Source organism: Loxodonta africana, chromosome 23 (genome assembly GCF_030014295.1).
Source record: "Loxodonta africana isolate mLoxAfr1 chromosome 23, mLoxAfr1.hap2, whole genome shotgun sequence".
Lineage (NCBI taxonomy): Eukaryota > Metazoa > Chordata > Mammalia > Proboscidea > Elephantidae > Loxodonta > Loxodonta africana.
Window position 1 is genome coordinate 11409956 of NC_087364.1, and position 72089 is coordinate 11482044.

Below are 72089 nucleotides of genomic sequence, written 5' to 3' on the forward strand. Positions count from 1 at the left end.
ATGTCTACTCTCCTGATGCTTACATTCTAACACTGGGTATAGGCAAGTAAAGGTCCAATAAAACCTTCCATAGGGGAACAACAGGATGTGCACATAAGCAAAATAAGAAGAGTACATTTAACCCACATTTTGATTGTCAAGGAAGTTTCCAAAAATGAAATGAATGTTAAACACACACACACACACACACACACACACACACACATATATATAAAGAATTGAAGCCAACCAGGCATAGTGGTATTGGTTATGGTGGGGTGAAGATTATGATCTATCCACAGGAAATTGGCATGTGCAAAGGGCAGAAGCAGGAGATAACTCATGTAAGTTCTAGAGCCAGAACTATGCAATACGAAAACAGCAAGATCCTATATGGCCTCACAGGAGCTTGGCTTCACAGCTATAATAATCAGAAATAACTGATAAATTGCAAGCAGTAATATGTCAATTTTGGCTTAAAATGATCACTCTGGCAACAGTGAGGCAAAGGGATTTGAGGTTGCTGACACCCAACACAGAACAATTAATTTTGGAGACTAATGCAGTAGCTCAGGTGAGAGATAGTAGTGTCTTCAGTGATCACTAATGACACACAGCTCTCCTGAGTCTACTCATCTCCCTGACTGGTCCGTGACAGTCTCCTTTTGGAGCTGTTCTTCCATCTGCCTACTCTGAAGTGCTGCTGTCCCCTGGGGGGCCATCTTTGGCATTCTTCTAACTCCTTATGCTCTCTCTGTAGGAACCTCGTACAAATCCAAAGCCACACCAACCACTGGCATGCTGATGACAACCAAATCTCTATCCCTGGCCCCGTTCTCTTCCCCTAAACTCCAGGCTCATATTTCTGATTGTCTACTCCGTCACAGCTGTTGCATTTTCGATGGAATGCATCCAAAGCCAATCTCATTGTTTTCCTCCCACACACCTATTCTGTCTCTATCGTTTTCTCTATAGGCCTATGGTATCCCTTTCCACCCAGGCAACCAAGCTAGAAATCTGAGAATTATGTTTGAATTTTAAATTTCCCTTACCTCCCACATCCAGTCTCAGACCAAGTCCTGTCAATTACACTCCTATCACACTCCCACATCTGTCTTTTCCTCCCTATTCCTGTGGCTGCTATAAATTTTCATCATCTTTTGCTTAGACAGTTTTGCTTTCTAGGTGTTCCCAGCAAGCAGCTCTGTCCACATTTCCCATCTTCTTATAACCCTCTATGGCTCCTCCATTGTCTCTGACAGTATTTAAAGGTAGTTCTCATGGATAGCCTCAGGGCTCATGGATTTCTTTATATGAATTTATATAATCTGCCTCTTTACTTCAATGATAATCCAAAAACATAAAAATAAGCATTTTCTGGATGATACAGGTGACAAAATATCACCACAAGACTCAGTGCCTACATTGGTGTCAGTGTTAACAGTCTCATTAGCAACCAGTGACATTAAGTTCATTGTTGTGGTGAAGATGAAAAGAACATACGAGAACTTAATGTCTTAACCTAAATGGCATAACAGCATGGTATATAAACAGATAAACATTTCCCCGTGGTTTAAACAGAGAAATATGGTGAGACAATTGAGTCACAATGTGGTACACGTTAGTGTTAGCATAGGCATGCGAAACCCAAAAAACAAAAAAAACAAAGAAGTCAAGACTATGCTCACATTGAACAATGTTTTAATTAAAATGGAAAGTAACGTTCTTCCAACTAAAGTAATACTCTTATTTTGAATTGTAATAGTTTTATAATTCTACTTCTTCTTAAATATAAATGTGTTTAGTTATATAAGACTTTTATGTATAAGCACCTTGCACTTTGTTTTATATGTGTACGTACTTAAGAATATGATAAAATACACTCACTGCTCACTTATTGACATGGTTAGGTTCCAAAGTCCAGGTCATTGCACAAAAATCAGCATTATGCAAATATGGAGAGTAACAACATCAGACCAAAGAATGGAGGATGACTACATCATTGCTTAATTACCAATTTATATCTTTACATAACTGCCAAATTATATCATTACATCATTACATGACTGTCAAATTACATCATTAGGTAACTGCCAAATCACTGAGAATCATGGTTCAGCCAAGTTGACACATAACCTTAACTATCACAGCCAGGGTTATTCTCACCTCTCACTTTTGGCATTCATTACTGCCAGATATATGTTGTTAATGAATAAAATAACCAGAGAGTACATTTTTTACTATTGCTGTAAATGAAAACGTTAGTTAACGAGATAGTCGATAAGTGAGGAGTAGGTGTAATGTAAATGAGCAATGGGAGTCATAAAGCCTATTTTCCTTTAAAAGGCCCTCATATGTTATCCAAGTTTGAGAAATGCTGATATACAAGCTAAAGTCCAAGTTCCTCATATACTAACAAGTTTCTCCATGATCCAGCCACCCTCCTCTCCCACTGCTAAAATGCACCCTGTTGTTCAGCTATTTTGAACTAACTGTTTTGTTCATGTTACCCTTGCTTTCTTATGCTTTCATGTTTTGCTCTCAATTCCCTCTGCCCAGGCTCCCTCATCCACCTCTAGACACCAAAAAAAAGGCTACTTCAAAATCCACCTAGTACATCATTACATTCTGACTCTCATTCCTTCCATCTCTAACCCCAACCAGCCAAGTAAATTTAAGTGCTCTTTCCAAAGTCATTCTCACTTACCACAATGTATTATTGTACTTATTCATTTACATGTCTGCCTTTTTTATAAGGTTCTAGACAATTAAATATTTCACTTTATTCATATTTGCATTACCAGTCCCTGGTTCATTTCCAGAACATTGTAGCCACTCAGCAGATAATTGCCATGTACATGGATGAATAGATGTATGGATGGATGGATAGGATAAACAGGTAGGTGGATGGAAAGATTGATGACCGAATTGACATATGAAAGAATAATGTCACTTTGGGGTAAAATATATTTTAGATCAAAGACAACTGAGAAATCAGTGCTATTCCTTGTAACACTCACACTTTCTTCAGTTGCCAAATTATGTTGTAATAGTATTCTTGTTAATATATCGACTCTATATGTATGATATAATCTAAAATTCACTTTGAAAACATTTTCATATATATATGGACACAAATGGAAGACTGTAATTTTTTTTTTTTTTTTTTTTACCTTGCATGAGTCACTATCACTTAAGATTTATAATAAGAAACTTTTGGAGGCCAATTTAAATCCTACAAAAGTGTGTCATTAAAAGATTTGTATTGTCTTCATATCAAAATCTTATTAAACCTTTTCATTTTCTATTAATTTTTCCTTTGATGAAATTTTAGAGAAATATTAAACTATGTCTTTAAAGACCTGATCTGATAGATTTATAAAATTAATGTATTAAAATGGAAAAAATTCCATTTACCATAGCATCTAAAAAAATAAAATACCTAGGAATAAATTAACTAAGTAGGTGAAAGACTTATACACTAAAAACTGTAAGAGATTGCTGAAAGAAATAAAGAAAACCTAAATAAAGGTAAGAACATTTTATGTTCATGGATTGGAAGACTTAATATCATTAAGATGTCAATCATATCCAAAGCAATCTACAGATTCAATAAAATTCCCATCAAAATTCCAACAGATTTCTTTGCAGAAATGTAAAAGCCAATTCTCAAATTTGTATAGAATTGTAAGTGGCCCCACAGAGCCAAAGCAATCTTCAAAAAGAAAAACAAAAGAAGTGGACTTACACCTCCTGATTTCAAAAAATACTATAATACTATAGTAATCAAAACAGTCCAAAGCTGCTATAACGATAGACACATAAACCAAACCAAACCTGTTGCCGTCAAGTAGATTCCAACTCAAAGCCACCCTATAGGACAGAGTAGAGCTGCCCCATAGTGTTTTCAAGGAGTGGCTGGTGGATTTGAACTGCCAACCTTTTGGATAGCAGCCAAGCCACCAGGGCTCCAATAGACATATAGACTAATGGAATAAAATTGAGAATCCAGAAATAAAGCCATACATCTGTGAACAATTGATTTCAACAAGAGTACTAAGTCCATCCAATGGGGAAAGAACAGCATCTTTAATAAAGGCTGCTGAGACAACTGGATTTCCACAGGCAAACAAATGAACCTGGAGCCATACTTCACACTATATACAAAAATCAACTTAAAATGGATCAACAAACTCAATGTAAGAACTAAAATCACAAAACTCTTAGAGCAAATCGTAGGGGCAATGCTTCGGGACCTAGTTTTTAATGATGGATTCTTATATAAATGATGCCATAAGCACAAGCAACAAAGGACAAAATCGGTAAATTGGATTTCATCAAAATTAAAACTTATGCACCAAAGGACTTTATCAACAAAGTGAAGAGACAACCCACAGAATGGGAAAAATATTTGGATGCCATATATTGCATAAGGGTTCAATTATCAGACTACACAAAGAACTCCTTTAACTTAACAGCAAAAAGACAAACAACCCAATCAAGAAATGGGCAAAGAACAAGAATAGACATTTCATCAAAGAAGAAATACAAATTGCCAACAAGCACATGAAAAGATGTTCAACATCATTAATTATTAAAAAAAAAAAAAAACCACCAAAAAAGGGAAATACAAATCAAAACTACAACGAGATATCACCCACCACTAGGATGGCTAAGATCAAAAGATGGAGGAAAAAAAAGCTGGTGAAGATGTGGAGAAATTGGAAACCTTATCCAGTGTTGGTGGGATTGTAGAATGGTACTGGCACTGTGGAGATGTTTACCAGTTCCTCAGAAAGTTAAACGTAGTATTGCCATATAAACCGGTAATTCTATTCCTAGGTATATTTCCAGAAGACTTGAAAGCAGAGACACAGATACTTGTATACCAAAGTCTACCGTAGCACTATCCATAATAGCCAACAGGTGGAAACAACCGAAATGTCCATCAACAGATAAATGGATAAACCAAACGTGGTATATGCACACACAATGAAATATTATTCAGCCATAAAGGGAAATAATTTTGATACATTCTAAATGCCTTGAAGCATTATGCTGAGTGAAGTAAGTCACAAAAGGACCAATATTGTATGATCCTACCTACATGAAGTGTAGAAATGTATAGAGATCAAAGTTTATTAGAAAGAAGGAGGGGGAAAGAAGATTCATTGCTTAGGGAGCACTGAATTTCTGCTAAGCTTCTGTTAAGGGTGATGAAAAAATTTGGAAATGGATAGTGGCGATAATTGCACAGCACGATGAATACAATTAATGTCACTGAATTGTGCATGTAAAAAATGTTGAAATGGCAAATGTTTGTTATATATATTTGTACCACAATTTTAAACAATGACAAGTCAAAGGAATAACGTAGCTCAAATTGGACAAGAATTCCTACGGTTAGCTGGATTTTCCTCTCAGGCTTATAAACACACACAGATGGGCTGTTAAATATGGGTGGATACCAAATGGATATTAATTGCTTTTTGTGGAATTTGTGCTTTAAAACTGCTCATGAGTTTTGTAACTTTTTATATGGGTTTGGCTCTTTATTTCACTTTTTGAGAAATTTTGAACTGTAGGCAATAGGTCCACACATAAAACTGTGCATTTCCAGTCATAAGTTTATAATATTTCTCCTTCTTTTGCATTTTAAGCATAACATCAAGGATATTTATTATACATGATACATAGTATCACTAAAAAATCTTTTTTTTTTATTTTAATATTTTTCCTTCATTTGGTACACACGTCTCCCTGGAGGTATTGTTCAGAGAACTTTAATTATAGAAAGCAAAAGCAGATAGGAAAGAAAAGAGAATATTGCTGTAGAACCCAGTAAAATTTCTCCAACCGTAAAGAGTGATGTAATAAGGAAAATGAATTATACTAAGGGGTATTGTTAGCATTATAAGCTTGTTAGGAAAGGGAAAAAATATTTATGTATAAATAAATTGCTTTCCTCTGTTTTCCTTTTACCTACTTGTTGCATTGCTTCCTAACAAACTTAATGACTCTGAATTTGGGGAGGAATACAATATATTCTGGAGTAATCCTAGTTAATCTCTTTGGATTTTCTGATAAATCGTGTAACTAACATAGCAGAACTTCCTTGTACATTTATTCTGAGCAGTAAGTGAATTAATTCACTTACTGCAATTTTTCAAGGCAAGAAGTCTAAGTAAACATTGACGGAAGGAAATAGAAGCAGAGGGCAATTTAGTGTCCTAAGGAAAAGAAATCATGCAGTTAGTCTGTCTGCCAAGGAAAAATGGAATAGAAATAGCGACAATGTGCCTATTATGATAATTGACTGAAGGTCACTTAGTAACTTACTGAGCACAGATTTAAATCCAGATAGCCTAACTCCCGTTCAGGTGATTTCCACCATACTATTCCATGGATAGAAACCCTGGTAGCATACTTGTTAAAAGCTACAACTGCTAACTAAAAGGTCGACAGTTCAAATCCACCAGGTGCTCCTTGGAAATTCTATGGGGCAGCTCTACTCTGTCCTATAGGGTAGCTATGAGTTGGAATCAACTCCACAGCAATGGGTTTGTTTTTTTGGTTTTTGATTATGGCATGGATTCTACTCTCATTACCAACTCAAATGTACACAGAATTCTTTTGAAAAAAATACTCCCAGCATGAGGAATCACAGGTTATTTTATTTTCAGGATTGCTGGCAAGAAATGATGCCATAATTCTGCGTCTCTTTGCCAAAACCTCAACTAGGAATCCTTGAGCAAATTCATTTTCCTGGGCAACACGGAACTTCACTTATGTCTTAGTTTCTCAGTGCTACTGTAACAGAAACACAGCAGAAAGCTACTTAGAAGTGAGGAAGGAGTGACTTTGTCTTATGTATTTTGGACATGTTATCAGGAGGAACCAGTCCCTGAAGAAGGACATCATGCTTGGTAAAGTAGAGGCTTAGCGAAAAAGAGGAATAGCCTCAAAGGGATGAATTGGACACAGTGGCTGCAACAATGGACTCAAACATAGCAGTGACTGTGAAGATGGAGAAGGACCAGGCAATGTTTCATCCTAGTGTACACGGAGTCACTGTGAGTCAGAATCAACTTGATGGCACCTAACAGCAATAACAACAGAAATACTGCAAGCGAGTGGTTTTAAGGAACAGAAATTTATTTCCTCAGAGTTTAGGAGGCTGAAATTCCAAATTCAGGACACCAGCTCTAGGGAAAGTCTCTCCTTCTGTAGTCTCTGGGAGATTTCTTTCAGTTTGTGTAGGTTCTGCATTCTTTGATTACTTAGCTATTTCCACCATGGCATGTATCTTCACCTTCTTTTGTGCTTGCTTCTCTGTACCCAATCTGCTCTTTTTATGTCTCAAAAATAAGTAGGTTTAAGAGATGCCCTACACTGATATGGCCTCATTAGTAAAACAAGCAAAACACTACTGGCAAATAGGATTTCATCCACAAGTATAGGAGTTAAGATTGCAACACATATTTTGGGGGGACACAATCCAATCCATAAGAATTTACAAAGAATAGAAAAAAAAGTTAAATATTGGAAAATGGATTAGAAAGCTTAAGATCTACAATACAAATTTAAAGACAGAGCACCTTCATTAATTGAATTAATTTTCAGTTAATTATGGAAAAGGGAGCCCTAGTGGCACAGTGGTTAAAAACACTCAGCTGCTAACTGAAAGGCTGGAGGTTCTGTGGGAGAAAGATGTGGCAATCTGCTTCCATGAAGATTTACAGCCTTGGAAACCCTATGGGGCAGTTCTACTCTGCCCTATAGGGTCACTATGAGTCAGAATTGACTCAATGGTAATTAGGGGTTTTTTTTTGTTTTTTAATTAGGGAAAAGAAAAAGCAGGAAATTATGTTTTTGGCAAAGAATATTCAATATACCATGTACTACCAGAAGAACAAACAAATCTGTCTTGAATGGTGTACTGCCAGAATGCTCCTTAGCAGTGAGGATGGAGAGACCTCTTCTCATGTACTTTGGACATGTTATCACAAGGGACCAGTTCCTGGAGAAGGACATCATGATAGGTAAGTAGAGGGTCATTGAAAAGGAGGAAGGGCCTCAAAGAGATGGATTGATACAGTGGCTGCCGCAATGGCCTCAAACATAGCCAGGATTGTGAGGATAGCATAGGACCAGGCAGTGTTCCATTCTCCTGCACATACACACGCAAAATTTTGCTGAAGATCATTCAAATGTGGTTGCAACAGGAAAATGACAGGCAACTGCCAGAAATTCAAGCCAGATTCAGAAGAGGATACGGAACAATGGATCTCATTGCTGATGTCAGATTTCGGCTGAAAGCAGAGAATACCACAAAGATGTTTACCTGTGTTTTATTGACTATGCAAAGGCATTCATCTGTGTGGATCATAACAAATTATGGACAACATTCCAGAACACTTAATGGTGCTCATGGGGAAACCGCACGTAGGAAAAGCTGTACATATGGAAGAGTTGTGTTTCAACAGCATGTTTAAGGAAGAGAATGAGAGCGGTTGGGTAAACACTGAACATCACAAGATGGTCATTGCCTTTGGCTGAGGCTGAGGTGACTAGTTCAGGTGATAAGTGAGGCCAGTTGGTTAGAAAGAAGGAAAAAGGCACAGGTAGATGGCAAAGAGAGGGAGACTGGGACTTACCTACCAGGTGTTTTTAAATGCAGCCACCTTGCCCAAGATTTGTATTCAAAAATTAACAAAAATCATGTCACTATGCGTATTTTTGGAGCCCTGGTGGCACAGTGGTTGAGAGGTCAGCTGCTAACCAAAAGGTCAGCAGTTGGAATCCACAAGCTGCTCCTTGGAAACTCTATGGGGAAGTTCTACTCTGTCCTATAGGATCGCTATGAGTCCAAATCGACTTGATGACAACAGTTTTTTTGGATGTATGTTTTTAAATGATATCTCTTAAGAACCTGAATAGGGTGGTTATGAGAAAGCTTCAATGAGAAGGAATAGTCTATTAGACTCCATAGTACTATATGATATTAAACCCTAGTAAAATTATGTTAAATGTTTAAACCCCAAAAGGCTATCATAAAGTTCTTTAGTACAGCAAACAGCAAACCTACTTCTTACCCAGATTAGAACCTTGTTTTTCAGCTCAGAATAAATGTTTCAACTGAATTGCTTTCAGGGGTTTATAAGGTGCTGACACAACTTTGACTTCCACATCGTAAATGTGCCACCCTAATAATCCCTATTTAATTACTGTTTATTGTAAATGAATTCTCTCAGCATTCCAGTGTGACACTTTTCATTCTTCTGTCACTGAAGTTTCCTCTCATGGCACCTTTGCCTCCAGCTACCAATGGTGTTATCCCAAGCATGCAACGATCCAGAGACCACGGAAACAACATCTGGAAAGTCGGAGGCAACATCTTGGTTGAAACTCAAGGATATGAAAACTAAATCGACCTTTAAAAATAATAGAAGGAGCCACTTCCGCTTCAAAGCAAATATTTTTTGTAGACTGGATTATATATTCATAAGCTAGATCATCCCTGTTCTGACCAAATACCCTATCCTTGGGAAGATTGACAGCTAATTAGAATTAAGAGGAAAAATAATTTCCTCCATCCAGTTGCTCACATCTAATGTGCACTAGATTGACAACATAAAGACACAACAAACAGATATGAGACAATCTGTTTGCACCTCCTGAGTGGCAAACCAGAGGTCATCCCAAAATTGAGCTAATTTTTAAGTCATTCTATAAAATAACAGCTAACCTGAATGGAATGTCAAGGCCTGAATGTTTAGGGTAACATAGCATGCAGGAATTGGGAGGGGGGTGGAATCAAGTCTATTAATACTATTTTCTCTGCAAGGATCAGCTGTACCAAATACTGTGAAGTAAATACTTGAGATAAGCAAAGCTCATGGTAAGACAATGGGGCTATTTATCATCACCAGAAAAGGACATTACCGCCCATATAAGAAGCTGAGATTTTAAATCTTCGGGTAATTAATTTCAATCAGAGCTGAATTCAAGGTCAGTTGTGTAATATCAGCCATTATTTTCTCTTTGCTACCTTTGGCAGGCGTTTCACATGGGTCATCCGTAAATAATTAAAACCAAAGTAACTGGTGCATCAGCTTAACTACTGCAGGGAAATGCAGAGGCCCAAGATTTTATTTCATTTGGAACTTCTAATGCACAGGGAAACAACAGTCTCTGTGTATTAAGAAATAAGGCTGACTTCCTGCATAAACAATGCAAACATTTCTTTTTAAGTGTTCTGTGTGTTCATTTCCATCTGGACCTTTCTAGACTTCTTGAGTAAATTGAGAAGCATTGCAAGAGCAAAAGCCTCCTCCGCATACTGCCAGCATGAAGTAATTTAAATCTGAGCTAACCTCCAACTGACAGTGGTGAGTCATCAGGGTAATGTAATGTTTTGTGGGACACATGATGAAAAAGCAATTTGAAACGTAGCAACATGAATCATGCTTCCAAAGCATGAGAAGACTGTCTAAAGGGACCTTTAGGAACGTCCCCCCTCCATTCCTCCTCAGGACTGGTCTGGAAGAGAGACAATCTCTTGGGTGTTCATACAATGAAAAGTAGTATGAATGGGGTGACAGTTGGTTTACGAGTAGGTCAAGAAGTTCTGTTGGTAATACTTTAATTTCTTGAAGGGAAATGATTTAGATTTTTTTTTTTTCATTCTTATAAATGGATTGTTTAATTTACAACAGATGCACCTTTGAAAAGTATACATTAGTAAGTGAAAAGATTCGGTTACAAGCAAAACCAGTATATCTCTATTCAATAAATGTTCACGTATACAGACGCAAAACTCCAGCCCAATACTGTTGGTGTGCAGAAGGAAGGACAGCAAATTAGATATGAGGTATTTTAAAGTAGCCACAGAATCCAGACCCAAACTCTGTAGTTTACCCAATCCAAAACTTAGGACTCTTCTTTGGTAAAATGGGAAAGAATTTGGGATTACAATCGATATTTGAATTAGTCCTGTGTGAATTTCTCCAAAACACACGAGCTGTTGAGATTTCGTGGTATTATATACGCTCAGAGCCTATTGGTGGCTCAATGGTAGAATTCTCACCTTTCATGCGGGTGACATTAGTTCAGTTCCTGGCCAACGCACCTCTTGTGCAGCCACCACTTTGTCAATGGAGGCTTGGGTGTTGCTATGATGCTGAACAGGTTTCAGCAGAGTTTCCAGACTAAGAAGGACTAGGAAGCAAGACCTGATGATCTACTTCTGAAAATCAGCCAGTGAAAACCCTGTAGAGCACAAAGATCCAATCCGCAACTACTCACGGGGATGACGCAGGGTCGGGCAGCGTTTTGTTCCTTTGTACATGAGGTTGCCATAAGTTGGGCACCGACTTGACTGCAGCTAACAACAGCAACATATATGCTAAAAGTTATTTGGAAATTAGGGAGCAAATTTAGGGGGAAAAAGGGTCACAGAAAGAAGGACAAAGGCACGGGGACAAAATAAGACAAGAGAGAGATACACTTGCATGACCTTATATGTTGTTAAGGAATAAACTATGGTCCTGGGACAGGCAGCCCTTTAACCCCAGAGGAGGTGCATCTCTCTGTCCTCTCAAGAATGTAATGCTGGATGGTGATGTTGACACTGTGCTGGTTCATGGATATATCTATGCATATGGCTTTAGCACATTGCCTTTTATACATTCTCTGTGCAACCTTAGAGTAATACTTTAATATCAAACTTATGGCATTCACCATCAGTGACAAAGGGAGATATAGCCATTATTAAGTCAGATAATGTTAAATTACAGTTACTTTTTCTTCTCCTATAACAGAAGTAGCTATGTATGTTGTTGTTGCTTGCCATCAGTTCGTTGATTCAATTCCAACTCCATAATGATCCTATATGCAGAGTTGAGCTGCCCCATAGGGTTTCTTAGGCTGTAATCTTTACGGGAGAAATAGGCATGTCTTTTCTCCCTCAGTGGGTTGGAACCATTGACGTTTCTGTTAGCAGCCAAGCGCTAAACCATTGAGCCACCAGGGCTCCTTAGCTAGCTACGTATAATCCATTGCCATTGAGTTGATTCCAACTCATAGCATCCCTGTAGGACAGAGTGGAACTGCCCCACAGGGTTTTCAAGGCCGTAATCTTTACAGAAGCAGACTGCCACATCTTTCTACTGCAGAACAGCTGGTGGGTTCGAACTGCAGACCTTTTGGTTAATAGCTATGGAAAAAGTATGTCGTCGTTGAGTCAATTCTAACTCACAGTGACCCTATAGGACAGAGTGGAACTGCCCCATAGGGTTTCCAAGGAGTGGCTGGTAGACCCAAACTGCTGACCTTTTTGGTTAGCAGCCATAGCACACTGTAGATCTTAATCACTATGCCACCAGGGCTCCTAACTATGCTTAAAAACAAACCCATTGCCCCACAGTGACCCTATAGGACAGAGTAGAACTGCCCCATAGGGTTTCCAAGGAGCGCTTGGTGGATTCGAACTGCCAACCTTTTGGTAACAGCCAAACTCTTAACCACTATGCCCCAGGGTTTCCTAGCTATGTATAATGATAATGAAATCAGGCCCTACATAATAAGACCTTCACAAAATGATAGGTCTTAATGGTTTTCTTAATATACGTTGTAACCCCTTTCCAGGTAATGACTAATGACATTCACTAACTTCATATCACAAAGGCCCACCATCCCCTCCACTACTAAATATCACAAGGTTTCATCCCTCAACCTGAGGCCCCTCCTATCCTGGTGACCACAGAGAGTTGTCACAAGATCCTTACTTTGAATTTAGGCATAAAAGAAATCCCACAATTGCAAGGCTATACTTACATATAAAAGGAATCTTGCAACTGTGATGAGTTCAGAAGCTTGGTGTGGTGGCGGCCCAGCCACCTTACTTCCTCTTGCAGTGAAGTACTGAGTAAGCAACAAATTTTTATTTTACATTCTGAATCTGGGGTTTAATTTTCTGAAATAATAGCAGAGAATGATACTCTAATTATCCTAAAAAGAAGAAATATGTAAAACTTTAAAATGAATTTACATAATGGATACAAATTCACTTGTCTTTTTATGTCACTGCTCATTGTGAGTTACTCTCAGCATTTGGAATTGCTTAAGCATAAAGGAATCTTGAGATGTGTAGAGCTTGAGAAGACTACTTGATTCACAGGTCATTCAAATATGGCATTTCTTGTTGGAGAGGCTGTGGAGAGATTGGAACACTTATACACTACTGGTGGGGATGTAAAATGGTACAACCACTTTGGAAATCGATCTGGAGTGTCCTTAAAAAGCTGGAAATAGAACTACCATAAACCCAGTATACCCAGTGCCGTTGAGTTGATTCTGACTCATAGCGACCCTATAGGACAGAGTAGAACTGCCCCCTAGAGTTCCCAAAGAGCACCTGGTGAATTCGAACTGCCAACCCTTTGGTCAGCAGCCGTAGCACTTAACCACTACACCACCAGGGTTTCTAGAACTACCATACGACCCAGAAATCCCACTCCTCGGAATATATCCTAGAGAAATCAGAGCCTTTACATGAACAGATATATGCATACTCATGTTTACTGCAGCACTGTTTACAATAGAAAAGATGGAAGCAACCAAGGTGTCCATCAACGGACAAATGGATAAATAAATTATGGTATATTCACACAATGGAATACTACACATCGATAAAGCACAATGATGAATCTGTGAAACATTTCATAACATGGAGGAACCTGTAAGGCATTATGCTGAGTGAAATTAGTCAGATGCAAAAATACAAATATTGCATAAGGCCACTATTATAAGATCTTGAGAAATAGTTTAAACTGAGAAGAACACATTCTTTTGTGGTTACGAGGAGGGGAGGGAGGCAGGGCGGGAGAGGGTTATTTACTGATTGGATAGTAGATAAGAACTACTTTGGGTGAAGGGAAGGACAACACTCAATACAGGGGAGGTCAGCACAACTGGACTGGACCAAAAACAAAGAAGTTTCCTGAATAAACTGAATGCTTCAAAGGTCAGCAAAGCAAGGGCAGAGGTTTGGGGACTATGGCTTCAGGAGACATTTAAGTCAATTGGCAAAATAAATTCTATTAAGAAAACATTTTGCATCCCACTTTGAAATGTGGCATCTGGGGTCTTAAACGCTAACAAGCGGCCATCTAAGATGCATCAATGAGTCTCAACCTACCTGGATCAAAGGAGAATGAAGAACACCAAGGTCACAAGGTAATTATGAGCCCAAGAGACAGAAAGGGCCACATGAACTAGAGACTACATCATCCTGAGATGGTGCCCGGCCACAACCGATGACTGCACCTACAAGCAACACAACAGAGAACCCCTGAGGGAGCAGGAGAACAGGGGGATGCAGACCTCAAATTCTCATAAAAAGACCAGACTTAATGGTCTGACTAAGACTAGAAGAATCCTGGCAGTCATGGTCCCCAAAGCTTCTGTTGGCCCAGGACAGGAACCAATCCTCATGCCAACTCATCAGACATGGATTGAACTGGACAATGGGTTGGAGAGAGATGTTGATGAGGAGTGAGCTACTTGCATCAGGTGGACACTTGAGGCTATGTTGGCATCTGTCTGGAGGGAAGATGGGAGGGTAGAGGGGGTTAGAAACTGGCAAAATGGTCATGAAAGGAGAGACTGGAAGGAGGGAGCAGACAAACTCATTAGGGGGAGAGTAAGTGGGAGTATGTAGTAAGGTGTATATAAGTTTATATGTGAGAGACTGACTTGATTTGTAAACTTCCACTTAAAGCACAATAAAAATTATTTTTAAAAAATATGGCATTTCTGTGTTTATTAATAATAAAAGTATCGCTTCAACAAAGACATTTAATATCTTACCTAGCAGCTAAAAAAAGAGCAAAGCAAACCAAAGGTTTAAACTTATAATAATAAAAAAGATGCCTTTGACTTAGTTTAGTATTTCTCAAAGAATTTTTTTTAATTAAAAATTTTTGAGAATATAATATCGCTTCTTTTAAATTGAGCTGCACTATTTAAGTTTGCTGGAGCTCTTTCCTCAAGTGGGACTCAGAAAAAATTAGAGAGTTGGTAAGGGAAACAGAAAGGAGAGATGAAAGGCAAAGATTCTGTGTCCTCCTGAGACTTGATGCCTGAGGTGTTGCCTTCTACTCCAGAATGGGTAACAGTTTCGTATGGTAGCAAATCTATCACACTCCCAGAAGGATGCATGCTACAATTTCCACCAAGGGGGCCCCCAGTCGTAGCAGATTTATCATAAAAATAATTCTGCGTTTGTACATGTTCTAGCCTTAAAATCTCATGAAACAAATTATTTTTTTTTCCCAAAGATTTTGCCACTGCATTTGGTTCTTTCAAACCACTTTTCATCTTGAAAATTCTAGCTTTTTCTTTTATTCTGTGTCTTGCAGGCCATTAGCAACCTGCTCTCCAAGACACTAGTGAAAAGAGCCTCCCTGCCCTCTTGGCTGTTCTCAGATATTTCAGAGCATTTGGATTTGGACATAACAGTGAATAGATCATCATCTGCAGCCACTGAACTCTTGAGTCTTGGCAGCTGGCAAAGGGAACTTAGACATATATGTAGAGTTTCATCTGATAGAAGCCACCTTTCTCTCCTGAGCCTCCCTCTACCACGTAGTAGGTTTCTGTGATTCTTGACAAGCTTCTTAACTTTTCTGAGCCTCATGTTTCTTGTCTCAAAAGCTGACATTATGTTTTATCTAAATCTACAGGGTTGTATGAAGGTGGTCAGCCCTCCCTAGGATGACGTTTGCATCTCAGCAATCAGTTGCTAATGTGTACTTCCCAGGCTATCAGCATGCGAGGTGACTGAAATTCTACCCAGTCTCCAGATTCAGGGCAAATTTGGAAAGAACTTAAGGCCAGCGCACTTAGAACTAAGAGGCAGCTCAGTCATAAGGCATCTCTGTTCCTGTTGATACGGGAACAAGGGTAAAGATTCCTGACTAAACTTTATGGGAAGAAAATTAAAAAGTATGAAAAAAAAAATTTTTTTTTTTTTTTTAATGAAAACATGTTTAGCACAATTCTGATATAACTATGAGCGTGATCGCATTCATGCCATGCATTACAATCAAGGGTCTGAATACATGGCTTGCAGTCTGGGAGAAGAGAGAACATCACGGAGCTGAATCAATCAGGGAATTCCATGGGGGCATTCACGATGATGGTCCACGTTCTGAAGTACATGCTCAGTATGTAGGTGGAGCCCCTGGGTAAGACTCACGGGTGTGGTAAACTCACAGGAATAAAGGGCTTCAGTGTAGTGCAGCCAAAGAGGAGCTTTTCCCAGCGTAGGAATTGCTCCTGTGGTGAGTCATTGCTGGGAGAGCTATAAAAACATCTACAATCCCACTGAACAGAGGTTGTTGTTTCCCAATGTAGGCAAGTAAAAAAAAGTAAGTCATGTTCAAATCCCACCTTTACCACCAATGTTATTGATTTGTTGGTTCGATTAGGACATCATGGGCTAAGCTTCAGTTACAAAGGGTAACCCATTTCTGATATTTATTTTCATGATAATACAAGGGGCTCAATTTAAAATGGCGTATTCTAGGAAACTCACCACACCAATGTATGAAAAGAGCACTATAAGAAGTGTAGGAAATCAATTAACCCTAATCATACATACACACATTGCAAACTACAATTTACATACAGTTTGGTTCATTTGTTCCTTCCCAGGTCTTCCTCACTGAGAACTGATCAGTGCTGTAGCCTGTTGTAACCAAGCCAGAGGAGGGCGAACCAATAACTTGGACCATATGGACACTCTTTCTTCCTCATTAGAGCTCCGTGTAATTAGTGACCATCGTTTGCAGGCCCTACCTACCTGAGGCTCTGTTCACCCTGTCCCATAATAGTCATAACCCCACATCAGGATTTTCATCCAAATTCTTTACTAGTAATTTTTGAGAGTTAAGAAATTGTGTGAAGCCTATAACCTTACTTCCAAAATTTGTTTTCTCCCAGTGTCTGCTCTCTGAAAGAGCTGACTGCCTTCATCTGGGAAATGCACCTCTGTGACTCCACGACATGGATGCCCTTTATCTCTATGACTTTACCCAAATAGGAGAGATTTTATTGCCGCTGGCTTTTAAAAGCAAGAAAACAGTTTACAGGGGATATGTTCAACTGAAATTACACAAAATTGATGGACTGAGTAATACCCCCCCATCCCTATACATCCCCCCTTTTATTTCACCCACAGTTGGAACTAAATCTTACTGTTTGAAGCTGCCTCAAACATGCATGTATCCCTTGCTTTTGGATTCCTTATGTATGGAAATGACTGACACCAAAGACATACATACAACAAATACTTCCTGAATACTCCCAAATCAAATTATTACTGTAATCATGTAGACTTTTTGAAAACATCAGAGGATCAAATAGAGAAAACGGAGGAGTATATGATGTAAAGGGGCCATTCCTGGGAAAAGTTTTGGAGCAAATTGAAGGGGTGGGGAGCCTCATAGCATGAGGACAGGGATGAGATGAGGAGAAGAGGCGGGCAATTGTTACGTCACGCAGCCCCTTGTAAGACATGATGGGGAACTTGAGTGTTATTTGTTTTGTTAAAGCAGAGAAAAAAGAATAACCTAATTTCTTCATTTGTAAAATCATTCTAATATGAGAAGAATGAATTAGAGAGAGAAAAGAAAAGGAGCACAATCACCAGTTAGTCAACTACCATTGTGATCAAGATGAGAAAAGATAATGGCTCGAGGTGGTGTGCTGGCATTTAAGACCAAAGGATGTGGTCATTTTGGGGATCTATTTTAAAGACGTAAATAACATGTCTTGCTGATGGATTTGCTGTGAGAACAAGGGAAAAGGAGGGATCCCAGATTTCTGCCTTCAACAACAGGGTGGAGGACGGTACCATGTAGTACAACAGGGATGACTGCCAGCTGGGGTGGGGATGGGTGGGAACCAGAAGTTCCATTTTGGACATATTACGTTTGAGCTGTACTTTAGAATCCAGGTGGAGATAACAAAGACAGTTGGATCCTGAGGAGAGGTCGGAACTTGAGATATAAATTAGACAGTTATCAGCACATTGACAGTAATTAAAGCCGTACGGGATGAGGTCATCTGGAGTTTGAGTGTAGCGAGAGGAGAGCCTGGAATGAATCCTAGGACACACTAATGTCTGTAGGTTAGGTAGAGGAAAAGGAAGAGCCAGACAGCAAAACAAACCGAGAAAGATCAGCCACTGATGTAGGTGGAAGTCCGGGAAGACATAGTATTAGAACTCCTACTATGCGCATGGTAATTTGGAAATCAAGTGTGGTAGATTGTATTATTTATTCAAAATATGCATTGTCTTCTTCTACCAGTCCCTACTTGTGGTTCCTCTCCCAGTGGGAGGAATATATGCCATACATGAGAGTAGCTGTGGCCAATGGAATGTGAGAAGAAGTGATGTAATATACACCCATGCACAAGGTTTACGAGCTGTTACATGGTTCGGCCATAGCTCTTTTCCTTCAGCATCAAGAATAACATATCCCAGATAGAGATTGCCCCTTCAGCACAAACCCAAAATGAAGAAGACATGAAGTGTAGAGCCATGACATTAAATGTGAGCAAGAATAACCTTTATTTCTGTAAGCCACTGAGATTTGGGAATTGTCCATTAACCACAGCACAACTTAGAAAAAGCTGAGTAAACCATCACATGTTATGTAACTTAGTTATAAGGACATTGTTCATGGATCTGGAGCCCATGATATTGTGGAAAGAAGAGGAGCTTTTACATCAAATACACCTAAGAACAAATCCCATATACGCCACTTACTAGCTTGAAGAACTTCAACAAATTAATTGGCCTCTCTGGGCTTTGATTTTTGTCATCTGGTCAAAAAAGCAGCTCTCTTATCAGACTGCTGTGAGGATTAAATGTGATAAGATTTGCAGAGCATTTGCCACGCTCCTGAACCTTCCCACCAAAAAGTTTTTCCGTATATATTAATTTCTCCCTTTTTTTCTTTCATTGTCTCTTTACTCAGGTTTGGAGCATACAACACTATTCAGTTGCTCAAATTATCACTATGCTTTTGGAAAGTGACTATATGCAAAGAATCTATTGAGTCCAGACCGAGGGAAATATCACCTACTGGCTGAGCTGGTTCCAGGCACACATATGGGAGCCTAAGAATGGAGGCCACGCCATTCTCAATATCAGGTGTCATTCATGCAACAGTTGACCTCAAGGAATTCAATTAAAAAAATCATTCAGACCATAGTCAATGATGGAGGTCAGCTGGTTAAGTCCCTTAGGGGGAGAGCCTCTGTTCTTGGGCTATTGGCCTAGAGAAGACTAAGAGTTTCAGCAGCTGAATTGGTAAAGGCTAAGGACTAAAGAATGAGGAAATTATTTATTTAATAGGGAATTAACATCTGACCTAAAGCATATTATTCCTGTGAAGTAGGTATATTCATGCCCATTTTACAGATAAGAATACTGAGGCTCAGAGAGATTAAAGAACAGAGTTAGAAATTGCACCCAATTTGGTATGTCCCCAAAGTCCTTTTTTTTTTTTTAACACAAACTGCTTCTCTAAAAAATAAACTAACAAAAGAGGATAAGAAAGCAGAGAATAAGTCTTATAATCTAAGCCTATAAAAGAAGTAAAAAGGGAAGGGGAAATTGAAAACACATATTCACATAAAAATTTATGCACAAATGGTCATAGCAGCATTATTCATAATAGACCAAAAGTGGAAACAACCCAAATATTCACCCATTGACAAATGTGGTATGTCCATACAATGGAATATTATTAAGCCGTAAAAAGAAATACTGATACATACTACAATAGAGATGAACCTTGAAAACATTATACGTGAAAGAAGTCGATCATAAAAGCCCACATATTGTATGATTCCATCTGTATTACATGTCCAAAACCCAGTGCCATCAAGTCGATTCCAACTCATAGCGACCCTATAGGACAGAGTAGAACTGCCCCACAGAGTTTCCAAGGAGAGCCTGGAGGATTTGAACTGCCGACTTTTTGGTTAGCAGCCGTAGCACTTAACCATTACGCCACCAGGGTTTCCGTTACATGTCCAGAAGAGGCAAATTCATAAAGACAGAAAGTAGATTAATGGTGGCCAGGAGAGGGGAGAATGGGGAAACAGGGAGTGACTGCTAATGGGTACAGGGTTTCTTTTCTTTTTGAGGTGATGAAAATGATCTGGAGTTAGACAGGGATGATGGTTGCTCAACCTTGTGAAAAAAACAAGTTGACATCAAGTCAATTCAAAAACCACTGAAACGTATACTTTAAAACAATGAATTTTATGGTATGTATTTTTTTTTATATATTATATCTCAATAAAAAGAAAAGGTAAGAGGAAAGATGTTATTTGGTAATGTGTTCCTAGTAGCATACTGTGCTCTAATTTGATAAATCACATGACTCAATTCCCAATTTGATTGTGTATCTTAAGTTTGAATGCCTATAGACTTAGAAGAGGCTGTATGGAAGGCTATTTGTATAAGCTGATGCACTGTCACCATTGGCTTGGGCACCCAGGGCACACAGCCCAGAGCTCGCCTGCCTACAGATCAGCAAAACAGACAGCTGCAAAGAGCCAGGAAGATGGTGGCAGGAAAATCAAGATGGGACCAAACCAAAGAAAACGTGCTACCGGCAAGTTGATTCCAACTAATGGTGACCCCATGTATTGCAGAACTGCTCTATAGGGTTTTCTTGGCTGTAACCTTTATGGAAGCAGATCGCCAGGCCTTTCTTTGGAGGTGACACCGAGTGGGTTCAAACCACCGTTCTTTAGGTTAGTAGTCCAGCACAAACCATTTGTTCTACCCAGGCTCCTTCAAGACGGGTCCTTTCAAAGGGCAGCCACAGGTCATGTTCATAACAGTCTCCATGTGCCTTGTGGTGCTTCCAGGATGCCTATCACTCTGAGAATTTTATCAGGATCTCCTTCCATCCTACACATCCCTAGAGGAAAAAAGGAAAATATTAGGTGTAAGAGACCAATGAGGAGAACAGCTGTGTTTAATGGAAGGCGATAGAACCTCACTGAAAAAGGTGCCCATCACCCTAATACACAGCATTAACAGGATACAAACCATAACAAACTACACACAAACTCCAGAAGATAAGCTAAATAACTGAGATCTTCTGAAAATTAAATAATTATGCTCATCAAAAGACTTCACCAAAAGAGTAAAAAGAGAACCTAGAGACCGGGGGAAAAATTTTGGCTATTACGTATCAAGCAAAGTTCTAATCTCTAAAATCTACAGAAAAGTCCAACACGTGTACAACAAAAAGATAAATAATCCCATTAAAAAATGGGCAAAGGAAATGAACAGACACTTCACCAAAGTAGACATTAAACTGGCCAACAGACGCATGACAAAACGCTCACGATCACTAGCCATTAAAGAAATGCACATCAAAACCACAAGGAAATACCATCTCACCCTGGCATAGCTGCCACAAATCAAGAAAACAGGAAATAATTAAAGTTAGAGAGTCTTCAGGGAGATCGGAACTCTTTCACACTGCTGGTGGGAATGCAAAGTGATACAACCATTCTGGAAAACGATATGGAAATTTCTTAGAAAGCTAAAAATAAAAGTACCATATGATCCAGAAATCCCACTCCTAGGAATACATCCTAGAGAAATAAGAGTCATCACACAAATAGACATATGCACACCCGTGCTCATTGCAGCGTTGTTCACAATAGCAAAAAGATGGAAACAACCTAGATGCCCATCAACAGAAGAATGGATAAACAAACTATGGTACATACACACAATGGAGTATTACGCAATGATAAAGAACAATGATGAATCTTCAAAGCATCTCCTGACATTGATGAATCTGGAGGGCATTATGCTAATTGAAATAATTCAACCACAAAAGGACAAACATTGTATGAGACTGCTACTGTAAAAACTCATGAAAAGGTTTACACACAAAAAGAAACAATCTTCAATGGTTATGAGGGAGGGTAGGGGTAGGGATGGATAAACATTAAATAGACAATAAGTAAGTGGTAACTTAAAAAAAATTTTTTTTAACTTTAAAATAAATAAGTAATTTTTTTTTTTTTTTACTTTTTACCTTTGGTCAGCACACAATACAGGGAAAGACAGCACAATTTGTATAAGACAACATCATGGAAGGTCCATAGACACATCCAAACTCCCTGAGGGACCCAACTGCTGGGCTGAGGCCTGTGGGGACCATGGTCTCAGGGAGCATCTAGATCAAATGGCATAATACAGTTTATAAAGAAAATGTTTTACATTCTTCTTTGGTGAGTAGTGTCTGGGGTCTTAAAAGCTTGTGAGTAGCCATCTAAGATACTCCACTGATCTCACCTCTTCAGAAGCAAGGAAGAATGAAGAAAACTAAAGATACAAGGGAAAGATTAGTCCAAAGAACTGATGAACCACATTTACCACGGCCTCCACCAGACCGAGTCAGTACAAGTAGATGGTGCCTGGCTACCACCACTGACTGCTCTGACAGAGATCACAATAGATGGTCCCAGACAGAGTTAGAGAAAAATGTAGAACAAAGTTCTCACTCACAAAAAAAGACCAGACTTACCGACCTGAGAGAGACTGGAGAAACCCCAGAGTAGGGACACCCTTTTGGCTCAGTAAGGAAGTCACTCCCAAGGTTCATCTTTCATCCAAAGATTAGACAGGCCCATAAAACAAAACAAGACTAAAGGGACACACTAAAGGGGCAAGGACTAGAAGGCAGGAGGGGACAGGAAAGGGGTAATAGGGAACCCAAGGTAGAGAAGGGAGAGTGTTAACATGTCATGGTGTTGTTAACAAATGCTATAAAACAATATGTGTACTGTTTAATGAGAAACTAGTTTGTTCTGTAAGCCTTCATCTAAAGTACAATTAAAAAAAGAAAAAAAGGTGCCCAACATATTCCACAGCTTCGCCAGTCTGTAACACAAAGTGCGGCATCTTTATAATAACCAAATGAGGGGTCACAAGGCTCTTTATGAAGCACATTCGCCAGAGATAAAACTCTGAAAGGAAAATTAAAGTTACCTTGATGCTTGAATCCCTTCACAACCCCTGTGATCAGACCCATAAATTTCAGGAGTACACAGTCATTCCCTCCGACTACTGGAATGGAAATTATCCAGAGTATGAGGAAAGTAATTAGCCAGGGAGGGTTAATGGGGAAGAGACCAGGGACCTGCCCTCCAGTCTTGGTTGCCCCTTGCCTCATGGACCATGGCAATTCAGTTAACCTCTCAAAGCTGTGAGCTCCTCATGTGAAAAATAGAAATGTGTTTCCCTTCAGTTCTGAGATGGGCTCACCCTGGTTCATAGCAGGGGAGGACATCATTTGTTCTCTTTCTCCTTAGAAGATTGTCTCCCTGCATTTATGTTCCCCTGAGAAATGTGCTCATCCAAAGTCAGATGAAGACTGGCAACAATTTGCTATTTCAACATTGAATAAGGAAACCAAGCAGTGATGGGGGACACAGCATGGCAGAGGGCACACAGGTACATATTTGTAGAATTTCCATCTTGGTTACCACCAGTTATTGTTGTGATTAGAGGCTGTCCAGTCAATCTGATGCATGGCAACCCCAAGTGTGAAGAGTAGATCTGCTCTGTAGGGTTTTCAAGACTGTGACCATTCTGAAGAAGAGTGCCAGCACTGTCTTGTGAGGCATGGCTGGGTGGATTTGAACTGCCAACCATTCACATAGTAGTGGAGCACCTAACCATTTGAGCAACCCAAGAACTCCTACCACCACTTATTGAAAAAAAAATGGGGATGCAAACTATCTACAAAATTCACAAATATGTTCCCTGGTGTCATCATACAGCATTTTGTTAAAGTTTGAATTTGTCACAGTTTCAATATTTTGGATAACTAATTAAACATTATTATGATGTTGCCATTGTTGTTGTTGCCAGGTGCTGTTAACTTGATTCTAACTCATGGTGAACCTGTATACACATCCAGGACTGTGCCATCCTAGCAATCGTTGTTATATTTGAGCCCACTGTTACAGACACTGTCTCAATCCATCTTGTTGAAGGTCTTCTACTTTTTCACTAACCCTTGACTTTGCCAAGCACGATGTCGTCCTCCAGGGTCTGGTCCCTCCTGATAACATGTCCAAAGTATATGAGGCATTCTGGATGTACATCTTCTAAGATAGACTTGTTCATTCTTCTGGCAGTTGTGGCATATTCAGTATTCTTTGCCAGCACCATAATTCAAAGGCATCAATTCTTCTCCGGTATTCCTTATTCATTATCCAGCTTTTGAACACATATGAGCATTGACAATACCATGGCTTGTGTCAGGCACGCCTTAGTCCTTAAAGTGACATCTTTGCTTTTGAACACTTTAAAGAGGTCTTTTCCAGACTTACTGGTCAGATGGAGACTGGAGAAATTCAAGAGCATAGTCCCTGGACACCCTTTTAACTCAGTACTGAAGTCACTCCTGAGGTTCACCCTTCAGCCAAAGATTAGATATGCCCACAAAACAAACACTTGTAAATAATACATGTAGCTCAACCATGTATGCAAGACTAAATGGGCCCACCAGTTCACGGGCAAGGATGAGAAGGCAGGAAGGGACAGGAATGTTGGACAAATGGAAATAGGGAGCCCAAATTGAGAAGGGGAGAGTGTTCACATGACACAGGGTTGGCAACCAAGATCACAAAATAATATGCATATTAATTGTTTAATAAGAAACTAATTTTCTCTGTAAACCTTCATCTTAAGCACAATAAAATAAGTAAATAAAGATTTGTCCAATGCAATACGTCCTTTGATTTCTCTATTGCTGTTTCCATGGTCATTGATTGTGGATCCAAGTAAAAGAAAGTCCCTCATACCTTTAATGTTGTTTATCATGATGTTGCTTATTGGTCCCTTTGTGAGGTTCTTTGTTTTCTTTATGTCCTGGTGTAATCAATACTGAAGGATGTGGTTTTTGATCTTTATCATTAAGTGCTTCAAGTCCTCTTTGCTTTCAGCAAGCAAGTTTGTGTCATCTGCATATTGTAGGTTGTTAATGAGTCTTCCTCCAATCCTGATTCCACTTTTTGGATTATTTGCTCAGTATACAGCTTAAATAAGTAAGGTAAAAGGAAGCAATCTTTCTTTTCTGTACACCTTTTTCAATTCTGAATCATGCAATACCCCCTTGTTCTGTTTGAACAGCTGTCTTTTGTTCTATGTGCAGGTTCCTCATGAGCACAATTAAGTGTTCTGAAGTTCCCATTCTTCTCAATGCTACCCGTAATTTGTTATGATCCACACAGTCCAATGCCTTTGCATAGTCAATAGAACACAGGTAAACATCTGGTACTGTCTGCTTTAAGCCAAGATCCATCTGACATCAGCAATGATATCCTTCATTCCACATTCTCTTTTGAATCCGTCTTGAATTTCTGGCAGTTTATGTACTGCTGCAATCAATTTTGAATGATCTAGCCTTTTACATCGTTGTAAAAAGGTATTTGTCCTGAATAGGTCATTGGTCTTGCAAATTTCTGTCATGCGATCTCAGCATAGTTTCTACACCAAGACCACATTTTCTATGTATTGATTCTTTTCCTTTGCCTGCAACTTTCATATTCTAATCACCAGTAATTAGCAATGCATCTTGATTGCATGCTTGATCAATTTTAGACTTCAAAATTTGGTAAAAATCTTCAATATCTTCCTCTTTGGCATCAGTTTTTGGTGCTTAAATTTGAATAATAGTCATATTAACTGGTCTTCCTTGTAGGCAAGTTGTACTTCAGGGTACATCTTGAAATGTTCTTTTTAAAGATGAAAGATGAATGTGAAGCTATTCCTTTTTCATTTATCATTCCCAGCTATCTTAGTTATCTACTGCCACTATAACAGAAATACCCCAAGTCAGTGGCTTTAAAAAAGAGAAATTTATTCTCTCACAGCCCAAGAAGCTAGAAGTACAAATACAGGGTGCAGCTCCAGGGGAAGGCTTTCTTTCTCTGTTGGTTCTGGAGAAAGGTCCTTGTCATCAATCTTCCCCAGTTTTAGAAACTTCGCAACACAGGGACCCTGGATCCAAAGGATGCATTATTCTGCTGGCTCTTGTTTCTTGGTAATATGAGGTCCCCTGTCTCTCTGCTTGCTTCTCTCTTTTATATCTCACAAGAAATTGACTCAAGGCGCATCCTAATCTTGTAGATTGAGTACTGCCTTATTAACATTAACATAACAACTTCTAATCCTACCTCATTAACATCACAGGGGTAGGATTTACAACACACAGAAAAATCACATGAGATGACAAAATGGTGGACAATCACACAATATTGGAACTCACAGCCTAGCCAAGTTGACACACATTTCTAGGGGACACAATTCAGTCCATGACACTGGCATGGTAGACCATACAATTTTCCAGTTCAAACAGCAAACATCAATCCATTTTGTCATTAATACCTGGTGTTGTTGTTAGGTGCTGTAGCGTCAGTTCCAACTCACAGCAATCCCATGCACAATAGAACAAAACACTACCTGGTCCCGTGCCGTCCTCACAATTGTTGCTATGCTTGAGCACATTGTTGCAGCCACTGTGTCAATCTATCTCATTGATGGTCTTTCTCTTTTTGCTGACCCTGTACTTTACCAAGCATGATGTCCTTCTCCAGGGATTGGTCCTTCCTGACAACATGTCCAAAGTATATGAAATGCAGTCTCACCATCCTTGCTTCCAAGGAGCATTCTTGCTGTACTTCTTCCAAGACAGATTTGTTCATTCTTTTGGCAGTTCCTGGTAAATCCAATATTCTTCATCAACACCACAATTCAAAGGTGTCAATTCTTCTTCGGTCTTCCTTATTCATCGCCCAGCTTTCACATGCATATGAGGCAACTGAAAACACCGTGAGCACCTTAGTCCTCAAGGTGACATCTTTGCGTTTTAACACTGAAAGAGATCTCTTGCAGCAGATTTGTCTAATGCAATGTGTCTTTTGATTTCTTAACTGGTGCTTCCATGGGTGTGATTGTGGATCCAAGTAAAATGAAATCCTTGACAACTTCAATATTTTCTCCCTTTGTCATGATGTGGCTTATTGGTCCAGTTGTGAGGATTTTTGTTTTCTTTATGTTGAGGTGTAATCCATACTGAAGGCTGTGGTCTTTGATCTTCCTGAGTAAGTGCTTCAAGTCCTCTTCACTTTCAGCTAGCAAAGTTGTGTCATCTCCATATCACAAGTTTTTAGTCAGTCTTTCTCCAATCCTGATTCTCCATTCTTCTTCATATAGTCCAACTTCTCAGATTATTTGCTCAGCATACAGATTGAATCCGTATGGTGAAAGGATACAACCCTGACACACACCTTTCCTGACTTTAAACCTCGCAGTATCCCATTGTTTTGTTTGAACAACTGCCCCTTGATCCATATATAGACTCCTCAAGAACACAATTAAGTGTTCTGAAATTCTTATTCTCCACAATGTTGTCCATAATTCGTTATGATCCACATTGCCTGATGCCTTAGCTTAGGCAGTAAAACATTTTTCTGGTATTCTCTGCTTTCAGCCTGGATCCATCTGATATCAGCAATGATATCCCTGGTTCCACATCCTCTTCTAAATCCAGCTTGAATTTCTGGCAGTTCCCTGTCGATATACTGCTGCACCCACTTTTGAATGATCTTCAGCAAAATTTTACTTGTGTGTGATATTAATGATATTGTTCAATAACTTCCACATTCAGTTGGATCACCTTCCTTGGGAATAGGCATAAATATGGATCTCTTCCAGTAGGCTGGCCAGGTAGCTGTCTTCCAGATTCCTTGGCATAGATGAGTGAGCACTTCCAGGGCTACATCCGTTCGCTGAAACATCAAACGGCAAATATCAGTCCATCTTGTCACTCATGCCTAGGATATCTATCTTCGAGCATTCCATTTCATTTTTCACAACTTCCAATTTTCCTCAATTCATACTTCATACATTCCATGTCCTGATTATTAAGGATGTTTGCAGTTGTTTCTTCTCATTTTGAGCTGTGCCACATCAGCAAATGAAGGTCCCGAAAGCTTTACTCCATCCTCATAATCACATTGAATCTTCATTGAGAAGGCAGCTCTTCCCCAGTTGTATTTTGAGTTTCTTCCGGCACAAGGGGCTTATCTTCAGACAATGCCCTGCTGTTATTCATAAGGTTATCATGGCCAATTTTTTCAGAAGTAGACAGCCAGTTCCTTCTTCCTAGTCTGCCTTAGTCTGAAAACTCTGCTGAAACCATTCCACCAAGGGTGACTGACCCTTCTGGTATCTGAGATACTGGTGGCATAGCGTCCAGCATCACAGAAGAACACAAGCCACTACACTATCACAAACTGACAGACTGGTGGTTTTTCCTAAAATATTTATGCTAGTTTTTTGTAAATACGCATTACAGTTTTAGATATCCAAACTTTTTAAATATTAATTTTTTTTTTTGCCCCTGTGAAAAATTAATGCAATTTTTCACTTCTGTGTAACACTGACCATTGATAGTACCTGAATCTTCACAAAAATTGAGCACCCAGAGTTAAGGAAAGAAATTTTCTTTAAATTTCATCCTCTTGTTTTTCTTTAAAAAAAAAAAAAAATCTGCTTCTAACTAAGATTGCACGATGCAATTGCCGGATGCGTAGATTCTTTTTGTCAGTGCCTTGATATCTTTTAGATTACAGTGCATTAAAAGGCACCCAGAGAGCCCAGGGAAAATATAAATACAGCATTTGTCTTGAACTCATGAAAGGGGTCATACAAAAAAAGAATTTAATAAAAATCATTACCACCTAAAAGCAATGCCAGAATTGAATTATTCATTCTGCAACCTCCAAAGCAAACGTTTTAGCATCTAAACCCTCTGAAAAGCTGCCTGGCTTTATTACTGCCATACCTGCAGTATTTTTTGAAGCAGTCTCATTTAATTCTTGAATGCACGACCACCTAGCACTGCAGGTAGGGAAAAATGTTCTCTTGTGCTAAAATAACCTCTGTTCTCAAAGGCCCGTGGCAATCCATCAACGTTGTTCTCTTGGGTAATTAGGCCTTTTCCTCCTTCCCAGGCAGACGTTTTGGAGGATGCTGTTAAGCTCACAGGCCAGCCTGACTGAATTACAGCAAAGTCTAGGGTTGTATTCTCAGCCCCTGGATTGTCCTCGGTCCCGTTCTGCCATGGCAATTTTTCAGAAGGGAAATTAGTCCCCCTGCCAACTCTTATATTTTGTAAAAGCCCAGATGTCACACTTTGCTAATGTCATACTCAACCGTAATATTTTTGTAATGTAGTGTAGAAAACCAAAGCTGAGCCAAATAGACACATTGCTGCCAGATGGTTGACCTTTATTTACTGATAAAAGTTTTTAAAATCATAAAACTTGAACTTTTTAGAAATAAGCCGAGTTCTCAAGTTTACAAGTGAACCCAATTCTCTCTCTTAGTGAGGGCAGGAGAGAAGATGAGCTTGCTGAAATACAGGGTGTGTAAAAATCCAGAAGTCTCCCTAGAGCAAGGATGGGGAAATGGTGTTTCTTGGCAAGTGGAAGAGCTAGAGTTTTCTCTCATGAAATGAACTACGATGTATCCCCTGCGTGCTTGTGAGTTTAAACACACAGCCACCTGCCTTCAAAGCATGGGGAGCCTGTGTTTTGTCAAAAAAAAAAAAAAAAAAGCTTGCCTTCCTCTTATATCCCCAGCCTGAACCAAAGGTTGAAGTAAACTGTTTAGTTTCCCAGCCATTTCCTCAGCTCACTCCCCAAAGCCATTCCTCTACAGTTAGGGAATTCCTAATTGAATCTAATCATGTTATTTTTACTTCAAAGACAGTGCAAATATTCTTCCTTCCTGTTTCCTTATAGAGCTGTTTTCTTTGAAAATGTTTTCTGTCCTGACTCTTGTATTATTTTTTTCTTAGAGATTGCTCCTAAATATGGCTAGAATTTTAATGGATTCTTGTTCCGTTTTTATTTTTTCTTCCTCAAACAAATTATTCTCCCTCAATGCTTATTGATATTGCATGCCGCCTGCTCTATGTCTTCCTCATGACCTTGAAAACAGAAAGTTGTCTCTTTCTCTGCCATCAACAGTAGGATTATTAGTTATTATTTTAATAACAAGAAATGGCTCTGCCAATGTACTTATTTTCTCTTATGAGCTCCCAGAATATTACTCTTAAATTTGGTACATATTTGTTAATAGTTTCCTACCTCACTCATCTGAACTCTATCACCTTTTTATTTTACTGTTATCAGTTAAACAATAATCTCATTTCCTCATACTTTATATCAATCCAATGCTTGATTAAATTAAATTATGATATATATATATGTATTCAAAAATCAAATCTTTTGCCCTGTCAAATGATCCCTTGATTCATATATGTTAAGAGATCTGTCCTCCTTTCTGTTTTTCCTTCTTGTTTCCCTTTAAAATTTACCAGTTATGACTGAGTCATTTTTGACTCATGGCAACCCTATGTGTGTCATAGTAGAAATGTGCTCCATAGGGTTTTCAGTGGCTGGTTTTTCAGAAGTAGATCTCCTGGCCTTTCTTCCAAAGTATCTCTGTGTGTAGTCTGACCCCCAAACTTTTGATTAGAGCCAAGTGCATTCATCATTTGTGCTATCCAGGAACTCCTAAAATTCATGGTCTTATAAACCAAGTTTTAATTTTTGGTAGTGTTCCTCTCTACCCCCAAAATTATCACCCTACTAGCTAGCTGGAAATTCCACCATTCAAGATAAATGTTAAGCACTGAGTCTCAAGATTTTAAAGATGAAAACATCACTGAGGTTAACATATTTAAACTTGCAATCAAATAACTGGGGTTCATCTCCAAGCTCTGCTTCTGATTATCCATGGGATGTTCTACAAATCACTTAAATATCCTATACCTCTATAACAGATAAAAGCAACTGTTTGCAATTATCTGGATTCTTGTGTCTAGTGTTATGTCTTAACACGCATTACCACCATCAACGTTTATCACCATTTATGTACCACAGCTTATTCCCTTAGAGAAGAAAGAGAACAGATAATAGAATACAACTCTGCAAAGGTATGGTAGAAAAGAAAAGAGGGAGAGGTGAGCAGTTAGCTGCATAGAAGATTGTACCCCTGAGAGATCACATACAAGGGGGGTGTGAGGCGAGCAGGTAGAGGCAGCATGAGAAGGGCTAGAATAACAGGGAAGGGAAGGCCACAGAAAAGAGAAAACACAAGGTTCTCTCTACTGTTTTGGATTGATTATTTTCCCTCAAAACATATGTTGAATTCCTGGCCCTTGTACCTGTGAATGTGATCCTGTTTGAAAACAGGTTTTTCCTTGTGTTATATTAATGAGGTCAAGCCATTGGTGGGTAGAATTTAAACCTAATCACTTCTGAGTTGCAAAAAGAACAGAATAGACACAGAGACAGACAAAGGAGAAGGTATCAGGCATGTGATCATCATCTACAACCAACACCATGGAACCAAGCAACGCCCAAGACTATTGACAAGGAAGAAATTGACAGGGACAAGACCCTGACTTGGACTTTTACCCTCCAGAACTGTGAGAAAATACGTTTCTGTCCTTTAAAGCCATCCACTTCTGGCATTTGTGTTACAGGAGCACCAGGAAACAAAGACATCTTCGGAATGGTTGGCTCAACCAAGACCTTCTTTACAAACAGAAGATTGTCTGTGACCTTCAGGAAAAAAGAAAAAAAAACTTCAAAAGTTTTACAGTCTGTCCGTAGAGTTGTTTTGTTGCTGTTGTTAGTTGCCGTTCAGTCTACTCTGATTCATAGTGACCTTATGCGTAACAGAACAAAATATTGGCCATTGGCCAGTCCTTCACCGTCTTCATGATTGTTGATATGTTTGAGTCCATGATTCTCCCACAGATTCACCTACAAAAATCTTGTGATAACTTTCATTTTTCTCTAGATAGTCAGGTTAGACTGTGTTCCTGGAGCTCTACTAGGGTCATGAGCTAATCTCAGAAGGGCCAATCAGAAGACCCCACTAAACCATCCAATCAGTAGTAGTGATGGGCCCACTGTATATATACGCACTCCTCCCCTTTGTACAAACACACACACACACACTCACATCCCTGCCCAGTGTATATACATGCATGTCAATAGGATAAAAACAAACCAGACTTACTGCCATCAATTCTGACTCATAGCGACCCTATAGGACAGTATAGAATTGCCCCATAGGGTTTTCAAGGGGTGACTGATGGATTCAAACTACCATCCTTTTGGTTAGCAGCTAAGATGTTAACCACTATGCCACCAGAGCTCTCTGTCAATAAGATAAGAGCCTTTAATTCCTCAAGTCATCTTTTTCCCATTAATTAAACTGTAAGGTCAGGCTCAGTGAAGTTTCTATAAGATTGTGGCTTCAGTAAAGTAAGAGCTCAATAATTGTTGCTGAAAAGTGAAGAAAAAAATAAAAATCTAAATTTTAGCCTACTGTAAAGGTAAATGTAGGCATACCACTTAGCATACAATGAAGATAAGAAAAAAGTATTTTCTTTCTTTTGAGTGTGCAGCATTGTTGTTGTTGTTAGGTGCCAACGAGTCAGTTTCGACTCATAGCTACCCTATGCACAACAGAATGAAACACAGCCCGGTCCTGCACCATCCTTACAATCCTTGTTATGCTTGAGCTCATTGTTGCAGTCACTGTGTCAATCCACCTCATTGAGGGTCTTCCTCTTTTCCACTGACCCTGTACTCTGCCAAGAATGATGTCCTTCTCCAGGGACTGATCCCTCGAGACAACATGTCCAAAGTATGTAAGACGCAGTCTCGCCATCCTTGCCTCTAAGGCGCATTCTGGCCGTACTTCTTCCAAGACAGATTTGTTCGTTCCTCTGGTAGTCCATGGTGCATTCAATATTCTTCGCCAACACCAAAATTCAAAGGCGTCAATTCTTCTTTGGTCTTCCTTATTCATTGTCCAGCTTTCACATGCATATGCTCTGATTGAAACTACCATGGCCTGGGTCAGGTGCACCTTAGTCTTCACGGTGACATCTGTGACCCTCAACACTTTAAAGAGGTCCTTTGAAGCAGGTTTGCCCAATGCAATATGTCTTTTGATTTCTTGACTGCTGCTTCCATGGCTGTTGATTGTGGGTCCAAGTAAAATGAAATCCTTGACAACTTCAATCTTTTCTCTGTTTATCATGATATTGCTCATTGGTCCAGTTGTGAAGATTTTTGTTTCTTTATGTTGAGGTGCAATCCATACTGAAGGCTGTGGTCTTTGATCTTCCTTAGTAAGTGCTTCAAGTCCTCTTCACTTTCAGTAAGCAAGGTTGTGTCATCTGCATAACGCAGGTTGTTAATGAGTCTTCCTCTAATCCTGATGCCCTGTTCTTCTTCATATAGTCCAGTTTCTCGTATTATTTGTTCAGCATAGAGATTAAATAGGTATGGTGAGAGAATACAACCCTGACACACACCTTTCCTGACTTTAAACCAATCAGTATCCCCTTGTTCTGTCCGAACAACTGCCTCTTGATCTATGTAAAAGTTCCTCATGAGCACAATTAAGTGTTCTGGAATTCCCATTCTTCACAATGTTATCCATAGTTTGTTACGATCCACACAGTCAGATGCCTTTGCATAGTCAATAAAACACAAGTAAACATCCTTCTGGTATTCTCTGCTTTCAGCCAGGATCCATCTGACATCAGCAATGATATCTCTGGTTCCACGTCCTCTTCTGAAACTGGCCTGAATTTCTGGCAGTTCCCTGTCAATATACTGCTGCAGCTGTTTTTGAATGATCTTCAGCAAAATTTTACTTGTGTGTGATATTAATGATATTGTTCTATAATTTCCACATTCGCTTGGATCACCTTTCTTGGGAATAGGCATAAATATGGATCTCTTCCAGTCAGTTGGCCAGGAAGCTGTCTTCCATATTTCTTGGCATAGATGAGTGAGTACCTCCAGCGCTGCATCTGTTTGTTGAAATATCTGAATTGATATTCCATCAGTTCCTGGAACCTTGTTTTTCACCAATGCCTTCAGAGCAGCTTGGACTTCTTCCTTCAGTACCATCGGTTCCTGACCATATGCCACCTCTTGAAATGGTTGAATATCGACTAATTCTTTTTGGTATAATGACTCTTTGTGTATTCCTTCCATCTTCTTTTGACGCTTCCTGCATCATTTAATATTTTCCCCATGGAATCCTTCACTATTGCAACTCGAGGCTTGAATTTTTTTGTCAGTTCTTTCAGCTTGAGAAACGCTGAGTGTGTTCTTCCCTTTTGGTTTTCCATCTCCAGCTCTTTGCATATGTCATTATAATACTTTACTTTGTCTTCCCGAGAGGCCCTTTGAAATCCTCTGTTCAGTTCTTTGACTTCATCAATTCTTCCTTTTGCTTTACCTGCTCGATGCTCAAGAGCAAGTTTCAGAGTCTCCTCTGACATCCATCTTGTTCTTTTCTTTCTTTCCTGTCTTTTCAGTGACCTCTTGCTTTCTTCATGGATAATGTCCTTGATGTCATTCCACAACTTGTCTTTTCTGCGGTCACTAGTGTTCAATGCATCAAATCTATTCTTGAGATGGTCTCTAAATTCAGGTGGGATATACTCAAGGTCATATTTTGGCTCTCATGGACTTGCTCTGATTTTCTTCAGTTTCAGCTTGAACTTGCGTATGAGCAATTGATGGTCTGTTCCACAGTCAGCCTCTGGTCTTGTTCTGACTGATGATATTGAGGTTTTCCATCGTTTCTTTCCACAGATGTAGTCAATTTGATTTTGGTGTGTTCCATCTGGTGAGGTCCATGTGTTTAGTTGCCGTTTATGTTGGTGAAAGAAGGTATTTGCAATGAAGAAGTCATTGGTTTTGCAAAATTCTATCATTCGATCTCTGGCATTGTTTCTATCACCAAGGCCATATTTTCCAACTACTAATCCTTCTTCTTTGTTTCCAACTTTCGCATTCCATTCACCAGTAATTATCAATGCATCTTGATTGCATGTTCGATCAATTTCAGACTGCAGCAGCTGATAAAAATCTTCTATTTCTTCATCTTTGGCCCTAGTGGTTGGTTCGTAAACTTGAATAATAGCCATATTAACTGGTCTTCCTTGTAGGCGTATGGATATTATCCTATCACTGACAGTGTTGTACTTCAGGATAGATCTTGAAACGTTCTTTTTGATGATGAATGCAACACCATCCCTCTTCAAGTTGTCATTCCCAGCATAGTAGACTATATGATTGTCCAATTGAAAATGGCCAATACCAGTCCAGTTCAGCTCACTAATGCCTAGGATATCGATGTTTATGCATTCCATTTCATTTTTGATGATTTCCAATTTTCCTAGATTCATACTTCATGCATTCCAGGTTCCAATTATTAATGGATGTTTGCAGCTCTTTCTTCTCATTTTGAGTCATGCCACATCAGCAAATGAAGGTCGCAAAAGCTTTATTCCATCCACATCATTAAGGTCGACTCTACTTTGAGGAAGCAGCTCTTCCCCAGTCATCTTTTGAGTGTCTTCCAACCTGGGGGGGCTCATCTTCCAGCAGTATATCAGACAATGTTCTGCTGCTATTCATAAGGTTTTCACTGGCTAATGCTTTTCAGAAGTAGACTGCCGAGTCCTTCTTCTTAGTCGGTCTTAGTCTGGTTGCTCAGCTGAAACCTGTCCTCCATGGATGACCCTGCTGGTATCTGAATACTGGTGGCATAGCTTCTAGCATCACAGCAACACAGAAGCCCCCACAGTACGACAAGCTGACAGACATGTGGGGAAGTGCACAGCATAGATCTCACAAATCTTCCATTCTCTCTTTTCATAATAATATTTGACCTAAAAACCAAAAAACCATCTAGGGAGACCTCTTGCTCAAATGGTAAAACATAGTTTATAAAGAAAATTTGCTACTTCCAAATGTAGTGAGTAGTGTCTGAAGCCTTAAAAGTTTGTGAGTAGCTATCTAAAATACTCCACTAGTCTCACCACATCTGGAGCAAAGGAGAATGAAGAAAACCAAAGACACAAGGGAAAGGTTAGTCCAAAGGACTAAGGGACCACAGCTACTACAGCCTCCACGAGACTGAATCCAGCACAACTGGATGGTGCCCGGCTACCATCACTGACTGCTCTGACAGGGACCACAACAGAGGGTCCTGGACAGAGCTGAAGAAAAATGTAAAATAAAATTCAAACTCACAAAAAAAGACCAGACTTATTGGTCTGACAGAGACCGGAGAAACCCTGAGAGTATGGCCTCCGGACACCCTTTAACTCAGTATTGAAGTCACTGTTGAGACTCACCCTTCAGCCAAGATTAGACAGGCCAGGAAAACAAACAATAATACATGTGACTCAACCAGGTATGCAAGACTAAACGGGCACACCAGTCTAGGGGCAAGGACCAAAAAGCAGGATGGGACAGGAAAGCTGAACTAATGGAAACGGGGAATTCAAGGTCGAGAAGGGGAGAGTATCGACACGTCACAAGGTTGGCAACCAATGCCACAAAACAATATGTGTATTAATTGTTTAATGAGAAACTAATTTGCTCTGTAAACCTTCATCTAAAGTACAATTAAAAAAAAATTGTTATTGAAAAAGAAAACCAAACCCGTTGCATCAAGTCGATTTCCGATTCATAGCAACACTATACATACAGAACGGAACTGCCCCAAAGGGTTTCCAAGGAGCTGCTGGTGGATTCGAAGTGCTAACCTTTTGGTTAGCAGCCATAGCTCTTAACCACTGCACTATCTCCTACCAGTCTATTAATGGCAGGAATGTTTTCTGAGGAATTACAATGCGCCAGACAGGATCTGTTTATGCAAAGATGAAAAAAACAAGCTACCCAGAGTGATTTATATGTATCATCATGCTACGCAGGTCTAACTTGCAATTCCTTGGAAATAGTTGTGTGCGTATGTGTATGTGTGTGTGTGTGCAATCTGAAACATTTGTTTAAAACATCTATTTAAAATTGAAAAAAGACTAAAGAGAATTTATTCGATGATTCCATTTCACCAAAACCCTACCTGTATTTTTTTCCAATCAAGTATTCTGACTTAAGTCTATAAGATCAATCAACCTTTTAATTCCCTTGTAAAGGACAATGAACAACTTTCCTAGTAACTTCCTTTAAAACAATAAGTTTTGTAAGACAAATAAATAAGATTAGGAACACAGTCAACAACAGTAAGTAACCTAGGTCATCTTCAGCACCAGCCATTCCTCAGTTTTATCTTCAGTCCCTTTTTCCAATACCTGAGCGTTTAAAGCAGACTTTTCACATTTGTTTTGTAATCTGTTATTCAGGTAATTTCGTTTTCCCTCGTGTTTCTCTAAAGACATTTTCCCAGTTCCAAGGACTGATTTCTTCTCTAAATTGTCCTTCTTTGTTTTCATCCCTTACTGCCTTTCCTCTGTCTTTTTCAAATACTTCTCCCACCAAAATGTTCTCCTCACCATTTGATCAACCACCCCATCTTCAGGTTTGTTTCTCTTTCTTGAATTTTCTCCTTCCTAATGCAGCTTGCCACCTTTAAGAAGCTCTTCAATTCCCATCCCACAGTTCTTTTCTTAGTGGGGAATACTTTTTCCGCAATTCAGTTTGCTCTATATTTTCTCCTACAAGTGAATTTTCCTGGCATATGGTATGAATATTATCTCTGCTTTTCTCCAAAAAGACTCCAAATACTTTGTCTCCTATGTAATTTTCATTTTGGTAATCCCTGCTGAGCCAGCTTTTCCTGTAATGCAGCAAATGTCTCCTTAGAACATTAATCTTGTGGTGCCCAGAAATGGAGATAATTCTCAAATTGTTTTCTCATATGCGTGGCTATGAGTGTGTACAGCACAGACCTGACAAATCTCACATTCTATCTTCCCATTAGTTTTCATAATAATCTTTGAGGTGGAATCAGCCTGGTGAGAGGAGGAAAGGTTACCAGGTTCTAGTCCTGGCTGTGCCCAGAGATGCCTGTGACCTCTATGTTTTGGTGGAATGGGAAAAGAAAGTAAAAAAAAAATAATAATAAAATAAAATAAACCCATATCAATGTGACTTTCTATCCTTAGCAGCTAAAAGAAATGAAAGCAAATCAAAGCCTTACCTCTTTTGATAACTACTGTTGGCATCACTTCTTGGTTGACATAGCAGTAATGCACAGTGGTGGCAAACCTCTTCTGTTCCTAGAATTAATCCATACTGCTCACATTGATTGATTCTATCTTTAACTGTGCACTAACTCTGATTTCCCCTCATCTGAAGTTCCCATACAAATTACAAAGGTTATCATCAACTCGTCCCTCCAAAAATCTAAATTTCTTTGCATTATCACTTCAGTCTGTCCATGGTCTTCTCTGATTACTCGTCATCTTCAACCTCTTAAAGGAGCTCTAGTGTTGCAGTGCTTAAAGCACTGGGATGTTAATCAAAATGTTGGTGGTTCGAGCCCAACAGCAGCTCCCCAGGAGAAACATGTGGCAATCTGCTTCCATAAAGATTTACAGTCTTGGAAATCCTATGGGGTAGTTCTACTCTGTCCGATAGGGTCATCAAACCCTTAACCTGAGCTTTCTTTAGCTAACCACATGTCTTCAACTTAAGGAAACGTTGAGGATTTTCTGATTTTTCTTCTGCTTTCACCTTTATTTGTAAATTTTATTTTTTGTTAACTTTAAAGCTTTTTATTTATCCCCCTTTTACCAAGCTTCCTTCTGTAATTTACTTACTCATACACAAATCCTATGGGCGAGGAAGATATGTAGCCTTTGGGCTTCAAGAATTCATTATTATGACTGAGGAGATAAGATATCAAAAATAGATCTAAAAGTAATTGGCCCTGCTTCATAAATACCAAGTTAAGAGGTTAAGAGAGAGAATTTGTTGCCAGATAATAAAAATGTGGTCAGAAAAACTGTGCAGTGTGTGTGTAGGTGTGCTGGTGTGTCTTAATAGAGAAATGGGACAGCTCAGGCCAGGTTCAGGGAACAATCACCTCAATGCAGGAGCAGGGGTTTTTTGGGGAGAACTCTTAAGAAAGATGGTGGGGAAGGTAAATGAAGCCCTGATGGTGAAGAGTCATGTAGTGTATGGTATGGCTCTTTCATTTTATTTTAGAAGGATTACAGAGATTTATGGAATTTTTAGAGGGAAAATGGCAGACCCAAAGCAGAATTCAGGATATAAATCTAAGATCAGAGGGTGCAATGTCTGAAGAAAGAGGCCAGCATCTGTCATAGAAGTCCAGTTTATCAGTGATTGATTTGGGGGCTGACCATGTGAGAGGAAACTGATGTAATTCCCATTAAATGGTCAAAACTTGACTGTAGGATTGTTAGTTAACAGCAGGGAATAATAAATGCACAGATACACTGTCTGTTTTAGCTTTAACTTGTTTTCCCTCTCTTCAATCTTGGGAAGTAGTACAGCTACAGTCAATATTTATTGAAGGAATACTACAGATCAGGAACTACTCTAAAGACTTTACACATGGTTACTAATTTATACTTCACAATAAACTGTTTAAAGATGAGGAAACTGAGGTGTAAATTAACTGAGTTACACTTGCCTGAGCTAGTCAACCTCAAGTAGTTTAGCTTCCAAGCCTATGCTCTTAACCACTGTACTGCCTCCATAGACTGATTGCAATACAAATTCCGGATCCACCCTCGTAGGTCCTCTTTGCTATCATTCTAGTATGATGTTGGGTGAGTTAGTCAACTTCACTAAGCCTCAGTCTCTAACTGTAAAACAGGGAAGACAACAGTTCCTCTCTTATAGGATTATTAAAAAAAAAAACTAAACCTGTTGCCATTGAGTCCATTTCGACTCATAGCGACCCTATAGGACAGAGTAGAACTGCCCCACAGAGTTTCCAAGCAGCTCCTGGTGGATTCAAACTGCCAGCCTTTTGGTTAGCAGCTGTAGGGCTTAGTCACTACACTACCAGGTTTTCATAGTGAAGATTCAGTATTCCATGTTAAGCACTTAGCAATCTCTGGTAAACGGTAAAAGTTTAATACACAACTATTACTAGTATAAAGTTGTTTATACAATGAATCCCTTTTGGTACCACGCCCTCCATACTGTCCTCTCTTCCAGCTGAACTCCCGAACCTCCTAATTCTATTCTGACTCTAAATTATGAGAGGAAACCTCTCTCCCCTTTCACAAGTTTGACAAGTTGTATAGGCTTCTTTTCTCCCTCATCTCCCACCTCGAGCTTTGAGGTACAAGACATTTAACCAGTTGTTGTTGAGTTGGTTCCAACTCATGGCAATCCCATGTGTGTCATAGTAGAACTGTCTCCGTAGGGTTTTCAATGGCTAATTTTTTCTGAAGTAGATTATCAGATCTTCCTTCCAAGGTGCACCTGGGTGGACTTGAACCTCCAACCTTTCTGTTATCAGCTGAGAACCAATCTTTAAATTGTCCCTAGATTCATGTTTATGGCCAACACATTGCTGCCTAGCATGTCTTCAGGGAGAAAAATCACAGGGAGAAGTTTCAGAATGAATCTTTCATTCTAGCTTCCCCACGTCAATTTTGCTGTAATATTTATATTCCTTTGTCTACACATAAAGTCCACCCAGTTTCTTACTCAATTGACATGACCTTTCAATGTCTCTTTCATTGTAGACATATTCATCTCTAGCAACTACTTCACTCGTAAGCAATCTGTAAACAGTCTTCATCTTGCTGCTACTTCATGGCATTTTGGTGATGTTCAGCCAAAAGTGTTCATTTTCTTCTCCAGAAATATCCTTTACAATAAATCACAGTTTTGCCACTCCTAAAACTTACATCATGTGCTTTCATGCTTGTCATCTCTATCACTACTGAGATGTCTCTGTGTCACCTCTGTTGGCTTCCTAATCAAAGTTTCCCCGACAAAAATTACTTTATGGGCCCTGACACGCTTCTGTTTTAAATCTTCTGGAGACAAAAGTTTCCATAAAAAAATAAATAAATGAATGTGTTTCTTTAATCTAAAAATCTGAGCAGGTCTTCCATTCTTTCTAAAGAGAATGGAACATATTCTGCTTTCCTTATCAAGTCTGCAGGGTCCTTTCTTAAAAATTCAAAGCATTTACTACTTTTACAATGTTTTTTCAACACCTTAATCTTTTTTTCTACCTTCTTTCCTTCTTGGGTTAGAAAAAGAAAAGGATTTTTATTTAAATTTTAATATGCTTTCTTTTTCCTTTTATTTTTCTGGTTTGCTCACATTCCAACTCTCAATCTTATATTCTCCCTCTTCTCTTCTCTTGCAAGAAATTTAACATAATCATGAGCAGATTCCCTGGGTATCTTCTCTCTCCTTTAGCGCCGTGCCTTAGGTATGTGGTAGCCATGTTTTCTCTCAAATTTCCTTTTTATTCAGGGAGGAAATTGCCTTTTAAACTACTTTCCAGATAGTAAAACTAAGATACAGAAGAGTTAATTAATTTTCCTCAGATTAAAAATTCAATCAAATTGGGAACATAATTCTCTGAGGCTCAAACCAGCTATTACTCACTAACTTTATGCTACCTTGATCAAGAGTGGGAAAAGGAAGCAAATTATCACTGTAGCTCTCTGCAGTGTCATATTCCACTTTCATCTGAATAGAAATCTGCAATTATACGTATTTTGTTCACTAAGAGTCTATAACTACACTTCAGTGTAAGAGCTATTAATTTATATTTCAAGAAACACTCAAGGTAAATACAGTCTTGTCAGCTCTGTTCTCATCCATACTCACTTCTAGACCTGTTTGTACTATGAACTTGCTGGATGACCTCAGGAAGTCATGTAAACCTGATATGTCACAATTTCCTAATTCATAAAGTAAATGGGCTATATTTTCCCCAAAGTTCCTTCCAGGTCTAACTGCTCTTAATCTATGCTATAAGCTCGAAATAGTTATCGTTAACTTTCTCAGTATTCTAGATATGGCCCCTGAGATTTCACTTGCTGGAAGAATTTTATCTGCAAAAGCCTAGGAATAAAAGTGTATAAGTGAAATATGAAAGGCTTATTAAACAAGCCATACCATTTAAAGTGGGGTATGACAAGTGTGCCTTCCACTAATAAAGTGAAATGGCTTCCTAATCCAGTGAGAATACAAACTGAGACTGGCAATACAGATGTCAGGTACGTTCTGTATTATATCAATACATTTAGATGTCACTTTTCAGTTAAAATTACTATTTTTTGACAGCTTACATCCTTCTTGCTACAGTCAGAGGGAATAATCCCACAGACTTCTATTTTTTATAGTTTTTGCAGCATTGTGAGCTCAAACCAAGATAATGCTGAGTAGTAGTCTTTAGGGCAAGATAACTTCTTCAGGAGAAGTGAGTTTCTGGAGACAAATAAGTCAGAATTTTAATACAAATGAGACCTATGTATTACTAGGTCATTTGAACTGCTGTCAATCCAAAGAATAGAAGTTTCCTCTAAAATTTACTTTCTATATAAATCTTTTTAGAAAATATTAATTAAAACAGAAAATGGTAAGTGCGATCCTTCTCACATATCATTTGCATATTAGTCACCTTGGGATGTTGTTTAAAAGGCAGGTTCTGATTTGGTAGTCCAGGAGCAGAGCAAGGAATTAGGGTGACAAACCATCTGGGTTGACCCAGGACTGAGGGTTTTCCTGGAACGCAGGATTTTACTGGTAAGACTGGGAAATTCCCAAGCAAACTGGGATGAGTGGGCCTGAGATTCTACACTTCCATCAAGCACACATTAGATGCTGAAGATACAGGTCCTTGGATCATATTTTAAGGAGCATGGGATCTGGATGGTTTATTTAAATCTTTTCATACTGCCTGTGTGGTCTTCTGCAAGTTACATAATTTACCAGGTTCAAATTCTCAATTGAAAATGAGGACAATAATAAATGTTCACTTCACAGGTCTATGCGGTTTAGAAAAGATAAAGAACATAAAGTCACTGATCAACCAGGAATTCTCAATGATTGTTAGCTTTGGGTGTAATTATTACCTTAATTTGTTCTCCTCTAAAATATCAGTTAAATGAACAACATTACAAGCAAACAACTATAAATGAAACTTGATTAGAAATCATTTTGATACTGAGTTGAGTTGAAACAAGTTTTTATCTTACTTATATCAAGCCTTTGAGCAAACGTGTCTTTAGAAAGTCAAGTACATGTGACAAAATGCCTAATATGTGTAAAAATTTTGCTTTAAAAATCAATGTGCAAATGGAGATAAAGCTGGATCTGCAACAAGTTAAATGTATTATAATAATTGGCCCACCAATCAATATTGAGTCGATTCAAAAGAGGATGATTTCAACCAAAACATGTCAATTCAAAAGAAGCGTAACAATCAAAGAATATTTTCAAAATCCTATTTAGTCAATGACTAAGCAAACAACATGGTGAACGTACATGAAATTCACTTTTAAAAAGCCATCTTCAGGAGGTAATTTCTCAGTTTGGATGTTATGACCGTGTATAACCAAAGTCTCCAATGGTCCTGATAAAATAAACTCAGCCTAATGTTGAGACCTGAGGTGGGAAAAGCTTAAAGTAGGAGACAACGGGGCTAAAGAGAAAAGTAGACATGGAGGGCACTGGAAAGTATGAAATGATGGGAATTGGAGTGTAACTTTATACATGAGGCACAAGAGACTGAGTGAGTCAATGACAACTCCAAGGTTATCATTTTTATATAAAAAATATTTTAAAAAATCAAAAAGAATTTCAAAAATTCATAAACTGATTATTTGAAGTTGACACAACTACTAATTAATTATGTTAATGTCAATTGTTGTTGTTAGGATCCATCAAGTTGGCTCCTACTAATGGAGAACTTATGTACAACAGAATAAAATATCGCCCAGTCCTGCATTATCTTCACAATCATTGTTATGTTTGAGTATGTTGTTACAGCCATTGTGTCAATCCCTCTCCTTCGGGGTCTCTCTCGTTTTCCCTGACCCTCTACTTTATCAAGCATGATATCATTGTCCAGGAATTGGTCTGAGCTGATGACATGTCCAAGTGAGGGAGTCAAAGTCTCGCCATTCTCACTTCTAAGGAACATTCTGACTGTACTTTTTCCAAGACTGATTTGTTCATTCTTCTAGCAGTCCACAGTATATTCAACATTCTTCACCAACACCGAAATTCCAATGCTTCAATTCTTCTTCAATCTTCCTTTTTCATCCTCCAATTTTCACCCATGTATGAAGCAAAAAAAAAAAAAAAAAATTTTTTTTTTTAATTTTTTTTTTTATGAAGCAATTGAAAATATAATGACTTGAGTCAGGCATATGTTAATCACTGACAGTGACATCTTTGCTTTGTAAGATTTTAAAGAGGTCTTTTGCCACAGAATTGTCCAATTCAATAGAAATATTTTTTAAACTTCCTATTATAAATCACCATCTAGCTAACCCTTAAAAAATAATTTGCATAAAATCAATTGTAAACTGATAATCACTAAGGCAGATGTCTTCCCTCTTGCTGACTGCTTCTAGAGTCTCTAAGTGTCTCATTCTCTTCTGTATAGTTGAGTATTTGAACTTGAGGGCCAGAAATTTAATTGTTAACACACTGGACAGGATTGTGACTATTAAGCCATGTGCTATGACAGAGGTCACTGTTTTCTTGCACTCTCTCTGGGCCCACATGAACCACACCTTTGATTCATGGTTTGGACATGGAGCGTCAGCTAATCAATCAGCAAGTCAACTGGAACAGAATCATGTATTTCACAGTAGTGTCATTTACCAGCCTTGGAATATGTAACTTCAATAATGTTTAAGATATTGCTTTGTAATAAATAATGTTACATAATTTATTTCAATTTTCATGTAAAAGATGAGAAAAATGAGGACTCCCAGGTACATGGAGGAGGGCTGATGCTAGAAATCAGTTTTCTAACTTCAAACCTTAGGCTCTGCCTCTTGCACCAATATTGGTAGAGAAGAGAGAAGGAAAATTGCATAGTGCCTCAACATTGATCCTCTCTTCCTCATTTGTCAATGCTCTTAAAAGGATGAAATGCTCCACCCTTCCTGTGCCCTTTTGGAGATACCCATTTTGTCTTTCTCCTCTATTCATTTTTTCCCAACTCCTTTAGCTTCCTATGACGTGCACGGAGACATACATTCAGGTAGTACAGGGTGGTCATTAAGAAAATACACAGCTTGGGTCACGCCTTAAGAACTCATATACCCACATCACATCAAATGAAGCCAATCCATGAAGCAAGAGTGAAATATAAACATCTTACTTCAGAGTCAAATGCCTCCAATCTAGTCTGAATTATTTAATTTTACAGGTTCCCTAAATTCAGGTTTTTGCAATATATGGTGCACTTATTGTCAAAGTGACACACGTTTTTGAATAAATGCAGTCAGTTTATGTAAGCGTGTCTTCCTTCAGTGTTGTGTAATCTACAATAAGTCCTGGGCCAAACCAAAAAACCCAGTGCCGTCGAGTTGATTCCGACTCATAGTCGACTCATAGCTATCCTACAGGACAGAGTAGAACTGTCCCACAGAGTTTCCAAGGAAAGCCTGGCAGATTTGAACTGCTGACCCTCTGGTTAGCAGCTGTAGCACTTAACCACTACGCCACCAGGGTTTCCAGAAACCCTGGGCCACCTATAGTAAAAGAAAACCTCCTGTGTAACAGAACTACTCTAAAGAATCCCTAAGGTCGCCAAAACAATTTAATCTGACCTTTATTTGAAAGCCCACCATCCTCCCTCCTAATACGGTACTTGGCCACTGACGTCCAGTCATCTCTCAGGTGCCTAAGTAAGAAAAGTTGCACATTTATGTATCCTTTACTAGAAGTTGGCTCGGGCGGGGGGATCTCTGTGACTGTTACACACAGCTGTTTTGTTTGAACAGATATTATTAATGTATTTTAATTGTGTTTTCAGATGTAAAACACTCACCAAGGAATAGCCCTAATAGACCTGCAGAAACTCAATAAAATAAATCAATAGCATACGTCCTGGAAGAAAGAGAATTGCCCTTTCTAACATTTTGATCAATATTGACATTTGACCCACAAAATTTGTCATCTACAGATTTGTTTTTCCTCAGAATTTGCTGATACAAGTGCAACTCCATGCAATGAAACATATTAAGAACTTTTCTCTAATTTCCATTGGTCTTGCCAACATTTTTCTGACATGACACCATGTTATCACCTCTCTCTTGCTAATGCAGTTCTTGTTGCAGGAAATAATAACCATTCTTTATGTGTGTCAGATTCTCAGCCTCTCCTGAATCTCAAATATCCACATCGCTCAGTCACCTACCAGGTCAGTATATTAGCTCCCTGCATGCAATTATATGTACGAGAGGCACAGCAAACCACAGGACTAAGTCTGAGTTCTCTGTGAAACACAGCACAATCAGATGTAGCCAAGCAGTTCCATAGGTCAAGTTCACATTAGCCCTTACTTAGACCACTGTGAATGACAGGGAGCGGTATGAGCAGGTTCTTCTTAGGCCCTTCGTCCCAGCAGAATAAATCTGACTGTTAAGGTTTGAATGATATACCCCCAAAATGTGTGTCAACTTGGCTAGGCCGTGATTCCCAGTATCATGTGGTTGTCCTCCATTTTGTAATCTGATGTGATTATCCTATGTGTTATAAATGCTAACCTCTGTAATGTTAATGAGGCAGGATTGGAGGCAGTTATGTTAACGAGGCAGGACTCAAAATCTACAAGATTAGGTCGTATCTTGAGTCCATCTCTTTTGAGATGTAAAAGACAGAATCAAGCAGAGAGGAGAGGGAACTCCTACACCAAAAAAAAAAAAGAGAGAGAGAGAGCTGGGAGCAGAGAGCATCCTTTGGACCCAGTGTCCCTGGACTGAGAAGCTCCTAAGTCAGGGGAAGATTGATGACAAGACCTTCCTCCAGAGCTGATGGAGAAAGAAAACCTTTCCCTAGAGCTGGCACCCTGAATTTGGACTTCTATCCTCCTAAACTGTGAGGGAATGAATTTCTCTTTATCAAAGCCACCCACTTGTGGTATTTCTGTTGTAGCAGCACTAGATAGTGAACACACTGACTGTTAACGTTTTTGTCCTTCCTGATGTTGCTGTACTTGCCCAGCATTAGCTGAAATATATCATCTCTAAACAATATTGCTGTCAGTTACTTATGACATAGGAGAACACCAAAATCTCATTCTTGAGAAACAGCAAAACATGCTGAAAAGACTAACCAAGCTAAGAGGCAAGATACAGGGTAACCTAAAGGTCTAAGATTTAGTGGAAATTTTGCTGAAGAATAAAGAATTGAGTAAAATCACTGCACTGTGGTCTGGCAGTGCCAACAGTCAAACATGACAAATTCAAAACAAAGATGGCAATATATTCAAACAACAGATGGAAAACAGAAGGAAGCAATGATTGGAATTTTAGGTTTAAGTGGACGTTATACAGAAGAAAAGAAACTAATATTTACTGAAACCTTCCCAGTTGCCAAGTCTTCCCCACTTGGGAGAGAGAAGCTTCATCTCCATTTTCCACTGAGGAAACTGAGGTTCAGAAAAGTGTATTAACTTCTCAGCATCACCTAGCTACTAATTGAAAACACTGAGATTCAAACCCAAGTCTGCCTAATTCTAAAGATTTCACTGTTTTCCACCATGCTTTCTGCTTATCTCTTGTATTGTCCTCCTGGCCAAATCTCTGAAATATTAAAGTTCATTATCTCTTTCCCCTTATATGTACTTTCCCCACTTCTGCGCTGTTCTATGCCTTGCAAAGTGTTGACAAGACTCTCACAACTTCCCTTTGCTAAACCATGCTGCCTCTATTTTTAAGACTTAGCTTCAGCATGATATCATAATATCTCACCTGTTCACAGAGAGTGGGAGAGTGAGAAGCACTGAGGGAATAAAGCAAGCTACAAAAGACTCAGATGAATGCAAGCGTTGCTTCCCAAGATGCTGAGGGAAACCTTATGTAGTGATGAATTTTCTAAGAAAGAGAAGCAAAACCACAAAATTCAGCCTTGTGAATATTGCTGAAGAAAGACTCACCTAATTAGGGATAAAACCCTAAGTAGATTCCATATCATTTTGCATTGCTTTAGTGCTTAAATGGTAGAGAGATTGGTATGGATTGAACTAGGTGCCCCAACAGATAGGTTGAAATTCTAACTCTTAATACTTGGGCCTCTATGAGTCAGAATTGACACAGTGGCAACAGGTTTAGTTTATTTTTGGTTTAATACCTGGGAACCTGACTTGTTTGGAAATAGGGTCTTTGAAGATGTTATCAGTTAAGTTTAACATGAGATCATACTGAAGTAGAGTGAGTCCTAATCCAATTGTAGTGGTGTCCTTATAAAAGAGAAAAGACAGAGAGACAGGCAGAGGAAAAGAGCCAAGGAATGCCTGGAGCTACCAGGAGCTAGGAGAGACAAGGAGCGATCTCCTCTGAAGTCTTCAGAGAGAACAGGGCTTGGCCGACATGCTGAATTCAGACTCTTAGCCTCAGGAACTGTGAGATAATCAATGTGATTTAAAGCTACCCCCGTCATGGTGCTTTGCTATGGCAGCCCTTAGGAAATAAATACAGAGTTGAAAAATACAAACTGTTATTAATCCAAAACCCATTGCCTTCAAGTTGATTCTGACTCATCGCTACCCCATAGGACAGAATAGAGCTGCCACATAGGGTTTCCATGGAGCTCCTAGTGGATTCAAACCACCAACCTTTTCGTTAGTAGCGTAACTCTTAACCACTGTGCCACCAAGGTTTCCGCCTTGTAAATCACATACACATTACATGTACTGTTTTTTTGTTTCATATATTAAAAATAAAAGAGTAATTGGGCCAAGTTTTAAAGAAGGGTAGGCTGAGAGCTTTACCCACAACTAAGCATCCTAAAGGAGTCTCTACCTGGCCCCATCTCCCTCTGCTTCAATCCAGGTCACAGATTATCCCCTCACTTGTCCAGATTCTTGCTCTGTGGCTGATTCCTGAGAGTGGAATCTGTCTCTTACAAGTGTAATGGTCCATGAAGCAGTTCCTACTTTCTTATAAATAATTGCAGTCCAAGTAGTCCCATCTTGATGAGTCTTGCGATACTTCTCTCACCCTCAGTTCTCCTATGCCCCGCTCTGTTCTCACTGACAGAGAAATTATATCTCTAAACTCTGCCGGTCAACATAGGAGTGCCAACTCATTTGATTGGGCATTTGTCAATACAATGCTGAAAGGGAAAAAATGTTTTACTGCACAAGTAGGTTACACTGTAAGTAAAACAAACACCCACTCACTTCCTTAAAAGCCAGAACGCGTTATATTCTTTCTACGTCTAAGAAGTTGGAAAGTAGCTTACCTCTCTCTTTCACAGCACATTCAGCGGTTTCAATTTTGCATTTATTTGTCTGAATATTTGGTTAACGTCTGCCTCCCCATGATTTTTATGAATACAGGTACTGTTGGTTCATTAAGGTACTGCTAACACCAAGCATAGGTCCTGGGACCATTTAGGTGCCCAGAAATCAGTGAATAAATAAATGAACAATGAATTTACTATAGAAAAATGATATCGTATATAATATAGAGTTGCTATGAGTCAGAACTGACTCGAAGGCAACAGGTTTGGTTTGGTTTTTATGTACCTATTGCTGTGGTTTCATAATGATAAAACAAGAAATATGTTCTTTAATAAGCACAACTATCAATGTAAACAGAGTCCAGCCATGGAATCAGTGCACCATCTAAATAACACATCCTTTGGTCCACTGTCCTGGTGATATTCTCAGAAATGAGCTATTACTTTAATGAGTATTTATTTTTATGTTGTTGGCTGACAAATATAAATGACGAATAGATAGATGATAGGTAGGCAGGTAGGTAGACAGACTGATAGATGATAGGTAGGTAGATGATGACTAGATAGATAGATGATAGATTAGATAGATAGATGATAGATAGATAGATAGATGATAGACAGATAGATTAGATAGATTAGATAGGTAGATAGGTAGGTAGGTAGGTAGATAGACAGACAGACAGACAGATAGCTGCCTTTGAGTCAACTGGGACTCGTGGAAACCTGGATGTACAACAGAACAAAACAGTGTCTGTCCCAGGATCATCCTCATCATCACCAGACTGTTCCAGTCCATTTTTGTTGCTGTTGTGCCAATTCATCTTCCCGAGGCTCTCATTCATTCTTGCTGGCCCTCTACCTCACTAAACACGGCATCCTTCCCCGGAAAATGATCCCTCTGATAACATGTCTAAAGCGAGCAAGTCGGACAATGTTCTGTTGTGATCCACAAGGTTTTTATTAGCCAATGCTCATATGGAATCCGTACACAAACCAAGAGGTAGTCGTTCCTACAGAACAGTGGGATGCTGTGTCGTTTAAAATCAGAAAAGGTGTATGACAGGGCTGAATCTTTTCACCATACTTATTCAATCTGTATGCTGAGCAAATAATCCAAGATACTGGACTATATGAAGAAGAACTCGGCACCATGATTGGAGGAAGACCATTAACAACCTGCGATATGCAGATGACACAACTTTGCTTGCTGAAAGCGAGGAGGACTTGAAGCACTGATGATCAAAGACTACAGCCTTCAGTATGGATTAAAACTCAACATAAAGAAAACAAAAAATCCTCAGAACTGGACCAATAAGCAATGTCATGATAAACAAAGAAAGGATTGAAGTTGTCAAGGATTTCATTTTACTTGGATCCACAATCAATATCCATGGAAGCAGGTGTCTAGGAATCAAACAATGTATTGCGTTGGGCAAATCTGCTGCAAAAGACTTCCTTCAAGTGTTGAAAAGCAAAGATGTCACTTTGATGACTAAGATGTGCCTGACCCAAGCCATGGTATTTCCAACCACTCATATGCATGTGAAAGCTGGGCAATGAAAAAGGAAAATGGAAGAGGAATTGAAGCATTTGACTTGAGGTGTTGGCAAAAATTACTGAATGTATGATGGACTGCTAGAAGAATGAACACATCTTTCTTGGAAGAAGTACAGCCAGAATGTTCCTTAGAAGCAAGGATGGCAAGACTTTGTGTCACTTACTTTGGACATGTTATCTAGAGGGACATCAAGGACCTTGGTAAAATAGAGGATCAGCAAAAAAGTGGAAGACCCTCAATGAGATGGATTGACACAGTGGCTACAACAATGGGCTCGAACATAGCAATGATTGTGAAAATGGTGCAGGACTGGGCAATTTTTCATTCTGTTATACATGGGATAGCTAGGAGTCAGAGCCAACTTGACAGCACCTAGTGACAATTTTTTGGAAGTAGGTCGCCAGACCTTTCTTCCTAGTTTGTCTTAGTTTGGAAGCTCTGCTGAAACCTGTCCACCATCAGTGACCCTGCTGATAGTTGAAATACTGATGGTGTAGCTTTCAGCCTCGTAGCAACATGCACCACCACAGTTCGACAAACTGACAGACATGGGGTTGTGGTTTATACAGTTGCAAATAATATTTCTAGGTAGTAATGTGTAGGAAAAGTGTTATGATGTACCTATATACCCACAATCTTCAAAAAAGAACGAATTGACTGATTATAGGGAAATAAGCCACACATACACATGCGAATTATATGTATACATACCCATTGCTGTCATGTGACCCTACAGACAAAGTAGAACTGCCCATAGGGTTTCCAAGGAGCAGCTGGTGGATTCGAACTGTCAACCCTTTGGTTAGCAGCCGAGCTTTTAATCCAAGGGGATTGGTCAGCTTTGCATTAAAAGAGAGCCAATTCCAGAGCAGATGGGAGGAGTCCACCACCACCAAAAAAGCACAGACCAGTAGGAGAGACCCAGCAGCAGGAGACAGCACTTTGGGCTTCCTGGCCCTGGGAGAGAGAAAGCTGAATGCCTTTGAGCAGAGAGTGAGGACCAGGGAGAGGTGTGCCTGTGAGCGCAGCTGGGGAGAGGCTATCCTGATGAAAGAACTGTATCCTGAGTGTTCCTGAACCTGAATGGTAACTGTTATTTCCCTTATAATAAACCACATAATTGTGAGTATGGCCTTGGAGCTCTGTGTGGCCATTGCAATGAATTGTCCAATCCAGCAGAGAAGTAGAAAGTGCTGCATGAGGGACAGCTGATGTCAGAATTAGCAAAGATGGCAGAGAGAGGAGGCTTGTCTGGCCTCCACCTCAAGGGAGTAAGCCTTGTGCTGTTGATCCTGGTTCTCCTTCCCCCTTGTGGGGTTGGAGGAGGTCAGACAGTGCCCCCAAGCCCTTTTTGACACTCACTGTGTCATCTAGTGCTGTGTGGGGGGCTTTGTAGTGCAATCTCTATGGCACCTGTAGGAATAAAGGGGAATTTGTCAGGCAATCCTGTGCAAGTTTTGTTTTTCAAACCCAGACATGTTGACAATGATGAAACAAAACTGAAGAAAAAACCTTTCAGCAGAAGAACCAAAACATTACTTACCGTTAAGCAAAGTAAAGAGAGAATTGGAATGGACGAATAATTAAGGGAGGCTAAGGAAAAAAAAAAAAAAATTTTTTTTTTTTTAAGGGACAGCTCAGCTGAGAGTTTTCATTTTTATTTCTATGATTTTGTTCTTCTGTAAAAGAAAAAAGAGATACAAGTAAGAATTGGGACATTATGAAGAGAATCACTGATCTATATCCCTGGAGTTGAAGAGCCATTGGTTTTCTTCTTCAGTTAATTACATTGCCATTACTTAGGACTGAGAGGAGGCTGTCTCTTTGCTTGTAGTTACAAGTAATGTTCAAGGACACAGATCATTTAATGACCTCATCAGCTGGAGATGTTCCTATGGCTTTAGATGGGGCTGGTAATGATTACATGGATCCACTCTACAGAAGCAAGAGTGACCCAAAGCTCAGTCACGAGACTGAGATTTTTTAATATTCATCCATTAGTTGTTATTTTGTTTTTTCACTTACAATCCTATAGTTTTCTGATCATTATCATTTAAGACCAAAGTGTTCTTTGCTTGAGTTTAAAAGTGCAATCAGAATTAATCTCAAACCTGATTATCACAAAATCAAAGCACAAAAATGACATAAGTCACTTCTAGTTTATATAGGAATTTTTTTACTAAAAATCTTTTGTGACAGGGTGTAAGAAAAAGATACTTTTGTGATATATAGACAATCCTTGCTATACGAACTTATGAATCACTGAGGATTCAAATAAAAATAAATGAGATGTTAGAATCCATAAATCGTGTTTGTTTTAAATGTCAGTTTTTCTTCCTCAGTTTCTATTACCTGACAAATAATAAAAAAGAAATTTTTCTTCAAGAGTCCAAATTCTGAGACATCTGCAACAGGAATTAAACAAGACAAAAACAATATTACAAAGAAAGAAAGAAGGGGCACAAAGCGAAGAAGAAGGACAGAAAGGGAAGGAAAGAAAGAGACAGAAAGGGAAGGAAAGGCTGTCACACTTCTAGGAGAGAAAGTACATTAAGAAGCTGATCATGTTTTGAGGGCCACACATTCATGGGCCTTTCTGATTGAGAAATGAAGGGCCTTACTGTGCAGAAGCTTAAATATAACCAATGAAATGTTTTATATGATGAAGTGTTTGAATTATCTGTTGCTTTTTTTTTTTTTTTATAACAAATCACCCCAAACAATGACCAAAAAAAAAAATTATAATGTGTATATTTTGCTTAGAAATCTGGGGTTGACTGAGCTAAGTACAGCAGTTCTCCCTAAAGGTCTCTCAGGCAGCTGGAGTCAGATGGTGGATGGGACAGCCAAGTCAGCATTTCAGTACATCTGTGGCTCAGTAGCAGACAAAAGAAAAGATTAATTTAAAACATTCAAGATGACTGAACAAAAAAAGCATTTTCTTCTTCCCACCCTAAAAACTCCATTCAATGACAGAAAAAAATATATATATGGATAAATAAATGCAAACTTAAACTCACGAGGTGTTCAAAAACAAGGAGTATTCTACCAGCAGACCACAGCAGTGAATTATTTTTGAAAGACATAAAGCAAATGGGAACAGATTGAGGGTGAATCCCAAGTGAACTTAAGAACCTCTAATCTCCATAGAGACAACAGAGATGATGTCAAAACAAAAAAGGATTTTCTAAGCAAAAATCCTGAAATAATTCCCCAAACAGGACTAATATGCAATGAAGTGGTTAGTTAATCAAAGGGTTTGACAGCTGAGCCAGTAACTCTGCTCTCTGCCCAGATGACTCTAAATTTTGTCTTAAGAGAGCACTAGATTCAATGTATGAAGGACCTTACTGCAGTCTGAGGGGGTAGAGACCCCTCTCTCCAGAAAACAAACTATGAATAAATTTCACTTGGTCACAAGCCCCATCCATCCCCTGAGCAATCACAAGAAGCAAACTTCTGCAGTCAAAAGCTGCTTTCACTGCCAAGCAAAAGTAATTAACAGTTAGTCTAAGGAAATATACTTCCAGTTATTAATATTGTTTAAACCAGACCCTCGTTTTAAATGTGATTAGAAAATAAGAAAACAAAACACTTGAGAAACTAAGCACATGAAAGATCTGCAAATAATAAGGAAAAGAAGAAAACTTTTTTAATATTAGTATAATTAATATCCTCAGAGAAATTTCAAAGGATGTATAAGCTATTAAAATATGTTGTTATGAAAAGAAAGAATTCAGGATCATTGGTAATATAAAATGTGAGTGATGAAATATAGCATTAATAATAAAAAAAGACCCGTTGCCATCTAGTAGATTCCAACTCATAGTGACCCTATAAGACAGACTCGAACTGCCCCATTGAGTTCCCAAGGAGCAACTGGTGGATTTGAACTGCCAACCTTTTGGTAAGCAGCTGGGCTGTTAACCACTGCGCCACCAGGGCTCCACAACCTTAATAGATGGACAGACTTGCAACTCAGAACGAGCTGAAGATCAGATACTGAAGTGGAACCAGGAACAAAGGACAAAGAGATGCAAAGTATGAGGGAAAAATGAAGAGGAGACGGAAGATTGTAATAGGCCTAACATGTGTCTTAGGTGAGTCCCGGCGAAGAGAACAGAAAGAACTGAGAGAAGAAATACCTCAAGATATAAAGAAGAAGAAAATACCTGAGAGCTAATAAAATTTCAAACCTTGCAATGCTCCATGAACCATTGAGCAAAACAGGATAGATTTTAAAATTTAAACATACACACACAGCACACATCTAAACGCATACAGAAATATTCCCAAATTTTTAAGGAGAAAAAAAAGAAATACCTTAGAAATTTCCCAAGAATCCAGAGCAATTAGACAAGAAAAAGAAGTAGAAGGTATCCTGACTGGAAAGGAGAAATGAAATTATTTATATTTGCAGATGACATTATCTTGTATATAGAAGATCCTAATGAATCCGCAAAATCCACAAAAATAAATATCAGATCTAATAAAGAAGTTCAGAAAGGTTTCAGGATACAAGATCAACACACAATAATCAATTGCATTTCTACACAATAGAGTTGAACAATCTGAAAATGAAATTAAGAAAACAACTGCATTTACAATAACAAATAGCATTAAAAAAAAACACTTAAGAGTAAATTTAACAAAAGTGATCTATGCCTTACACACTGAGAACTACAAACCAATGTTGATAGAATTTCATGAAAGCCTAAATAAATAAAAAGACATCCCATGCTCATGAATGAGCAGGCTTAATATTGTTAAGATGGTAATACTTCCTGTCTTAGTTATATAGTGCTGCTATAAGAGAAATGCCACAAATGGATAGCTTTAACAGAAATTTATACTCTTACAGCTTAGGAGGTTAGAAGGCCGAATTCAGGGCACCAGCTCTAGGGGAAGTCTTTCTCTCTCTGTTGGCTCAGCAGAAAGGTTCTTATCTCCTTTCAACATCTATGGGTCCAGAGATTTCCATGTGTCTTGGTATCAATCCTCCCTGGGTCTGGGAGGTTCTCAGTGCAGGGACCCTCGGTCTGAAAGATGTGCTCCACTCTGGCTCTTCTTTCTTGGTGGTAGTAAGGTCCCTCCCCAGTCTGCTAGCTTCTCTCTCCTTTTATCTCTTGTAAGGGTATGACGCAAGCAAGGGTGTAACTTGAGTAAAGGTGTGACTTGAGTCACACCCTCTGGTAAGGCTGTGACTCAAGATACACCTCACACTGATCCTGCTTCATTAACACATAGAGATTGGGATTTACAGCACACCAAAAAATGGAGGATAATTACATCAGATCACAAAATGGAGGACAATAACACAATATGGGGAATCATGGCCTGGCCAAATTGACACATATTTTGGGGGGACAAAATGCAATCCATGACAACTTCCAAACTGACCTGCAAAAGTAAGCCAATCCCTGATCAAAATACCAGCTGCCTTATTTATTATTTATTTATATTGCAAAAAGTGGCAAAATGATTCTGAAATTTATATAGAAGGCTGAGCCAAGATGGTAGAGTAGTCAGACATTTCTTGTGGTCTCTCTTACAACAAAGACTCAAAAAACAACTGCATTAATTTATATGACACTCTAGGAGTCCTGAGCATCAAAGACAACCTTGAGAAGCCGGATTGAGTGGCAGGTGGAGGGAGAGACAGTTCAGAAAGAGCAACGATTTGCCAGACCTGACCTGGCCAAGGCCTTGCAGGCTGGATCAGCCAGTACGCATGGGCTGGGGCAAGGAGTAATGCTCAGGATCCATTTTTCATGCGTTTTCATGCTGAGAGAGACCAAACGATGGAGAGCCTGCACAGGTCTGTGGAACTGAGTGAAAGTGGTGCTGAATCTGTGATAGTTAGGTGCATGCATCTAACCTACCACGCCAGATCAAAAAAATACTTCCCCACTCTGGGAAGTACCTCTGTGCCATTTACTGCCCCCTCACCACTCTGCTCTGGTCCTGGTCCAGCTTCAGTGATTGCTGTGCCCCATGGCCCAGCAGTGGGACCCATTGTGTATCCCAAGCCATTTTCCCAGCTTTGGAGAAGGAACAAATAAACAAATAGGAAAAAAATACTCTGCCAGCTCCCCTAAGCCGAGAACTCAGGGCAGGCACAACCCTTTGCCTAGGCACAAGCATAAGGGGTCCAAGAACTTTGAATGCCTTTCACCACTGCAGAGACCCAGCATAGGCCCTCCTTAGCACAGTACAAAAGGGTATATACCTGAAGCCTATTTTAAACTGCAACAGCTATAAGGGGGAGTGGCCATTTGAGACATTTAACACCGTCCTGCCCATAAAGCAGGGTCCTCACCTACGCACGTCAGGGGCCTTAGTAGATTGGTGACTCCACTCACTCCACCTAGCCACCTGAGACAAGGGTCCGAGGATAAATGGTGCCTCCCAGTCCTTGCAGCCAATAACATTGGGTGCCCAAAGTCCAGCTGAAAAATGTACCTACTTGTGTGCTTTAGGGAACAGGGACATTCCTTTCACCCAGACACTCCAATCAGCCCCCTGCCTTGCTCAGCACATGACACCCTACTGCAGCCAGATACCTGTGCCTACTCCAAAGGCCCCTGCACATCTAGGACTATAGGTGAGAGCCCGCACCACACACTTGGTGACTGATGACCTGGACGCCTGAGCTGAATTCACAGAAGAAAAGCAAAAGGACTAATGGTCTCACATGCCTAGTAGTGGCTCTAAACACCTGGTGACAGTACATTATAGCTTCAAAGATGCCAATAATCAAACTAGCTCACATGACCAGCCTATTTGGGCATATCGAAACAACAACAACAAAAAAGCTAGGACACAGTAAGAAAGCACAAAATAAATAAATATAATAACTTATTGATGGCTCAGAGACAAACATCGATATCAATCACATAAAGTGGAAGACCGTGACAGCTTCAGCAAGCCACCAAAATTAAGAACCGAGAAACCTCCTGGAGGAAGATAAAATCTTGGAATTACCAGAGGTAGAATTCAAAAGATTAATATACAGAGCTCTTCAGAGATCAGGAAGGAGTCAGGCAAAACACAAATCAAGCCAAGGAACACACAGACAAAGCAACAGAGGAACTTAAGAAGGTTATACAAGAGCATTACAACAAATTTAACAGGCTGCAAGAATCCATAGAGAGATAGCAAACAGAAATCCAAAAGATTAACACTAAAATGTCACAATTACACAACTCAATTGAAAGTTATAGTAGCAGAATTGAGGCACTGGAAGTCAGAATTAGTGAAATTGAAGATAAACCACTTGACACCAATTTATTTGAGGAAAAATCATATAAAAGAATTATTAATTTTAAGAATTATGTGGGAGTCTACCAAGAGGAATAACCTACAAGTGATTAGAGTGCCAGGATAAGGGGGATAGCAGAAAACACAAAGAGAATTGTTGAAAATTTGTTGGCAGAAAACTTCCCTGATTTCATGAAAGATGAGAAGATATCAATCCAAGAAGCTCATTGAACCCCACACAAGGGTATATTCCAAAACAAAGTCACCATGACATATTATAAGCAAACTTACCAAAACCAAGGATAAGATAGACTTTTAAGAACAGCTAGGGATAAATGAAAAGTCACCTACAAAGGAGAGTCAATAAGACTAAGCTCAGACTACTCAGCAGAAACCATGCAAGCAAGAAGGCAATGAAAGAAAAAAATTGCAGACCAAGAATTATATATCCATCAAAACTATCTCTCAAATATGATGGCAAAATTAGGGCATTTCCAGATAAAAGTTAAGGGAATTTTTAAAAACCATACTAAAATTACAAAAAATACTAAAGGGAGCCCTACAGGTAGAAAATCAATAACATCAGATAACAACCCAAGACTAGAACACAGGACAGAACAACCAGATATCAACCCAGTTAAGGAAGTCACAAAAATAAATCAAAGCTAAAACACTGAAAATAGGGAAACAGAGACAATATGTAAAAGATGACAACATTAAAACAAAAAAGAAGGACAAAATAATGTAGTCACAGAACATTCATATGGATAGGAAGTCAAGACAATATCAGGAAATAGAAGATTGGTTTAAACTTAGAAAAATAGAGGTAAATATCAAGGTAACCACAAAGGAACCTAACAATCACATACATCAAAAGAAAAAAGAAAAAAATAAATAAAGACTCACCAAATACAAAATCAACAACAACGAAAAAGATGAAAATACATTAAAAAAAAAAAATGACTCAGCACAGAAAATTAAATGGAACAAAGACTCAACAACACACACACACAAAAAAAGACATCAAATGACCACACTAAATTCATACCTATCAATAATTATGCTGAATGTAAATGGACTAAATGCACCAATAAAGAGAAAGAGTGGCAGAACAGATTAAAAAAACGCAATCCGTCTATATCCTGTCTGTAAGAGACATACCTCAGGCTTAAAGACGCAAACAAACTAAAACTCAAAGAATGAAAAAAAAAAAATATATCAAGCAAATAACAATCAAAAAAAAGAGTAGGAGTGGCAATAATAATCTCTGACAAAATACACTTTAAAGCAAAATCTACCACAAAGCATAAGGAAGGATACTATACAATGATTAAAAGGTCAAAACATCAGGGGGACATAACCATAATAAATATGCACTCAATGATAGGGCTCCAAAATACATAAGCCAACTCTAAAAGCATTGAAAAGAGAAATAGACAGCTCCAAAATAACAATAGAATTCAACACACCACTTTCGGTGAGGGACAGAACATGCAGAAAGAAGCTCAATAAAGACACGGAAGATCTAAATGCCACAATCAAGCAACTTGACCTCATAGACATACAGAACACTCCACCCAACAGCAGCCAAGTATACTTTCTTTTCCAACACACATGGAACATTCTCCAGAATAGACTTCATTTTAGGCCACAAGTCAAGCTTTAATAAAATCCAAAACATCAAAACTTTACAAAGCATCTTTTCTGACCATAAATTCATAAAAATAGAAATCAATAACAGAAAAAAAACAAGGAAAAACAATAAAATGCATAGAAACTGAACAATATCTTGATCTAAAACTACTGGGTTATAGAAGACTTAAAGAACAGAATAAAGAAACTCACAGGAACAAATGAGAATGAAAACAGATCCTACTGGGACACAGCAAAAGCAACGTGCAGAGGTCAATTTATAGCAATAAATGCACATATCCAAAAAGATGAAATGGCCCAAATCAAAACATTAACCCTACAACTCAAACGAATAGGAAGAGAGCAGCAAAAGAAGCCCACAGGTACCAGAAAAAAACAAATATTAAAAGTTAGAGCAGAAATAAACAAAATAGAGAATAGAAAAACAATTGAAAGAGTTAACAAGTCCAGATGCTGGTTCTTTGAAAAGATCAACAAACCGTTGGCCAAACTGACAAAACAAAAACAGGAGAGGAAGATAATAACCCAAATAAGAAATGAGATGGGCTATAGCACAACAGACCCAACTGAAATTAAAAGGATCATAACAGGATCATACTATGAAAAATCGTACTCTAACAAATTTGAAAACCTAGAGGAAATAGACAAATTTCTAGAAACACACTACCTAGCAAAACTAACACCAACAAAGGTAGAACAACTAAATAAACCTATATCAAAAGGCTAGAGTGAAAAGGTAATTAAACTCCCAACAAGAACAACAACAAAAGCCCTGGCCCTTATGGCTTCACTGGAGAATTCTGCCAAACTCTGAGAGAAGAGTTAACACCACTACTAATAAAGGTATTTCAGAGCATAGAAAAGGATGGAATACTCCCAGACTCATTCTATGAAACCAGCATAACCCTGATACTAAAACCAGGTAAAGATACCATGAGAAAAGAAAATTACAGACCAATATCCCTCATGAACATAGATGCAAAAATCCTCAATGAAACTCTAGCCAATGAAGTTGAACAACATATTAAAAAAAATAATAATTCACCATAAGTGGAAAAAAAATTTTTTTTTTCAGGTGGAATTCATATCAGTCACACAGGGAGGGTTCAGCATTAGAAGAACAATCAATGTAATCCATCACGTAAATAAAACAAAAGACAAGAACCACATGATCTTATCAACTGATGCAGAAAAGGCATTTGACAAAGTCCACCACTCATTCATGATAAAGACTCTCAGCAAAATAGGAATAGAAGGAAAATTCCTCAATATAATAAAGGACATTTACACAAAGCCAGCAGCCAACATCATCCTAAACGGAGAAAGCCTGAAAGCATTCCCCTTGAGATCGGGAACCAGACAAGGATGTCCTTCATCACCACTCCTATTCAACACCGCGCTGGAAGTCCTAGCCCAAGCAATAAGGCAACAAAAAGAAATAAAGGGCATCTAAATTGGTAAGGAAGAACTAAAAGTATCCCTATTTGCAGATGATGTGATCTTATACACAGAAAACCCAAAAGAATCTGCAAGGAAACTACTGGAACTAATAGAAGATTTCAGCAAAGTATCAGAATACAAGATAAACATAAAAAAATCGATTGAATTCCTCTACACCAACCAAGAGAACCAAAGAGGAAATCACCAAATCAATGCCATTTAAAATAGCCCCCAAGAAGATGAAATACTTAGAGATAAATCTTACCAGAGACATAAAAGACCTATACCAAGAAAACTGCAAGACACTACTGCAAGAAACTGAAAGAGACCTATATAAGTGGAAAAACATACCTTGCTCATGGATAGGAAGACTTAACGTTGTGAAAATGTCAATTCTACCCAAAGCGATCTACAGATACAATGCAATCCTGATCCAAATTTCAATGACACTTTTTAATGAGACAGAAAAAAATCACTAACCTCATATGGAAAGGGAAGAGGCCCTGGATAAGTAAAGCATTACTAAAGAAGAAGAACAAAGTGAGAAGTCTGACACTACCTGATTTTAGAAACTACTATTCCACCATGGTAGTCAAAACAGCCTGATACTGGTATAGCAACAGATACCTAGACCAAAGGAACAGAATTGAGAATCCAGACATAAATTCACCCACTTATGGGCAGCTGATATTTGACAAAGGCCCAGAGTCAGTTAAATGGGGAAAAGACAGTCTCTTTAACAAACGGTGCTGGCATAATCAGATATCCGTCTGCAAAAAAAAAATGAAGCAAGACCCATACCTCACACCATGCACAAAAACTGACTCAAAGTGGATAAAGACCTAATTATAAAATCTGAAACAATAAAGATCATGGAAGAAAAAATAGGGACAATGCTAGGAGCCCTATTATATGGCACAAACAGAATACGAAACATAACTAACAATGCACAAGAGAAACTAGATAACTGGGAGGTCCTAAAAACTAAACACTTATGCTCATCAAAAGACATCACCAAAAGAGTGAAAAGATAACCTACAGACTAGGAAAAAAAATTTGGCTACAACATGTCTGATCAGGATCTAATCTCTAAAATCTATGAGATACTGCAAAACCTCAACAACAAAAAGACAGCCCAATTAAAAAATGAGCCAAGGATATGAACAGGCACTTGACCAAAGAAGACATTCAGGCAGCTAACAGATACATGAGAAATGCTCACGATCATTAGCCATTAGAGAAATGCAAATCGAAACTACAATGAGATACCATCTCACTCCAACAAGGCTGGCATTAATCCAAAAAACACAAAATAATAAATGTTGGAGATGTTGTAGAGAGACTGAAACACTTACACTCTCTGGTGGGAATGTAAAATGGTACAACCACTTTGAAAATTGATTTGAGGCTTCCTTAAAAAGCTACAAATAGAAGTACCATATGATCCAGCAATCCAACTCCTTGGACTATATCCTAGAGAAATAGGAGCCTTTACACGAATAGATATATGCACACCCATGTTCATTGCAGCACCGTTCACAATAGCAAAAGATGGAAACAACCCAGGCACCCATCAGCAGATGAATGGATAAACAAATTATGGTGTATTCACACAATGGAACACTATGCAACGATAAAGAACAATGATGAATCCGAAAAATATCTCACAACATGGTTGAATCTGGAAGGCATTCTGCTCAGTGAAATTAGTCAGTCGCAAAAGGACAAATATTGTATCAGACCACAATTATAAGAACTCAAGAAAAGGTTTAAACACAGAAGAAAATATTCTTTGATGGTTGTGAGGGGAAGGAGGGAGGGAGAGAGGAATTCACTAACTAGACAGTAGACAAGAATTATCTTAGGTGAAGGGTAGGACAACGCATAATATAGGGGAAATCAGCACTACTCAAGTTTCCTGCATACAACCAAACACTTCTAGAGACAGATTAGAAGGAGTGGGGTTCTGGGGACCACGGTTTTGGGGGACACCTAGGTCAATTGGCATAACAAAGTTTATTAAGAAAATGTTCTGCACCCCACTTTGGTGAGTGGCATCTGGAGGCTTAAAATCTTGTAAGTGGTTGTCTAAGACGCATCAACCCACCTGGAGCAAAAGAAAATGACAAACACCAAAGACACAAGGAAAATGTTAGCCCAAGAGATAAAAGGGCCACATAAACCAGAGACTACATCAGCCTGAGACCAGATGAACTAGATAGTCCCTGGCTACCACCAATGGCCTCCCTGACAGGGAACACAACAGAGAGTCCCTGACAGAGCAGGAGAAAAGTGTGGTGCAGAACTCAAATTCATGTAAAAAGACCAGATTTAATGGCCTAACTGAGACTAGAGGAACCTCAGAAGACATGGTCTCCGGACTCTCTGTTAACCCTGAATTAAAACCACTCCCCAAGCCAAATCTTGAGACGAACTTTCAACTGGACTATAAAACATAAAATAATACTCATGAAGTGTGTGCTTCTTAGTTCAAGTAGATACACAATGCTAAATGGTCAGCTCCTGTTCAGGAGTGGGATGAGAAGGCAGAAAAGGATAGAAGCTGGTTGAATGGACACAGGAAACCTGGGGTGGAAAGGGCAGTGTGCTGTCACATTATTGGGATTGCAACTAGGGACACATAACAATATAGGTATAAAGTTTTGTATGAGAAATTAGCTTAAGCTGTAAACTTTCACATGAAGCACAATTTAAAAAAAAAGTCATTCTAAAAACTACATAAATAAAATTTGCATAAAAATTCAAGGGACCCAGAATAACCAAAACAATCTTGAAAAAGGTAAACAAGTTGGATGACTCATGCTTCCCATTTTCAAAACATTCTATAAAACTAGAGCAGTCAAGACTGTATCGTACTGGCTAGGATAGACATATATATAAAAAAAAATGAATTAAATAGAATTGAGAGTCCGGAAATATAGCCTTACATTTATGGTCAACTGATTATTGACAAGAATACCAAGGCATTGGTGGAAAAAAAAATTGGCTTTCAACAAAGGTACTGGAACACCCAGGTAACCATATGTAAAAAACGAAACGGTACCCTTGTCATTTTGTGGATTTCATATAAAAAAACTAATGTGGATTCCATGTACAAAAATTAACTCAAAATGATCAAAGGCCTAAATGTAATAGCTAAAACTGTAAAACTCTTAGAAGAAAACTGTCATGGATTGAATTGTACCCCTCAAAATGTGTGTCAACTTGGTTAGGTCTTGATTCCCAGTATTGTGTGATTGTCCACCATTTTGTTGTTTGATGAGATTTTCCTATGTGTTGTAAATTCTGTCATTATGACGTTAATAAAATGGGTTATTGGCAGTTATACTGATGAGATCTACAAGATTAGACAGTGTTTTAACCCAATCTCTTTTGAGATAGAAAACAAAGAAGCTAGGAGAGAGGCAGGGGGATCTCATACCACCAAGAAAGCAGCATGGGCAGCAGAGCACATCCTTTGGACCTGACGTTCCTGTGCTGAGTTGCTCCCGGACCAAGACAAGACTGACGACAAGGACCTTCCTCCAGAGCCGACAGAGAGAGAAAGTCTTCCCCTGGAGCTGATGCCCTGATTGTGGGCTTCTAGCCTACTAGACTGTGATAAAAGAAACTTCTCTTTGTTAACGCCATCCACTTGTGGTATTTCTGTTATAGCAGCACTAGATGACTAAGACAAAAACGAACAGATAAATCTTTGTGACCTTTAATTTGCCAGTGGTTTCTTAAATAAGATACCAAAAGTACACATAACCAAAGGAAAAAAAAGATACGAGACTTCATGAGAATTAAAAATATTTGCACATCAAAGCACCATCTCAATAAAGTGAAAAAACAACCCACAGAATGGAAGAAAATACTTGCATATCATATTATATCTGATAAGAGTGTCCAGAATATATAAAGAACCCTTAAAACTCAGCAACAGAAAGACAAACAATCCAAATATGGGAAGGAGCAAGAAAGTATACATACCCTAATGTAGGGGAGGGGGAGATTATATTGATTATTTCTAGACACTAATACATGCGTATATTTAAATGCTAGCTAGGGGGCAGTAGTGGTTCAGTGGGAAAATTCTCGCCTTCCAGGCAGGAAACGCAGGTTCAATTCCTGGCCAAAGCACTTCATGCCCAGCCACCAGTCTGTCAGTGGAGGCTTGTGTGTTGTTATAATGCTGAACAGGTTTCAGGGAGCTTCCAGACTAAGATACACTAGAAAAAAAGGCCTGGTCATCTACTTCCCAGAATCAGTCAGTGAAAACCCTGTGAATCACGAAAGTCTGATCTCAGCATGCGTCGAATCACCATGAGTCTGGGGCCAACTCAACAGCTGCCGACAGCAACAAGTGTTAAGCACAGACTTCTTCTCCCAGGTATTATGCAGTGCTTCATACAAGACAATCCTCGCTCTGCAAGCAACTAGAAAGGTTGCATACCTTTTTTTTTTTTTTTCCTTCAGTCTCTTGGCATCAGAGAGCTAGAAGGGTAGCTAGGATTTGAGGTGCCAAGATCCAGAAGAGTAGAAAGCATCTGCTGTCAGGCTAAGAATTTAAGCAGAATTACCAGTTGCCAGATGCTGAGGAAATAAAAATTGGAGTTTAAGACCAACCAAGGTGCAGGGGACCTGGTAGACATCCCAGGGATTTAACTAAAACCCTGAATTCTTAGGAATTAAGGCTAACAAGAAATGGAGACGATCATACAGAGTGAAAACCAGCCTTAAATCAGTTCAGTCCATCATGTAACTGAGGCAATTTTTCCTGACTTTGCCTGACTGCCAGAAGTTAAAGGGAAATCATTTCTGGATTAAAATAGCATCATCTGGAACTCTGACAAGTTTTTAAATACACAACTTGCAGTAATAATAAGACAGCATTAATTAAAACGGAGTCAAGAGAAAAAATAAACATTAGAAATATATCCACAGGTTATCCGGATATTGGAGTAATCAGACATAAACTTTAAAATAACTGCAATTTATACATTCGGTAACATAAAAGGCAAAATGGAGACTGAAATATATACAAAGGAATCATTTCGCAGCTCAAGAACTAAAAATACAGAAACTGAAACTACAAACTCGATACACAGAGTTCATTAGACAAAGCTAACAGGTGGGCTGAGAGTCTGAATCTAGGTCAATAGGCTGAAGATCAAAGAGATACAAGGATATAAAATACAGAAAAGAAGCTTAGAAACAAAGGAGCCATGCTTAAAAGTTCCGACGTAACGGTGATTGGAGTCAGAAGGAGATAAGACACAGATACGGAGCAGAAGCACATTTGAAGAGCTAACGAATGAGAACTTCCCAAAACTAATGAAAGTTGTCAATCCCTGGATTCCAGAAATGCAGCAAACCTCAAACAGGGTAAATGCAGAGAAAATCACAGATATAGGCATTTCAGGGTAAATACTTAAAAACGAAAGGCAAAGACAAATAGCAAAAACAGCAAACACAAAAAAAGACACAATTATATCCAAAGGAGGAAAAATTATGCTGAAACCTGAGATCTTCACAGGAAAAAAAAAGGGAGGGGGGTGGGCCAGGGACACAGAAGAATATAGATTAAAATATTTAAATATATAAAATTCAGAATGCCTCTCTAGAATTACATACCTATGAAAATGTCAAAAGTGAAGTCTGACTAAAAGCATTTGCAGACAAAACTGAGAAAATTCATTCCTAGCAGATTCACACTAAAAGACATACTGAAAAGTTCTTCATGCAGAGCAAATCTCATCTCAGAGTTAAGCATATAAATTAAGGAAAATAAAGACCAACGAAAGAGTAAATAGGTGGGAAATTAATATGAATGTTGACTATATAAAATGATAATGTTTTGGGTGTTTAAATGTATTTGGAAATAAAACACATGACAGAAAAACGGAGCACATAAACGGATTTAAAGTGTTCTAAGTTCCTTTCATTGCTTGGGAAGTGGCAAAAATACTTGTTTGTATTAGACACTAATCATCAAAATTCATGCTATCAACTCTGGAGTAATCATGAAAAATAGTAAAACCATAAATAACTAATAGAGGAATAAAAGGGAATGAGAAATAACAAATTTTGATTAGTCTAAAAAAAAGGCAACAAAGGAGAGAAAAATGTAAATAGAACCTGTAAGAAAATTAGAAAATAAATTGTTAGGTGACCTGTTGCCTTTGAGTCAATTCCAACTCATAGTGCCCCTATAGGGCAGAGTAGAACTGTCCCATAGAGTTTCCAAGGAGCTCCTGGTGGACTCGAACTGCCAACCTTTTGGTTAGCAGCCATAGCCCTTAACCACTACACTACCAGGGTTTCTGAATTGTGAGATAGTAGATATAAATCCAAATATATCAGGAACCATGTTAAATTAAAAAAAAAAAAAAGTCCAAAGACTGCCAAATGATACAAAATAAACCTCAAATACACATTGCTTACAAAAGACCAGGCTTAAATTTCAGGATACAGAAAAGTTAAAAATAAAAGGAAAAAAATATATATACCACGTAAACATCAATCAAAAGAAAGTTGGTTTAAGCTGTGCTAATATCAATCAAAGTAGACTTAGGGGAAGAAACATTACTGGCAATAAAGAGAAACAAATATAACAATAAAAGTGTCAATCAGGAATATTAAAACTGCTAAACTTCCATGTGCCTAATAACCCAACTTCACAATATTTAAAGTAATGATTGACAGAAGTATAAGGAAAAATAGAGAAATCCATTATCATAAAAAAAAAGGGGGGGATATTTAAACATACCTGTCTGAGTAGTAATTGATAGCAAGGCAAACCAAAAACAATTCCTTAAGGATGTAGCATATTTAAGCAACCTGACTAGTATAGTCGACTTATGGAAGACTGCACACAGTGACTGCATTACACTTAATTTACAGGGCCAGGTGAAACATATATGGAAATTGAACATACACAGGACCATAAAGCTAGTTTTAAAAGACTAGAAGTTTAAAAGATTGAGGCTACATAGAGAATATATTTGGACCATAGTGAAATTAAGTTAGAAATCAATAACCAAAAAAAAGTGGAAAAAGAAAGTGTAGTACAAATTAAGCAATGCATTTCTAAATAACCCACAAGTGAAAAAGGACATGTTAATAAAAAAAATTAGAAAAAATTTTTAACTGAATGACAACTGAAAGAACACAGCTAAGTGGAAGACAGGTAAAACTCAAGCTTAGAAAAAAAAAATTAAGACAGGTAAAACTCAAGCTTAGAGATGTATCAAAAACAAACAAACAAAGCCATTGTCGTTGATTCCCACTCATAGTGACCCTATAGGACAGTGTATAGCTGCCCCATAGGGCTTCCAAGGAGCAGCTGATGGATTCGAACTGTTGACCTTTTGGTTGGCAGCCAAGCTCTTAACCACTGTACCACCAGGACTCTTAGAAATGTATAACAAACCCAGTGCCGTCGAGTTAGCTTTAAATAAATATATTAGAAAAAATAACTTTCTATTCTCAGAATCTATTCCTTGGCACAAGGTGACTAATTTTATAAAAAAGGAGAAATCTTTAGCTTCGAATCTATCTGGTCTTTGAAGTCTTCCTCTGGGTAGATGATGATCAATAGATGATGATAGATAGATAGATAAATTAGGTAGGTAGGTAGATAGATGATAGATAGATGACAGCCAAATAAATAAATATTATTACTTAGAAACATGTTTTGTTGCATTTTTAAAAATCTGGAGAGGATTTTTGCTATTTTATCTTTTCTCTTTCAGTGATTACTCTTATATTTGACATTATGGCAACTGGGAAGACATAACCAAAGGCAGTGTTTTTGTTTGCTAGTCTTTTGAAAGTTAACATTCTTTACTAACACATGAGCATATACTTTTCTTTGGGTTTACTGAGTTCGAGTCTACCCAGAGGCACTTTGAAAGAAAGGCTTGGCAATCTACCTCCGAAAAATCAGCCGTTGAAAAACCTGTGGAGCACAGTTCTACTCTGACACACATGGGTTCGCCGTGAGTAGATTCTAACTTGATGGCAATGGTGTTTTGGCTTTTATTGTGACAGTGGGTTAGACAACATTTACTCCAGTTGTGTTTGTTAAAGCCAGTCCCATATTCTCCAGAAACAAATGCCCAAGGAAGGCAACTCAGTTTGCCATTCTGATTTTCCTCACAGTGTTTTGGGAAAGAAAACCTAACTTTAATCCTCTTAATCTTTTTTCTTCTCCTGAGTGGTGTAAGACTTCTTCCTTTTCTTGACATCACACAGTGTCTCAACGTAACGTGAAGCAGGAACTTCTTTTGAATGTCAGTCAGACAAGATGCAGTCGCCTTCCAGTTGCTTGCCAGCAAAGACCTGTCTCTGCTAATCAAGGTGAATTTTTTCCATATCCTGAACTTGGCCTCCACGTTGTCCATTGTGTCCAAAGTTTCAAGCTCAAGAATGATGCTCTTCTCCCCTCAGCTTTTTCATGAACATTTGCATCTTTTTGGTTATTCCATTTGTGGGCTGGGGGAAAGGAAATGGGCTTAACACTGGGGAATGAAGTGGTGGGAGATAGAGAGGCTACTGGACAAAATGCAGCCAAAGGATGCATACGCCAAACTGTGTCTTTAAGTATGTCTTAGTCTTAAACAGCTTTGAAAATCTGGAAAATATTATTTACCATGTCCCTGGGGAAAAATGTACCTATTCAAAGACAAATCTGCATATGGTTTCAAATGTTCCTAGAATGTCAGATATCCATTGATGGACATCCATTTCAGGACCTCTGGATTTAACACTCTCAAAATAAAGAATGGATAAAATTATGAAAATTCAAACTCTCACGAGAAAGTAAATCAAAGCACCCATTTTCAAAAACATTACCAACATACTCAAAAGCTAAGCTTTTTCAATACCTTCCCAGACTCAGCACTCAACACGTTAATGCCACGCATTGTTCTTCCTCCACTTAAGGAGCTGTCATTGACAATGGCTTTCATTTTCCAGGGTAGCATGCCCACTGAAGCAAGACAGAGAAAAGAAAGAAGAAAAAGAGAAAGCTCAGCACATTCAAGATCTGCGCTTGATAAAACTGTTTTCTTAGCCAGACAAAGTGTGAAATTCTTTTCATGGTTTTTAGTCCAAGTAATTTGATCAGGTCACCATTCAGCCTGTGCCCCAGAGCTGCTCAGTTACACTGAGTGCCTCCCTGAAAATGCTTCCTCCCATCTAGTCCTTTTCCATTGATGGAACAAGATTAAGGGGATTAGGTGTCTCTCGATTGTTCCTTTTTTATTTGGCAAACTCTATTAGCTCAAAGACTGGGGAAAGTTTCGCGTTTGATTTTTTAAACTATCTTTTATTTTAGTTTTCTACTTTTGACAGATTCAGGATTTTCTCTACCCACTTTTATCCCTTTGTAAAAATGTGTAAATCTCAGTAATAAAAGATTATTTCTTTTACCCTTTTTTTTTTTTTTTGAACTTTTGAGTTGGTTAATGGCCAAGAAAAACTCTGACAACATTAGTAGCATTTAATTTTATTCCCTAACATGGTATCAATTTATCATCTATCAATCTATCTATCTGTCTATCTGTCTGTTTATCTGTCTGTCTGTGTATCATCTATCATCTATCTATCTATCTATCTGTCTATCTATCTATCTATCATCTATCTATCTATCTATCATCTATCTATCATCTATCTATCTATCTATCATCATCTATCTATCTATCGTCATCTATCTATCATCAATCCATTCAGAGGAAGACTGTAAAGGCCAGATAGATTTGAGGCTAAAAATTTCTCCTTTTTTATAAAATTAGCCACCGTGTGCCAATGAAAGGAACCCTGGTGGTGAGTGGTTAAGGGCTCGGCTGCTAGCCAAAAGGTCAGCACTTCAAATCCACCAGCCACTCCATGGGAGAAAGATGTGGCAGTCTGCTTCCACAACAATTTATGGCCTTGGAAACCCTACAGGGCAGCTCTGTCTTGGAGGGTTGCTGTGAGTCAGGATTGCCTCTAAAGCAGTGGGTTTGGTTTTGGTTTAGTCTATCATTTTCTACACACTTTCTGTGCTGTTAGGCTTAATGTGATCTTGAAAAGAATATACAGTTAGACATTTTTGTGAAATCTGAAAATCTCTATCATACAGCATGGAAACTAAGTCATGTATTGTGATTACAGATATATTTTAAATTATGTCTGCCATCTTGTTTTGTGCTTTCTAATTGTTCTGCTTTTTCTGGTGCTTTCTAATTGTTCTTGATTTTGTTCACTCCTGCCTTCCTTTGGATTATTATTCGAATCCTACATTTTCTTCAACATTTTGGAAGTTATCCAACCTATGTTAACATACATGCTTATCTAGAATATAAAAATAATATACTTACCCTCATCCTGATCAGTGCAATTACCTTGTAGCACTAACTGATCACTCCTTCCCATTTTACATGATATAATGGTGTTCTCTCATTTCTTTCTTTAAACAAATACACATTATGTTATTGTTTTATATAGTCATGTTTGTTTGGGCTTCTCCAGATTTTACAATTTATTTGCCCTGGTAGTACAGTGGTTAAGAGCTCAGCTGCTAACCAAAAGGTCAGCAGTTCAAATCTATCAATCACTCCTTGGAAACCCTATGGGGCAGTTCTAGTCTGTCCTATAGGGTCACTATGACTTGGAATCAACTGGACAGTAACTAGTTTGTTTGTTTGTTTGTTTTTGGTTTCAAGTGCATCCTTTAGAAATTCTTTGATGAAAGTCTTGTATTTCTCTGAAAATGCCTTTATTT